Raw genomic sequence first — 72089 nt, 5'->3', positions numbered from 1 at the left:
CTTTCTCTGTGCACAAGGTAGACCGTCAGTTTGAGGTCATACTTTTGTCATAGTTCTGTAAACATACAGAGATCCAAACTTCAAGTATTGGTGTTTATTTACGTACACACATCAAAACAATCACAAGTGTGTTTTCCCAAGTCAAAACACAAAATAGCAATTTCACTGAGACAAAAAAATCAGTCTACATCGTGTCGTCTCTCTCAAAATTTCGTCTACATCACATGCAATGTCCTAGTCCAAGGCACCAGGGAAAATATATTCTGGAATGCTGTATCCAGGCCTGACATGACAATATTGACTGATTTTTTTTGCCTGTAAAAGGGTTATTTCTTTCTCTTCTTACCCTTCCTCTTCCCCCTCCTCGTCCTCCTCTTGCTCCTCCTTGTCCCCTTCCTCTAACTTCACCTCCTTGTCATCCTCTCCCCTTCACTTCTTCACCTCTGTGTCCTCTTCCTCCTCTTCTTCCTCCTACTTATTCACCTCCACGTCCATTCTTTGGCCTCCTCTAATTCTTACTCTTCTCACTTTTCCTGCTCCCTCCATTGTACCCATTGTACATTACTTGTGGCTTATTTATAGTGCTTAGGCTGATTGCAAAGTGAACCAATTAAAACAGATTTCACATGAGAAAGTGTGCCAGAGAGTTGGCAAAATAGTATAAATAATAGCCATATATGTGTATAGATTTGCTAGGAGTGTGTTGATCATTTGGAAATTGAGTGTAAAGCAGTGAGTTATGTTTACAGTTCCGCAAAAAGAGTGCTGTGCAGTGGATTATGCCTACAGTTGTGCAAAGTATGTGTTACAAAATTGCAAACTGAGTGCAAAGCAGTGTTTGTGCTTTTAGTTTTGCGAACTCAGTGAGTGGTTTTGCTATAAGTATTAATAGTTTTAGAAATTGTGCAGAATCACGGCTGTGTTTAAGCATTCAGAAAAAACTGTAATGCTAGACAGTGTTTTATATAGTGCTCTCTTTTTTTGGAAGTTGTAGCTTAGCTTTGCTACCAACGTTATCGAGCTGCTTCTCGCACAGACGTGCACACGCATGCATTGAATAAACGCTCATACCACGACTTAATTCTATGCCTCTATGTTTGGTGACACCAAATTAACAAGTATTTCCTACTAATTGCAGAAACATTTGTTTTCTTTTTCTGTCTGCGGTTCCTTGATCAATAGCGCAGCAAATTATCAGACGATTCCCTGGGAATAATTTCACTCTGCAGACCAGCATTGTCCACGTTGCGGGCCGTGGCCCATAGTTTGAGAAATGGTGGCCTGCATGCTGCCATATTAAGGCCTTTTTACGGTGTGTTTTAGCCGGGTTTTCGCGTGGAAGGCTCTGTAGAAATCTGGCACCCTATTGAACGAAGTTAAACTGAAAGAGCGTGTTGTTCACAGACACCAGAATGAACAAGTTCAAAGTAACGTTCATCAGGTAGTAATACAGTACGTTCAGTTCTCGTTCACTTAAAATATTGTAGTGAACTGAGCCTAGCTGTTATGCCTGTGCTCCCATGATGCTGTGCAGTGTGTGTGTGTGTGTAATGTTGATGTTCAAAACCATGCGGGTTGACAATATTGTGTGTCGTGTCTGTCGTGTCTGTGTTCTACAGCCGGTTGGAGTGTTCGGAGCCAGATTTGGCTGGTGTGTGTTGCGATACAACCTGGGGCAGATGTTTAGTGCTGGGACATAAAGGCCAGGTCTGGCCCAGTATTAGGTGTTAAAGTATTAGTGTGTTAAAGGTGTTAAACCAATAAAAACCATTCAAAGATAACATTGCAGTTTGTTACAATATGAACTTTCGTTCAATGAACACGTTTAGGCACAACACTGTTTACAGGTTTGTTATCAACAAATAAAAGTAGGCTAACATTAAGTTGATCTGATTTTCAAGCCTGCATTACTAACCTACCAAGTCTTGTGGTGTTGGGTTGACATTTGATGCAACCTATTGGCAAACATTTACATCTAGAAAACACTCCTTCTAGCTAATTATCCAGTTAGCTTATGTTGTCTGCCATCTCTTACAATGTTCATTTCTGCATTTTTGGTCTGATTTGCAAACCTGGCCTGCTGTACATGACTGTGTTAAAGATTATTCCAGAAAGTCTAGCCGGTTGACCTTGCCAGCTCAGAATGAAAAAAAGGATGGGCTATCCATTAATGGCCAAGGATGCCTTATGTCCACACACCAGATATTTCCCCCAGAAAAACATTTAATGTGTTACTAGCACTTTTAAATGTTTTACTACCTTTCAACTCTTATTATATTCTTACTGAACGATGAATGGTACCATGTTAGTAAAAAGCTAACCTCCGTAGTTGTACGGGAAATGCACCCCAGGCTACTACATTACATCATCATCCTGCCTGTCTACTTTGAAGCTCATCCCGGTGCCTATGCGTGAAAGCACACAATAGTATTTATTTCACACATTTAAAGGCAGTTTGTCAGCAAGGCTGTATACAGACTCTTTTTATAACTAGATGTATAATAGGACTGCCGCTCAGTCCTGTACATCCTCTCCACGAAAACAAATCACGCTTTTCAATTTTCAACAAAACTCCATCGCCTACTCTTGCTACTTTTGTGTATGCTTGTATCAATTTGGTGCAGTTCAGAACATCTCAACTGAAGATAGGGCTGATTTAAACAGTATAATATTGCATTTATTTATTTTATTTTATTTATTTTTTTTGGGGGGTGGGGGGGGGGTGTCACAAATGAGTGGTTATGGGCTAGGTTGATGCGGGTCCTTGAGACCAACAAATTTCATCATCCTCAGTGCCACGGTTCAGGTAGTTATTTAGGAAAAACTGCATTTTCTGGGTTTCGGGGGGCCTAGCTATGCTGGCGGTGGTCATAATCAGTGTTGGGAGTAAGGAGTTACAAAAGTAATGTAATTACTGTAATATAGGCTATTGTTTTTTGCTGTAACGCGGTAATGTAAGGCATTACAAAAAAAGGGTAATATTTTACTTGGTACAAACTTCAGTAAAGCGCATTACAATGCATTTTAACCTGAAATTAAGTGGTGTTATGTTTTGATACATATTCGCAAACAACACTGTGAGAACAACAGAGGAGAAAAAATCTGGGCAAATAGCAGAACGATATCTCCTGTTAGCTACTGGTTGAAGATAACTGTGGCTGGCTGCAGCTGATTTGATGGACATACATACTACTTTCAGTTACAATAACTTTGAGCACAGAGGAAATAAGCGAACAGCTACATGCAAAGTGTGTGGCACCAGGATAAATTATGCCTATTCAACAACGTCTGATTTCATCAGGCATCTCCAAACGCACCCAGATAGGTCAGTCACTTAGGCCTAGCATATATCGTCACAGAGGACAAGCTAACCATCGCAAAGTGTGTTTTTAGTTCAAAATAAAATACCTAATACCCTCATTTTTAATGTATCAAAATAAACTACAAAATACAGTAACCATATTATGTATCAAAATAAAATACTGTATTTTTGAAAATACTCAAAATACTTTTTTCAAGGAAGTATGGAATCACTGCAAAAAAAGCTTTTTTTATCCCAAACATTTAGCCTATTAAAACTATATAGTAAAAAACAATGTATACAATTTGGCCCGTCATACCAAATACTATACTGTATGCAAGTTCATGTAGTGTGATCAGAATTAAGAATAATTCAAGAATTTTTTACATTTAGTCATCTAGCTGATGCTTATCCAAAACGACTGACAGAGCTTTCAATTAAACCACATTATAATCAATAGGCCAAAATCATAATTGTGTATCTGTGCCGAATTTAGTAATTCAAGTCCAGTGCAGAACTGGATAAGAAAATCAGGTTACACTTTACTTGACAGTACCGACATAAGAGTGACATGACACTGTCATAACTTTTATGACATAACGCTTCCATCATTAAGTGTCATTCGGTTTTTGTCATAACAAGTTAGGGTTAGGTTTAGAGATAAGGATAAGGATAGAGATGTACTGGCAGCATGTGCTTGGTGGGAATTGAACCCTGGTCTCCTGTGTGAGTGTCTGCAGTCCTACCACTAGGCTACTGATGGGACTATGGGCTAACTAAGGAAAACATGTGGTGGAGTGTCAAATGATCCAAAGAAGAGGGAATTAAAGTGAGAAAAAATTAAGAGGAAAAGAAGGGAGGAAGTTAAATGAATTGAAAACTATAGGGGATGAAGGGCTGCAAAAAAACCCAAAAAAAAATCAGGAAAGGTTTTGATGGTTGAACCCTGGTCATCAGATCTGTAGACTCATGTCAATCCACTGTATTGTGGGTCACCTTACTCTGAAGGGGAATGAAGGCAGAAACATATGGAAACAAAAATGAAAGAAAAAAAAGAGGCGGGGGGGGGGGGTGGGTGAGGAAAGAACCTAGAACGAGTTGGGATAAACCAAGAAGGGTGTAACTATAAATAATGAAAAATTTCCAGTGGGGGAGGTGGGGATTGAACCCTGGTCTCCCAGATGAGAATCCACAGCCCTACCACTAGGCTACTGTAGCTACAAGATTATGGTTAGAAAAGAAGGATTAGAACAAGGTTATGGTTAGGAATGAGTTATGGTAAGGGTTATGGTTAGAATGAGGGTCTGGTAAGGGATTAAAGTGCAAGAGAAATAGAGAAAGAAGCCCAAGTGAAACTAAAATAAAAGATAATATGATAATACATAATCTTACGTCAATAAAATTTAATATGATTATAAATAATCTTACGTCAATATATTAATTTGCATACTTTTGTACATGTAAAAATAGTAGAATAATACTGTCATATCATGACAATTAAGCAAATTAGATTTGAACACCATTACAGTGAACTGTAGAGTGTTGCTGGTATAAATATCACATGGTTCCTAGCCATATGTATCTGTAAGTCCATACTATCCCATGGCATGATACTGAATTGAGGAGCGTGACAAGACTGAGAGGATACTGTGTATATTAGACAGACAGGGGCGTAGATTTGCGTGGGGACCGAAGGACGTGTCCACACCAATGTCAAAATACGACTGAAATGTCCCCACCAATATTCAGGTTGAAATGGGGGAAAAAGCCAACCTGGCCCTAGCCAGATGAATGTCGTTCCGCTAGCTCCACTCATCCATCTGGAACCGATCCATTGAAATGTCGTTTCAGAAGGCTGGACCTAATCAAAAAATGCTTGCATATGATTGAATAAGCCACTTGTCCGTCATCTATTGACGTGCTACTTCAACCACTCTCATCGAAGCCAACCCGTGACGCTGATAACAGTCTCACAGTCGCTTCTACGCTATGTCACATCTATGAAACTCCCGCCCTGCGTCCTGATTGGCTAAACCATAAAGTTGGTTGGAGAAATCACTCTCAATGCAAGAGGTTCCAGATGGATGTGAGTGAAGCTAGGCGGAGCTAGCGGAACGACATTCATCTGGCTAGGGCCAGGTTAGGAAAAAGCACTCACATGCGCTACACAAAGAGTTAAATCATGTCTCACTTCAGTGCTGCGGATCATCTCGTACAGATCTTGTAATGTGCAGTAGCCTATAAGGGTAAATCGCGCTGATTTTAAGTTACCTATAATAACCACCAGTGAGCCGCAGTCTCCTGCGCAGCATGCAGCACTTAAGCTTTACTTCACTACAAGCATGAAGTGCGTCCAAATTCACCTATTCTTCTCTGTTGAACTCCTCGAGAAGTAGGCTACTCATCACACATGTGTCACATGAAAGCCTTTTCTCAGCTTTTAAACGGTGCTAGCTAGCCACTGTTTGCTGTGATAAACAGTTCGCGAGAAAAATAACTTCAAGAGATTTAATAATTATTCTCTGCGCCCATCTCCACATCCATTCGTCTCTATGGAATATCGTAGTCCTACACACTCTTCACGCAACACATGACAAACCATATATCAGAATAAACAGCAGACCTTACCGAACACAAAGGTGTAATGCATTCCCGTGTATAGTTAGCTGTTCCAGAGTAATCCGGTTTTGAAATAAATTATAGCAAAATTCAACATGGTCTTTCGGCTGCATTTCTTACATCGCCTAGATATCTGTAAATATTAGAATCAGAGAATATACAGGCAGCTCACAGTTAAGAGTTTGTCAATGTAGCCTTAATGATTTATTTTCACAAAATGCTAAGCATGCATGTATTTAAAGGAACCGTATGTAAGAAAAATATTTCAATTAATCATAAAATGGCCCTGATATGTCACTAGACATTAAGAAATTATGTTCATTTCAAATACTTATATCACTGACAACAGTAGTCCAGCCAGGATATTGTCATTTAAAAAGTGAAGTTGCAGCCCTCAACTGTTGTTGATGTTGTGTTTTGTCATGTCATGTTGTGTTTTGGCCTGATGCGCCACCCTCCAGCTATCTACTAATCACGAAGTCAGTAGTGTTTCGCCATCTGCGTGTGCAACCTCGAGTCAGGGGGGAGGGGGAGGGGATACACCGATCTTCAGTATTTTGAAAGTGATTGCAGTACCAGTTTTGGCCACAATCTTACATATGGTTCCTTTAAGTTAGTTTCTTAAAACTGAGCTGTGCTTAAATGGGCATGATTTCATAACAGACCAAATAGAAAATAAATGTTAAATATAGCCTACATATCTGTAGCCTACATATTAAAATCATATTATGTAGGCTACACAGTGTAGTTAGATCAAGTTGGACATTAGCACATTTTAATCATGGATAGTAGTTGGACAGTAGCACATTTAAATCATTTTATATATCTTTGGCTGGTGAAAGAGTTGAGTGTTTTTTTGTTGTTTTTTTCGTGTGTGTGTGGGGGGGGGGTGGTTAGTGGGTAGTGTCCCCACCAAAGCTCAGACCAAACCTACGCCCTTGATATTAGACCTGCATGGGATTGATGGTGACATAGTTCAACTTGCAAGTGTAAAATCATAGGGAAATGTGTTGGTCAATTGGCTTAATATTTTATGTAATATATTTTTTTCAGATCTTGTGCATCCTCACATTGGAGTCCCGAGTTCATGTACAAAGTTTGGTTTCAATACGTGACAGTGTTCCTGCGATAATACCTAACTTCCTGTTTTGTGGCTACGCCGCCGATTTCGTTTGGCTGTGACGGGCAAAGGCTTCCGAAAATCAAAAATCCTTTCTGTAACTTTTGTGAGGCTTGGTCCAAGGATCATGTACGTCAAGTTTCGTGAAGTTCGGACCAAATTTGTGACCTGTGAAACTTTAGTTTCGCTTTCTATTCAATCCAATATGGTGGAAGAATGACATGGGTCAGTGACGTCATTTTCAATTTCCACACTACACCGGTTTACACCAACGTTTCAGAGTTGGATCAGTGGCAATATCTCAAAAGGTCTAGGAGCAGGAGCTGGCCAAAAATCGGGCTTACAGGAATAAGAAAACTTAAGAAGAACAACTAGACTGCATTTCCGAGGAACTGCGAAAGTGTGCTTGCTCTGGTGCAGTCACTAACGTGAGCAGCAGTGTTGCCACAGTTACCTTGAAAAAGTAATCTGATTACTGATTACTGATTACTCCTTTAAAAAGTAACTTAGTTACTTTACTGATTACTTGATTTTAAAAGTAACTATGTTAGATTACAAGTTACCTTATTAGTTACTTTCAGCAGCTGCCGACAACACCCCCAACGCCTCAACATAAAAATGATAACCGGTTTTGCCAATACTCACTATACTGGAAGTGCATTTTAACAGCAATGTATAGCAGACATCCCAACCTAACCTACTTAGATACTGAAATTCAGATGTTTGTTCAATAATGTCTAAGTACACCAAATAAGGAAGGCCTATTGATAGAAATTGTTATAGTAAAATATGTAGATTTTTTTTCATGTAGCCTTGGCAACTAGCCATCTTGTAGCCTATAGGCCTGAGTAATATGCAAATGAAATTACACTTGTTAAACTCACCTTAACAAGTCTTTTGCAATCATTTAACCCGCCGTGAGCAATGCTAAAGTTGCTGTTACAAACAGTGCAGTGTGCAAGATTATCATTATGTTTTAATCTTTTAAGACAATTGGGTGCACTTTTGTGTAGTCTGATGTGAAATGGGTCTTAAATCTTCCTTTTTGAGGGGCACTGACGCTGCCATGACGCTTCTGTTCCTAGATACACTGACTGAACTGATTAATTATGTTTGGGAGAAAAGAGATATAAGCACTTACACTGAAAACGGATTGGTTGATTTAGCAAAACAGACCAGGATGCTCTCTGTCTTGGATGCGCTTCAGTCAGAAACGCACCACTCCTCTCTCTCCCCCTCTCCTTTGTGTGCGCATTAAGCTATGCACACGCGATTTGAAGCAAAGATTCTATCTTTGATTTGAAGTCCGGTCTGGCTTGCGTGCTCTTGTTCGCTCTAGGTTCCGGGAGATTTTATGTAATTTGCGGGCGTCAGGAAGCCGCTATCAATATGTGGGAGACTCCCAAAAGTTTGGGAGACTTGGGATGTCTAGCTAGACAGCACTTTGTCGCCAGCACAGAATGTACAATGTACCTTAATGTTGTCATGTTTAGCTGACACAAACTCAAAGTAATGACTGATGAAATGTGCATCTCTCTCTCTCTCCCTCTATTGTTGTTTTCGTTTGTGTCGCTGCACGTGAATTGTCCTCATGCTGAAAACGTGAGCATAGCCTACATGACATTAATCCCCAAGACAAGAAGAAAGCAAAGAATATATCTTTTTATTAAGGAAAATGACAAAAATAGTAACGCACAGTAACTTAGATAAGTAACTTTAATCTGATTACTGGTTTGTAAATAGTAGCGCGTTAGATTACTCGTTACTGAAAAAAGTGGTAAAAATAGACTAACGCGTTACTAAGTAACGCGTTACTGGCATCACTGGTGAGCAGACAGTGGAATATGCTGGCGTTGAACCTGCCATAATCAAAGAATTCAGAAACAGTGGCTAATTTTTCAAAATCGGGCGTACAGGTCAAAGGTTACGTGCATTAAAATACATCCGAAATGCCAAAACACATTTTTGCTAGTTGCAGCGACCCCTCGGTCAAAGGGCACCAAATTATATGTGTCCTCACAATGGAGTCCCGAGACCCTGTACCAAGTTTTGTTTTGAGAAATGAAAGTGTCGCTTAGATATGAGCTAAGTTGAGATGAGATAAGTTCCTGTAATGAATGTCACCAAATTCACTGTGTGTCCTCAGGATGGGGCCCCGAGTCTATGCACCAAGTTTGGTATCGATACGTGAAAGCGCTCCTGAGATATGACCTAGTTCCTGTTTTGCGGCTTCAGATTTTGTTTGGCTGTAACGGCTGTGACGGGTGAACGCTTTTGAAAATCAAAAATCCTTCTGATAAGATTTGTCAGGCTACAGAGGAATTGACCAATGGCAGCAGTTAACGTTTCCCTGTGGTTTATTTACCAAATATGAAACATGACGGAGGCATTAAAATGCTACTTGTTTATCAGGATACTGTTTCACTGATTTATTTAAAAAATATGAGCTATGACAGAAGTTGGGTGTGAATGTTCAGTGTTTCCCACAGAATTGGATTCAATTTGTGGCAGTGGCTGACTTGGACAACGGGGTTGGGGGGGGGGGTGGTGGTCTAATTGAGTGCCTGACACTTTAAGGCGTTTGTTAGGGAACCCTTGCAATTTTAACACAGTTAAAGGTTCATACTTCTCCTTGAGACAAACAGTTCCGAATCTTGGAAAAATGTTCCATTTACATCGGAATTTTGCAAACATTTAGTGTCAGAGTCAATAAAATTAATAGAGCATGCATGAGTAACCTAGTTGAATGAAAGTGTAGAATTCTGGGGTATTCTCACTGTATTCTGATGTGTACATCTGTGTGTAGTATACAACGGGGAGAGGTCCATATTATTGTACATAACTGTGCCTTAGGCCTGTGTACCAGCAGGAAGGTCATACAGGCCGATGTTTAGGAACATTCGAGGAACATCAGTGATAACATGGGCCGAGGAAGACAGCATGTCTGCCTATTCAGGCTAGTACTGTATCTCCATCTGGCCAGGGCCGGGTTTTTACACTGGTTGGCACCTGCCACGTTGGCATGATTGACGTTTGTATGTTTTAGTATAACAGGCTTTGTCTTAGGTTTTGACTCGGAGACGGATCGAGGAAGCGACCCGAGGAGCATCTTCTGTCGGAAGGCTCAGCAGCCGCTTTTAATAACAACCACAACAGTTAGACTCTGCACAGTTTTACTGTTTGAGACTTAGCCTGTGTTCTGTTATTCATTATTGTACCATCTACAATAAATCATCATCTAATCGCCGATCCTGATCCCGCCGTCAAGCTTTATTGACCATCTTCAATACAGACATTAGAACTAAAACACAACGCAACAACCAGAGAATCCAACATTTGGTGCCGTGACCCTTCTCGCAAAAGGAGAAGAAAGACGACAACATTTGGTTATCGTGACCCGACCGCAAGAGAGGAGGAAAGACGAGAACATCCAACGGGTTCAAAGATACTTCCCAGCTGGAAGCCTGCCAAGAGGGGAAACACTGCTGCACTGCGCACCCTGCATGTAGTGAAGACATTCTGACCAGGTGAAAGCAAAAAGTCTTTACTCCTTTATGCGGGAAAAAGAACCAAAGTAAAGCTAATTTATTAGATAAATTAGAAATTAAAAGCTGCACATTAATGAGAGTATTTAAGTTTGTGTCATTAAGTGTTTTGACAAGTAACATACCTATATCAATGATTGATGAGCTCTAGATGTCATTTGATATAAGAAGTTTTCTGGAAAAAAGTAAAAGGTGAAAGTGTACACATTATTTTGGGTAATTGGATAGATTCGTGAAAGAATTAAAATTGAGAGGCACTGACAAATTACTAACCAAATTGCAACTTTGTCACTATATCACTACCACATCACGGAAAAATATAAAATATATATTTAAAAGGATCACGTTACTGCACGAAACACATAGTACAATTTAATAGTTAATGATTTGATATTAGCACAATCCAGATATGGTTCTTGGTAGGAAAACTAAGTTGCAGGCCTTAGCTGAGATACAAGACTATGTGTCCGATTGGATGGCAGTGAAATTACAATTGGGCAAATTTGAGGAAAAATTACAAAGAAAAATAGAGAAGTTGGAATTAGAGATCCGAGACAGGATTTGGAGAACAGAGATGGACAGACGTGATTTGGAGTAACAACTCATGGAAGCGGATGTGTTGCCAGAACAGAATGGAATGAGGCGAAGAGGAGTAGTCTCAGAGGCCCACTCAATGGGGAGGAGCCAACTCCTCCCATACACACCGGCACCTAGTGTGGGCGGGGGGCTCAACAGGCAACCAAGCACCCGCCTCAATCCGACTCTGCCTGACTTGGACTCAACAGCGCCATATGCCATGGTGGAGACATCTAGAAGTGCAGTGGACATTGATAAAGACAGCTTCATTGGACAGAATGCTGCTGTTATGGGGACCCCACATGGGCCAAGAAACAGCACCCCACCTGACCAACAGCCAGCAGGTGACACAAAACAAATCATTCTGGCCCCATCAACAGCCACTGCTTTCAGCCTGTGTTCTGTTATTCATTATTGTACCATCTACAATAAATCATCATCTAATCGCCGATCCTGATCCCGCCGTCAAGCTTTATTGACCATCTTCAATACAGACATTAGAACTAAAACACAACGCAACAACCAGAGAATCCAACAAAAGTGATTGAATTATTTTTAAATTATTTAAATAGTACAACATAGAACATTATTGTGTGGCGGCTGGTTTTGCTTTACTATAAAGTACAGAGGCCTTCAACCTTTTTCAGCTCAAGGGACCCTTGGCTGAAGCCATAAGGCCAAGGCCAAAATGTTACCAGCTTTCGTGAACATGAAACGGAATTCACAAATCCATTCAATGCTTTGGATTAACTTCAAAATGTAATGTCTTCACCCAAACTACATTTTACAACCAAAGTTCATGAATATCGGTCCTGTAGCTTTTCATGTTGCTGTCTGCAAAACACAATTGAAGGAATTGCAACAGTAGGCCATGAAGATGCTTGCTAGCTTCGGATACAATCTTTTCTAGCCACGAGTAACGTGAAATGATGAGCTGCATAGTTTTCTAATGCATGGTGGAGTGCTACAGCATGATGGTCAATCTTGTAACGAATTTTAAGACAAAGAGGCCTAATTGGAGACATTTGCGTGATGCATGCACTTGTTATCACTGGTAACAACGCTTATTACAGCCTATTAATAAATGCCTATTCAAATGGTCAAAACAATGCTCCAAGTGGGGGGACATCCTTCTCCCAAGTCCAATGCCCACTAACACAGAGCTGCCAACTCTCACGCATTGGATTAGTTTCACACGCTCACACGCCACACCCCCGATTTCTCACGCTGAAGTGTCAACCTGGTCGGTCAGATGCCTGATTCACAATAACGTTACATTTAATTTACATGTTGACAATGAGTAGCCTAGTTTTGGTTGTTGTTGGTGGCGTTATTGCATGTTAGTTACACTGTAAAACCCAATGATCCATCTCAACAAAAGATTTAAGTTAACATCACTTAAAAACAGCAGAAAGTTTACATGACTTAAGTATTAAAAGTGTAGTGAACTCAATTTTGGTTTGAAGTTATAATAACTTAAAAAAAATAAGTTGGCATGATAATTAATCATTTTTCGAGTTGGAGTAAATGAATAGCATTGAGTCGATTCCATGGTGAAAAAAAGAGTTTAAGATGAAAAGTTAGCAGCATAAGTCAACAGCCAATGGGATCGCAGATCTCGACGAGGACAGAGCGCGGTGACTGACTAGTGAGGCAGATCATTAGTTAGGCGTTTAGAACTAACCCTTTGCAGAAAATCTTAAGAGAGAATCAGACTTAGTCTTAAAATTTCATTGTCATAAGAAAGAGTGTAAATCGGAAGTGGGTCTTGTGTGTTGTAAGACTTTGCTACGGGTGTCTGCTACCATCTTCTCGACTATCCGGCATCGACGGCCAAGCAGCATCCACTTTAAACATCAACGGCTCTCCTCATAGCGGGACGAACCCGAAGAAAGATCATCCCACGACCACGTAACATCCACAGATGCTTCCATTTCAAAGGTTTGTGTGTCTCCGTCTCGTTTTCACTACTCCCCGTGTCCATTACCCTCTCAAGTTCACGTTAATTTCCCTACAGATCGTGAGAAACTATTATCTTGTTTTTGTTGCTGTAGTTTTTTATTTGTTTGGTAGTGTGGCTAGCTAGCTAGTTGGGCTGAATGAATAGTCTCTACTAGCGACACGTGTTGAGCCTAAAAGTTACCTAGCTAGCGATTTTTTTAATAATTCAAAAGCCTTTTGTTGTGGGTGGTTTTAGTAGGGATGTCATGCTTGATACCATTATCAATAGCCCAGTGGCACCATGTCCTTGTTGAGCATGGTTGTTAGCTAGAATTCTACATAATTATCGATAGCAAAAACATGATGGACTCTTATTAAGTTAGCTTATAGCATTATCTCAGGAGCAGGTGCTCACAAAATGTGGAAATGTAAGCTATGTGAGTTTTCAACTGCTGGCAAAGTGCGGTTAACGAGCCATTACAGACTATTGCATGGCCAGCAATCCACAATATGTCCATTGCCATGCCCTTATCACAATTGCATTTGTTCATTCAAAAGATACAATTAATTAAAAGTGCACATGTCTCGTGTGCACGATGCGGCGCCTAGGTCAGACCGTTAAGAACTTGTCAATAGAAGGGCTTTCAAATGCCCACTTCGTGCATTTAGGCAGCCATTTGTTGAAAGGGACATGTTTCTTCATCTTGGTAGACATTTAAAACAAAAGCAAATTGTCCCCTGCCCATTCAAAGACTGCTCATTTACATCAAATGTGTACTCTACTTTTATATATTGATACAAAAAGCTGATGGATAGTTATAGGGTAGAATATGTTCAAACACTTTTACACAGACATTCTCAAAATTAATGTTTTATTTGTTTGATGTTCTTTTCACAGCTTTACAAGGAGTTCCACCGTATTACCAATCAGAACCTCCCATTCAGTTTTTTTGCATCGCTGGATAGATACACGCCACACCTCCTGACGCTGTACAAGCAGAAACAATCTGGAACCTTTGGGCAGAAAATGGTTGCTCTTCTGTTAGACTACAGTAGACAGGTAAGCAACATGAATGTGTTGTTACACAATACTGTGTTGTATATAGTCGCAGACCTCACAAACTTTGTCCATGTCCCAAAACTCAACAGGATAAGAACGACGTCCAGGCAACAAGGAGGGCGGTCCTTTTTGGTTTGGCACTGTATCTGAAAGAGGATGCATCTGATATCTTCAGGAGCTGTATGTACCATATTCATTCATTCATTCATTCATTCATTTACTCACAACAGTTTCAGAACTCTCGCTTTAATGTCATCGTCGTAACTTGTCCTTCTAGGCCGCGAGCTAGGGGGCCTTACCGTGCACCCCCCGCATAATCCAACGTAACTATCTTTTTTTGAAAAGTCGACCATGCTGAACATGAATTAGAATGTTCATATTGAAAATTTTTTGGTTGCACTACCTGTTTTAGGTGGTCAATGTGTTGCAATACATTGGAATATATTGGAAATGCATTACAGGAACATGACTCTCCATGAAGATGTGACATCTGTCTTTTCATATTTAATCTATCTACAGGACACGTGCTTTTAGTAATTCTATGGTTTGAGTTGTTACTTGGCTTTCCCTAAATATAAAGACCAAAATGTAAAGTCTTTCTACTTGATTTGCCTTGTGAAAACCATACATTTTCTGAAAGCTTGGGTCCTCTAGATGTGATTAAACATGCAAAGACAGATGTCACACCTTTCCCTAGGTCATGGGAGAGTCATGCATTGATTTTCAATGTAAATCTATTCATGGGCCTGAAACAGGTAGTGCAACCCAACATTTTCAATGTAAACATTCTAATTCATGTTCAGCATGTCGGGCCTTTAAAAAAAAATGGTTTCGTTGGATTATGCGGGGGTGCACGGTAAGGCCCTCTAGCTTGCGGCCTATTTCCTTCTCGAACAATCATGCTGCAACCCCCCACCCCACCCCCTTTTTGACTCCTTGAAACAGCATACACACAATCTTACACACACACAAACACACACCTCCCTACACTCTCATGATGTCTCTTTTTTGTATACACTCACATGGCAATAATTCTTTGCATTGTCTTGCATTTCTCTCATGTATTTTTAGTAAGCAGACTTTGACGAAGACCAAAGAGGAGCAGTCGCACTTCTGGCCGTTACAGATGAGAATGCCTCAGCAGTTCCCTTTAGCCCGCAACATGTGGCTGTCATTCTGGAGGATCAGGTTGTTCTATTTCACCAATATTGGGCAGATGCACTTGTTATTTTATTTGGCCTGATTTATGCTCTTCACCTGGAATGCCCAGAAAATTTGAAAGGATTCTTTGAATTCATTCAGATCGTTCTGATGAATTTAGATGATGGAAGGAGACAGATTAAGCCCAAATTGTAAGAATGAGAATGAGTTAGAACTCAATGTTTAGACAGGGCATCAGAAGACTTAAAATCTTGTGAAGTTGCTATGGTGTATACACTGTTGTGCACACACTCGTCTGTCTTTCACACACTTTTCTGTAGCACACACACTGACAAGCGTACACACACACACACACTCTTTCACTCAGTCTTGCACACACACTGACAAGCACACTCAAATCTCATGCACAATCAAACATACTCTCTCACTCACACGTGTGCATGCACATGCACATGCACACACACATGCACACACGCATACTCACGCACGCGCACACACACACACTCACTTTGTCTATCAAACACACAGCTATACACTCAGCAGTCTCTCTGCGTCTGTCACACACCCCCTTTTAAATATTTCTTTCTTTTTTCTCAGGCTTTTTGTGTAGGTTATACACTCTTCCTCTTTCTTCCTCTCCATCTCTGTCCCTTTTTCACACGCACACATAAACAAACCCTCTTTCACACATGCAATTTCACACACACACTTTTGAGGTATATGGAATAAATGTTGAAATAATTTTAAAATGTTTATAGAGGAAAAAACTGATGGTTAGTAACCTATGTTTTTGTGAATCTGTTTTATTTTATTTTTATTTTATTTTATTTTTTTCAGCTAGTGAAGCTTTTGGAAGTGTATGGCACAAATGTTAAAATAATTTCAATAAAACAATGTCATTGATCAGTGTCTCCTGTCAAATAACTTTCATAAGTTGGAATACCTCAAATAGTTTAAGGCAATCTGTTTCCTCAAATAGATTGAGTAGTAAAGTGGAAGTTCTGAGTAGTAATCACTTAAATGGTAGAAGTGAACATAAATCAACATAGAAGTTAACATAAAGCAAAATACACAAGTAGTGATAACTCTGCTATTCAACTTAAATGGTTTAAGGCAACTGGTTTTCTCAAATTATTTGAGTTTAACTTAACTTGACCTACTTAAGTTACCAAACTCAAATGATTCAAGGCAATCTGTTTCCTTAAATTATTTGAGTTTAATCAACTTCTCAGGTTTTACAGTGTATGCCTACAATGCAAAATTGCTTCCTAACGATTGGAAGCTCCTGTAGCCGCATAGGATTTCAAAACATGGCGAAATGCCACAAAAACCGGTTTGTGAATAGGTCTGTGAGTTAGGAGTCCTCTCGACTTCTTTTAAGCAGAGCCTCACAGAGGTGAAAAGGTGTGATTTGTTGGGGGCAGGGCCGGATTAACAATTCATAGACCCCTGGGCACAAATGTCTGATGGCCCCCCCTGCCCCCCAGCCAACGTGAATCCGGCGGTTCATCAGTTAATAGGCCTATATTGTGAAGATTTTTCTTGCCATCTAAGGCACGAGCGCATCTGTGAGGCCAAGCCTCACCAAGTAGCCCGTTTGTTTACAACTAACATTACATTTAATTAAACTGCTTATAGGCTATGCCGAAATAGTTTTCAACATTTTGAATATTAGTGTCATGTGAATTAGGAAATGTTCTCAAAGTAGACTTATGGCTGAGTAATTTCGGCTTTGTCGGAACTGGCCATTGTACGTAAAAATAAACTTCCAAAACTAACGAAAAATATTTATCTTCTTTCAGTTAATTCAAAAGTTTCCAAAAAGTTAAAAACAGATGATGTGATGCGCGTCATTGACATAATGCGCAAATAATATAGCCTAGATATTCGAATACATTTTATACGAATTATTTAAGAGGGAAAATTCGAACGTCATTTTTGAGCAATTTTGACAGCCCTAGTCCACTGTAGGCTACGCCAATCGACTATTACTGTAACACCTTCCACCTAGCCCCGGTGAGTGGGGGTCGTTATTAGGTTGGATTTTGTAGTTAGGCTACTGCAAATGTAACACCCTCGTTTCTATGAAACTGGAAACAACTGAACCAGGAGACTTTGTCACAAGACAAAACAGATGTCTCAAAGCCCAATAGATTAATGTGAGCCTGTGGTTTAGATTTGTAAGACAAATATTTGGTTAGACTAGGCTAGCTAACTTTACACTGACACAACGTAACAACGCTCTGAAGTCGCGGTTAACATGAAATCCAAAACTTTTTGATCACCAAGTTGAAATTTGCAGCTCAACCACAAATAATTCAGATTCTTTTTAATATCATCCAATAACTAATTCAATGTTGATTTAGGCCTATAGGCCTAACTCGGCCTACTTAGCAACACCATTGAACACCACTTAAAAGTTCAACGAAGAGTTGCCATTGCTGCTGCTGTGCTGAAGAAATGTGGACGGCACGGCAGGGCATGCCCAATGAAAATAAATGAACGCAACACAACACACAACAAGCAACACAAAGTGAAAAGTTACATGCATTGCTGACCGAAGCATGTCCGGTTGTGAGTGAACGCTGGCGCGTCTGGCTGCCGCTGCTCCCCGGTGTCGTTTGTGTTTGTTTTACGTGTTTGCCTAATTAAGTGATTTTATGCACTGTCAGTGCCATCGCTTGATGCCATGTGCACCGTGTAGTTTCATGACTCTTATTTTTGTCCATTCTTGGGTATTTCTTGGTTCGAGATCTGAACAAACTTGGACTATCAACAGTTGCCTACCGTAACAAACTAACTGCCTGGCCTATGTGCACCTTACTGGCGTGGAGCTAACCTGGACTACACACACTGTGGATCTATTAACTCTGATGCTACATACTGTGGATCCTCTGCGTCTCTGCTACTTTCGAGCGGATTTAAAGGAACACGCCACCCAAAATCAGTAGTAATATATGTTCTTACCTTAACTTTCACGAGTTGAGTCATACCTCTCCCGCGCCGGTAGGTGCACTCAAACGCTCTGTCGCGCGGCTCGAATGTGTTAGCATGTTGCTATGCTAGCGGGCTCTGCCGTGGCCGTAGAGAGAGGAACATAGCAGTATTCAAACACCTCCTCGTTTTCCCTACTTAAATACATTTGCACGAGTAGTTGATAAAAATGTGTACGTCACACAACATGAAACGTGGCGATTTTCCAAGCGAATAAACAGGAGAACTACAATGTGTGGCGCAATAGCACTTGGGAGTACTTCGACCGCGTGGTAATATTATTAACACCTAATTGTAGATCCTATCCACCACAGAGTTTAGAATCCATGCTGGATCAACCCTCAGCCTCTCCCTCCCCTCTGAGCGAGAGAGGCACACACACTAGAGATGCGCTGATGGGCTATTATTTCAACCATAACTGCATAGCAAAACTTATCATCCATCAGCCATCCATCAGCACCAAAGTTTGTTGACCAATTTTCAAAACTGCACCCGCCCACCATCCGCTGGTTGTTTTAATGTAGGCTTTATGGGTGATGCAGCGCTGCTGACGTGAGGCTAGAAAGCCCTTGCCTGTTCTAGAAAGACTGATCTAATGCAGCAAATATATTAAAAGGCAAAAGTCGTACATTGGCTAGGCCTATCCCCAGAATATCAGCAGCAAACTCAGTCTCTGTCGTGCAAAACAGTCTCCAAATAAAACGCACATCGGCCTGTTGCCTATTCTGCCAGCTTGTGACAATATATCGTCCAAAATGCTTGATTGCATTGCATTCTCCACATTTTTAGCTAAATTTTCATGTACCACATCAGCATTTTTGTTCAGTGAATCTTTTGTAAATTGCTTTACAATTACCGTCGGGCCTATAGGCCTATTGCCTGGCTTGCCTCAGCTTCGGTCACGTCCTTTTACAATTTTATCATTGTAATAAAAAACGCAATTTGCCACATAATTTCAGCATGCTCCTGGCCTACTAATTAATGCCTATTGTCAGGCGCGTAGCAAGCGTGGGGGATGTGGGTGTTATAACGTACACACTTTTGCTGGAACACGATTCTATCCCCCACACTTTTTGTCAGATTAAAATGAAAGAACATGGAAATAGACGCTCCCATACAGAGTTGGAACCGTATCTACCATAACGCACACACAGAGAGACACAAATAGGTCTGTTGATTTGATTGAACGGTCATCCAGCCAATCACATCAAGTTAGCCAGTGAGGAATCAGAGCCGCTCTGATCAAATTCAAAGTGTGCGTCTTACAAGGGTGCGGCTGCTTGGGTCTGCATTATAACGCCTGCAGTGAGCAGATTTCAGATAGAATTTAAATGATAATTGTTACCGCATTATGCTTATTTAGTAAACCAAAATTCACTGTCTGACTGACAGTTTTTGTTACAATGTAGAAATGCAGGGAGTCAAAGTGAAAACGGGGGTGGGGTGCGCGCACCGAGGCACTTGTTTCTGCAGAAAGGCTACTGTTCTCGGAGCATTATGCTTTCTCTGTCTATGATCTGCAGCTTTTCTTAAACTATGGGCCTCCTCAACAATTAACCTAATGGTACACGTAGCCGCGAAATTAAGTTATGCCCGGTGCTTCACACGTCTTTGCAGCAAGATTGAATTGGAACCGCGGACTGAAAACAAAAATAAACTAGGCTAAAAGTTTCCCCAATCAAAAGTTATAAATTTGGTGTCATTAACTATATAGACATATCCCAGTCAGCACACATGTCTCCAAAACGCTTGGAAAAGATCAGCTTAATTACATCGCGTTCCATTTAACGTCTTATTTGGCCTGATCTTACACGTCGGCGGCATTTCACTGTCATATGTGTCGTAGTGCTACATCTACTGGAGATCTTATTATCTTAAATACGATCGCGTTCCATGTATACATCTTATTTTGATCTTACAAACGGTGGCGTCAAGACAAATTTCTACATCTGAGAACTAAGATTTCCAGCATGTAGAACTCAAATAGAACGCTTATGAGCGCTCATGCAATGTGTGCGTCCCTGCAGCAAGTGAAACTGGAGGTAACGTGGGCTAGAAGCAACAATAGTTTAAACAACGTGGCTTCCTGTCTATCAATGGAAAACCAAAGAAACGGCTAATCATAATCTTTAAATTGACATTAATTCAACTGGCTATATGCAACACAATGTATTTATATTCCCTTTGCATAATGGGTGGACTTCAAACGTTTTTGAATTTGAGCTTACAATTCTGTCACTATTCTGTGTCCTTTACATTTATTTAATAGGTATTAGTGATACCTCGAAATTAGGCTGTTATCTGTGAGGCAATTTATTGTAGCCTGCTAACCCACATGCACAAAACATAATTTCTGAAATGATTTCTTGATTTATAACATGAGATATGTTTCCATGTAGGGTAGTGTCAAATAGTGAAGTGATAGCAGGTAGATCATGTAGGCCTACATGTCACATGAGCCACACATAGGCACTGCTTCTTCTGTCCCTCCCAAACTGCATTAAAGGAGAATTCCGGTGTGATATTGACCTAAAGTGTATTGAAACATGATACCGAGTGTGAACGTATGAGACATCCGGCCCATCTCGGCTTGTCCCCTGCACTCCAAAATCTGGCGCTAGTTAGCCGATGCTACCAACAGCTTTTTCAATTGTGGTGCTTCGGCATCGGGCTAGCCATGCAAATAAATCACTGTTTTACACCATTTACGAGGCTCAATGTATCTCCACACTTCATTGGTAGACTTCCGAGGGCCCTGACATTTAAAACGAGACATTGAGAACTTTGAAAAAGCACTGGTAGTTTACTTACAAGACGATTTATACAGACAGTATCTTCACGAAGTTTAGCGTTTGCAGCCATCTTGAATTTAGTCACGATAAGTCGAGCGATGAGTAAGAATGAACAGGTATGATAAGGGATCAGATTCCAAAAATAATTCAGTGGAAATGCATGGATTCCAGTTTCTTCCAGTAGCAGCAATGTCAGGGCCCTCGGAAGTCTACCAATGAAGTGTGGAGATACATTGAGCCTCGTAAATGGTGTAAAACAGTGATTTATTTGCATGGCTAGCCCGATGCCGAAGCACCACAATTGAAAAAGCTGTTGGTAGCATCGGCTAACTAGCGCCAGATTTTGGAGTGCAGGGGACAAGCCGAGATGGGCTATGAGACATTCACACTCGGTATCATGTTTCAATACACTTTAGGTCAATATCACACCGGAATTCTCCTTTAAAATGGTGTGTTTAGCAATCAGAATCTCACATTTTTTTCGAGGGAGATACTCCCGGACATGCCCGGATACCCGGATACTCTCCGGTATGTTAAGATGGCAAACTTAGATTTTTAGACTTTAGACTTTTAAATTCTATTGGATTCTTACTTACGGAATCGGCTGTGGGCGGGACATTATTGTTTCAATAGGCTACCAATAGTAAGTGAAGAATCTCAATTTCGATACTTTTGGGATTTTTTTAACATTTGATTTGGTTTGTGTGATTTGTGAGATCATTCACATCAGTGGCAATCATAGAATTTGATTGACCCTCCACACACACACACACACACATAGAAAGTGATGGTTGTCATAGGTTTCTATTTCTAATTCATACAAACGTTATATTGTTAATTATTTATAGTATTTTATGATTTGCATAATTATTAACCTGTTGAGGAGTGAATTCTTTAAGACAATGACGTTCCCCAGAGAGTGAATTATTTTCCTGGCTCCTTCTAGAATTCTACGTGAACGTTCTATAGTTTCAGTGTTCTTAAAATTGTTTCATGGCAGAAAATTCCCTAAGGGTAATTGTTGCGTCATGTTATAGAACCTTTTTTGAAAACGTTCTAATCACATATTTGTGATCGTACTCCCAGGGGCCCAGCTGCATCTGATCACATATTTGTGACCGTACTCCTCAAAAGGTTAATAGCTAAACATATTTAGTAATTTGAATACATCACATTGATATTTAAATTATTAGGCTACCCTTGTCTTTAATATCATCATGCTAAATCGAATTGAGTGCCTGTCACTTTAAGTAGAACGTAAAATAAATAAATAAATAAAATACATGTTCAAAAAACTAACAAGTCAAAGAAAATGTTTCTGGGATGAGATCATAGAAGAGATATCTGGTGTCTCGCAATGTTCACTTCTATGAGTATGGAAATGCACCATAGTTTATCTTTTATTTCTTTGCATTGTGCAGGCACCTTCACAAATACAGTAGCCTACATAAACAGAATATAGGAACAGGAAAATGTCTTGGATCCATTGTTTATTGCGACTGCCAGATTGGTAGCCCCATAAACAGTCAGTGATGGTGAGTTATATTCTGTGATATGCGACTATCCGTGCGGCACACCCTTATTCAACATGACTCCTAACTTTGGTTGAAAGATTACAGAAGCTAGGTTTAGCTGTGACAATATCCTGAGTAATATCCTAACAGTAAAATGAAAGCCTGGTCACCAGTTTGTATGGCTAGTTATTTTGCCTACTTCGACTGCATAATGAAAAAGCGTATTATGTCCCCTTTCTTCTTTTTGGGTGGCATAGCTGATCTAGATAGATAGATACTTTATTGATCCCCAAGGGGAAATTCAAGCTACAAATCTACAAACCACAAAAAGGGGCAAACATGTACATTATGAAAGGCAAAGGGAATATCAAAATGTTTTACTCTGGCCTTTTATGGGGTATGTGTTGGCAGTAGGCCTAACTTACCGTTGTCGTTGACACAGCCGCTCGCTTGGCTGCCAGTGCAAAGTAGCCTGTGCCTTGACACTCTCCGTGCGTGTAGCGTGCGTGTCAGATAACCTTTCCCCCTCCCCCTCGGTTTTTTTATTCAATCAAATGATGTTTCTTGTACTGTCGTGCTGGCTATCGGAATGATCAGCAGCAATGAGTTCGCTAAAATATTGGTGGGGACAATTTTGTCATCTTAAAATGTTGATTAGGACTAGTCCTTAGCGTCCCACCCTAAATCTACGCCCATGGTCTATTCATTAACTCTGTCCAGAAAAGGATTATTTTAGAATAGCAGAAGTCACAATACCCAAACTGAGAATAACAGGGCTGGGCTCTCCTGAATGTACTGCATGCATAAGCACCACTTCCCTTTTTGAACAGTGCGTTGACATTTACAGTGGTGTGACCGCTAGGGGGCGCTGTTTGCCCCTGTTATAATCTACCCCAAGGAGCAACCACACCCACCAATAAAACCCGAGCAGAGGCCAGCGTTTAGTAGGAAAGTATACAATTTTATTTTTAAAAGCAAACTCGCTGGTGCGGAACCCTTGTGAGGGCCAAAGCACTGTCTCGGTCCTGGGAGTCTCTGGCCACACTCTCCAACTCGGCGACCACACCGCCCCGGACTAGAAGGGAAGGCAAAGGGACAATCAGGCAGGGTCAACCACTTGGAAGCCGGTCTTTCAATATTCCAGGCCAGCTCACCTCTAGTTGCAGCGGGGGTTGTCGTCTTGCTGCCACTTCACCAAAGGGGCCTTGATCACAGCCTGCGGGTTAGAGGTCACTCACTGCAACCGTAGGATTCACCCTGTTGTGGAACGTCACTGCACACACACACACTGGTCACACTCGGCAAATGTGAAGGGGGGGGGTCACTCTGTGTTTGTCACAGCACACTGTGGTTCTCAATCGTGTCTTGGTTTACGGCAGGCTGTGGACTTCGGTCTCCCAGGTGGCGGCCCTGGGACTAACATCACCATGGGGTTCGGTGGTGATGAGGGAGGACAGGCCAGCACTCCAAGGGGACAGCGTTGGCTTAAATCCTGGTAGAGACAGTTCAATACAGCAAGCAGATACTCTTCACAAGTTGGTTAGCAGGTTAGGGCAAACCCCAATAGGGATGGACAGGCCAGCACTGCCAAGGGGACAGCGTTAGCTTAAATCCGGTAGGGCGATTCAATGGGGTAGGCAGATATTAGCTATACAAGCTAGCTGGCTAGAGCACGCACCAATGGGAAATGACAGGCCAGCGCTTCCAGGGGGACAGCGATAGCTTAAATCCAGGTAGGGGCAATTCAATGGGGTAGGCAGATATTAGCTATACAAGCTAGCTGGCTAGAGCACGCACCAATAGGGAGGGACAGGCCGGCGCTTTCAGGGAGATAGCGTTAGCTTAAATCCAGGTAAGGCAATTCAATGGAGTAAGCAGGTATTTGCTATACAAGCTAGCTGGCTAGAGCACACACCAATGAGAATGGACAGGCCGGCGCTTCCAGGGAGATAGCGTTAGCTTAAATCCAGGTATGGGGAAACTTAGTGAGGTAAACAAACAGTAGCCATACGTCAGCTAGTTAGCTAGAACACACATCAGTGCAGATGGACAGGCCAGCGCCTCCGAGGGGACTGCGTTGGCTTAAATCCAGAGGGATAGTTCAACGAAGCAGGCGGGTGCCACACGTACAATTCACTCAATCAGCACAGCAATGGCTAGCTTCTCGTTTCCAATTAAGACAGCTAGTTCATCCAGTTAAAACAATCGATCATGCAAGGAAAGAATGGCTACTTAGCTTCCCAGCCGGGAGAGTCCGTGGCGTCTTCAGTCCCTCGTCTGTTTCACGTAACACGCTAGACCCCGTGTATGGTTTCTTTTCTTGCTTCGTTACAGTCCGGCGGCCAGTGTAAATGCCTTCGGTGCGGCTCAGTGAATATCCTCGGCGTGGCTCTGCCTTTGTTTCTCCCCGTGCTTGCCAGTGACTCGTCCTCCTGCTTTCTCTGCTGAGACTCAAAGTTAACATCATTAAAAGCGTGCACTCCCGCCCCATTCTCCAATCCACGGCTATCCTTTACTTGCCAACACCTGTACGCCATTGTTGCTTAATTACTTCAGGCTTTACTGCAAACTATGACAGACCGCCCTTTAACTCGTCCGGGTGGGAGGCAGTGGCTTAATTATTAGTTCCACTTACTGTCCGTCACTCTGTGACATCCTCCCCCACTTGTATGTACTCGTCCCGAGGACATAGTCAAGAGGCCCAGGTGCCATACCTCTCCGGGGGCTTCCCTTGGTTGGCTCTCTGTGGCCGGCTAGGTCCTGGCTCAGCGTCTTGTTCCACCTCTGTCTGCTCCACTCGTCCAGGGGCCCAGGCCCATGCCATCAGTGGCCTCGGTGGAAGGGGCTCCTGCTGCTGCGCCTCTTGGGATGGTCTTGGGTAGTCTGGGCAGGGGTGTAGCTGGTTGCGGTGCAATGTGCGGTCCGGCCCTGATCTTCCCTCGGGTCGTACTCGGTAAACTGGCATGTCTGGCCCAGAGCGTTGCACCACCACGTATGGTGTGGTTTCCCAGCGGCTGCTGAGCTTGCTTTTCCGACGGTTGTCCAGGACCATGTATTGGCAACTATGACAGACCGCCCCTTAACTCGTCCGTGTGGGAGGCAGTGGCTTAATTATTAGTTCCACTTACTGTCCGTCACTCTGTGACAGTGGCCCTCCCGTGAGAGTGAAGGTGACCTTCACAGTCTCCTCTCAGTCCGGTATTGCACCCTTGGGGTGTGATTAAATAGGAGAAAATGCTTTTATCGGACGTAGTAATGCGGTGCCAGTGTAAACTGATACAGTGGTTTTAATAGAGACTTCGGATCATTTTCTTTTTTCTTGCAGCCTAGGGAGTAAAATAAAGGCCTCGCGCTGTGGCTCTCGTAGAGACTCAGTGGAGACTGAGGGTCATCTAGGCACTAAGATTCTAGAGCGATTGTGATTTCTGGCGCCATACTACGCTCTCTTTTGTTCCAAAGCTGTCAACATTGAACATTGAAAATAAGGGAGATTTCCCGGGTTTCTCACCCAAAATACGGGAAAATGGCAACATTCGTCCCCATTAACGTTGGGTTGCAGACAGTAGTATAGCAACAGAGTACCGGTATATTCATTTGGTCAACTTTATACAGCCCTAAAAAGGCTAAATTTACCTTTGGTTTACTTGTAGTTTACCGTGTAACTTTAAACAGTGTGCATGCTTAACATTAGTAAAGCATACTTGTGCTTCATTCATCCACACATCCAGCTCCTAACGTTTTGACAAGCATGTCCACCAATTGACCTTGTTCCTGCCCATCCTTTCTGTTTTTGTTATTTGCAAAAATATGTAGTATTTATTGGTAACCAGCAACAATTGCAATTTGTTAATCGCCGTCATTCTCTCTTCTGCGCAAACAAAAATGTGTTACGTTCGAAGTAGCCTATAGTGTGTAATTCTGCTTCATAAAGTTGAACAAATACATTTGGTTATTTCACAGAAAAGTATAAATAGCCAGTACATGATCTACAGTGCAGAGTTGGTAAGTTATGGTAGGCCAACTTTGAGTGAATATACAAACGGGAAATTCTCTCTACTCGTAGCTGAGTAGCCTGATGGTAGGCAGGTGCGCATGTACACATACGGCCGAACACTATGCAAGCGCCTATGAATCATGCACGACAACCACGCCGTTAACTTAAAGGAACCATATGTAAGATTGTGGCCAAAACTGGTACTGCAATCACTATCAAAATACTGAAGAGCGGTGTATCCCCTCCCCCTCGATTCCAGGTTGCCAACGCGGATGGCGAAACACTACTGACTTCGTGATTAGTAGATAGGTGGAGGGTGGCGCATCAGGCCAAAACACAACACAACATGACATGACAAAACACAACATCAACAACAGTTGAGGGCTGCAACTTCACTTTTTAAATGACAATATCCTGGCAGTGATATAAGTATTTGAAATGAACATGATTTCTTAATGTCTAGTGACATATCAGGGCCATTTTATGATTAATTGAAATATTTTTCTTACATACGGTTCCTTTAAATAGTTTAACATCACTCTAAGTTCGCCTTCAAGCAAGCAAAACGATGATTTGAAGACATCTGTTTCGCTGGAAGTGCAAGGGGGTAGCAACAGGGCAACACAGAGACAGACCCGAGGGCAGGGTTAATGTTATGAGAGTATTAAAATATAGGATATTCTACGGAAAAAAATTAAAACGGCAAGACAGCGGGGGGAAAGTAAAATACGTGATGAACCCGGAACAAGTTGGCATGTTAGGTATGTTTCGGTCCCTGTGATTATTTGTGAAATTGTGCAAACAGCCTTTTCAAGGCATTTGAGAAGGAAGCAGTGGTAGCAATCAAGCTCCCAAATTGACACTCGTCTGAGAAATGGAGTTTTGGATAATTTTCAGCTTCGGCAGCTTTACCTATATGCTAAAATATACAATGACTGAGGAAGCCTAGAGACGACTCCATAGCAATCAGTTCATGTGTTGAATTTGTTATTACCCAGTGTGCTTTGTTGAATGGTCTCAATGTTTTATTTTTTTATTTCATGTGAATACTAGCTGATAACTTAGTGTCTAAAGTAATGTTATGCAGGAAGTGTGCATTTAGTTTCCATGGTTATTGTGTTTCCACAACAATGTTAGTGAGTAAATCTACTGAAATGGCCACCATGTTGGTGGAGTGTGATGTGTAAGATCAGAAAGCAGAGGTTGGTTAAGAGGGTCATTGAAAAAAAATTGCAGGCAAGGGAGGGTCATGTAACTTTTGACTGAAGCACTCAAAATCCTTCCAGTGGCCCCTTAAATATATAATGAACAGTCCCTAATTTCCCAAAGTGTTGGGGGGGATTTTTAGAGGTTTATTCACCACAATGGGATGTACATAAGGTCACATTGACCTTGACCTTTGGCTACCAAAATCTTACAAGTTATTATTTACGTCCAAGTGACTGTTTCTAGCCTTGAGATATGTTGGAGATATCACATTTGCAAAAATTAGACCTACAGGTGTACTGGTGTATGTCACCCAGTGATGTCATTTTGAGCTACCTTAAGGAATATATTGCACTCAGGACATTAAATCTAGCTTGGATTTGATCAGTAGACATGATTGATGATACTATATCTCCATTTGAAGAGTTCAGATGCAAAACCCTCTAAATCCGTCTGACCACATTTCTTTTAAATGAGCATTTAAAATCCGGTTCCTATAGGTTTTTGCATAGAAATGATATTTCAGACCAGGAAGAGAGTGTTATTTAGTGGGTTTTGAAGTTAAATTATTTGATTAACGTATACTATGTGAGGAGAGCATTCACTCACCATCTTTATCCCATTTTTGACGTCGGTGGCATTTAGAGGCTTTTGCATCTGAACCCTTCATTTGTCCACCATAAATGACCTATTTGACCCACACTATTTAGGCGCTTACAGTGACAAAAATAATAAAAAGGCCGAGCATTTTTCTTTTGATTTATAAAGTCCACAGATGGCCCTTTCATGTGCAGAAAGAATTTTGAAAAAAGGAGGTTGCTCATCGGAGATATTCAGGTCTGAATATTGCTATTTTTTGGGTATTCGCCAAAAGGCATGTGACATAGTGGACACATGCAGCCCTGGACTGACACCCGTCACACCTTACGGCTTGTAACTCCAGTTTTAAACTAACCTTGGATGGACCTTTGATGGCATGGATTGCTACTTTGCTGTGTTTAAATCTGACAGCAGGAGGGATGTCAACATTTTATGCAATTTTGGGCCGTTTTTTGAGGTTTTTTTGGCCTAAAACAAGGAGGGGGCCCTAACTCCCCCTGGGGTTTTTCAAATTTTGTACTATTTTGGCTTTTTGAGTTTTTAGGTGGACCCTTCAAACTGGCTGAGTTTCATCAAAATTGGTGACGTAGCATGTATCACCCCCGCCTGGTCCTCTCATGGACACACTCTTAACTCATTGAGTGCCAAAAACGTAATATTAAGTTTTTCCTTCCCATGCCTTGAGTGCCAAAAACGTGATATTACGTTTTTAGCTTTTTTTTAAATTACGAAACTAGACACTCTAACACACCTTATATGTGATTTTGGGAACTCTGTGATGAATGGAAATGAAATATATGACGATCGAAAACTCATGAAAACGCACAATCTGGACATTTTATCTGGACATTTTATCATAACTCGGTTGCCGCTTTGGGTCGAATCAGTGACGCATGCACGTCAGCTCAAAACCAGGCCATTTTCGTGGGTCTATCACTACGTGGCAGTCTCGCCAGGTCTCGCTAGGTCACTTCCCGGAACCTTTACAGGCAACACTTCATATTTCATATAATTTCATATCTCCATTTCTAGAAAAAAAAAACAGCGATTTTGATGAAAACTACAGTAGCCACTGTTTAGCTTGCGATTTCTCAGGAACAGAAGCGTGTAGAAATAGACGGTTTGCACCCTCTGAGAGCTTAAAGTCTCACCTTTCAAACGAGCCATTGTATGTGTTCATAGCTATAACACAGAATATGCTGTGGCTGTACAAAAATCATCAACAATGGTCTAGATTGCTGGCACTCTAGGACAAAGCTTCTGAAAACAGCTTGACATTCAATGAGTTAAGCACACTATGTGGATATTTGATTTTATTTAGTTTATTTAGTATATTATTTAGTATTTAGTATTTTTTTATCTTCTTCTGTCTCTATTGTGCAGTGGAGTTTTTTTATATTTATATACTTATATTACTTTTTCTGCTGCAAGTGCATGTTGTGTGTAGGGATGTAACGATTACCGGTATAATGGTAAACCGTGATAAAAATGTTGACGATAACAATTACCGTTTTCATTTCAAATATCATAATTATCGTGGTTGATTACCACGGTGTGGATACCATGTGTTTAATCCCTCCCAGCTTCATCCGAGTCTGCTTTTGACATACAGTAGGCCTGGTACAATGAAACAAAACTGGCACCCTACTGATTCTGTTAGTCTAATTGATGGTTTTAACTGGGATTCGGATTAGGCTACACCTGATTTTAAAAGGTGGAACATTTTCACCGCAAAACGTGCACTGTATCATGTAGCCACTCTGAGTCTTTCTATGTTCGCGTCCACATTAAACCCATTCCTCTCATGTCATCAGGAGAATACAGTAGCCTAAAGTTTTATTTTGAACATTTACTTTGGTCTCACTCATTGGATCCAAATAACAGAAATAGCAAACTCCAAGTCATGGTAGGGTAAGTTAAGCTATAAGCATATAGCACATGACCAAGGAAAAAATGAACGGGACACTTTTTGAAACTATTTCAGCTTGTGTAGGCCCATCAGTGCTTTCTGAACATATTTTAAAAAATACCGCGATAATACTGAAAACCGTGATAATTTTGGTCACTATAACCGTGAGGTTCAATTTTCATACCGTTACATCCCTAGTTGTGTGTGATGTCTGTATGCTACTGAGACCTTGAATTTCCCCTTGGGGATCAATGAAGTATCTATCTTTCTATCTATCTAGTAACAATAGTGATTCTTTTTTAAATGCTTTTTGAGCTTCTAGTTTGTCAATAAACTTCAGTAGCTAGTGACTAAATAGCAATGCTGTTTGTTTCATTACCTCATGGACATGTAATAATTTGGCTACTAATGTGTGTTAAGTCATCTCAGAGTTCCTACTGTGTGGACGCAAACAGGAAAAGAAGCCCCAGGAACTATGTAGTTCTAGGGTAGCCTGTAGTTAGTAGATATGTGTAGTTCTAGGGTAGCCTGTAGTTAGTAGAACTGTGTAGTTCTAGGGTAGCCTGTAGTTAGTAGAACTGTGTAGTTCTAGAGTAGCCTGTAGTTAGTAGAACTGTAGTTCTAGGGTAGCCTGTAGTTAGTAGAACTATGTAGTTCTAGGGTAGCCTGTAGTTAGAACTGTGTTCCTAGAACCGTTGTGTCCGAATGCAGCTATGCCATTCAAGCCTAATAGTTCCTGGGACAAAAATCTGTTTTACCTCAATTTTTACAACCTTGCATGGGCCTTTACAAAAAGCATTTTTTTTATGTTAGCAAGTACTCCTAGTCACACTTATCTCTTAAAAGGTATTCAAAATCAAAAGACTAAATTTGATTAAGGACAAAGGACAGCTCATAAGATAAGAAAAAGGCTCTGTTGCTATGGTGGACATCAATTCTTATGCAAAAGCCTACTAGCAGTGACTGATTAGCGACAAGCCTGTGCTGATGACAAATGATAATCACATGATGAGATAGATACATAAATAAATAAGACAAACAGGCACACCATTGTCAGAGTAGGCCAGTGATCCCCAAACTACGGCCCACCACCTCATTTTGGTTGGCCCCTCAAAACATGTCCGTGGTATATACTGTAGCATCCGGCCCGCACAGGAGTAGCCTACGACACCGTCAAACTATGATGTCCTTAATTTCCCCTATTCATCCTCTATGGCGAGACTTACAGTAAAGGTACTCTAAGCGATGCTGGGTAACGTTAACTATGATGTTCAAACAAAACAGAGAGCTAGCTCGCAATTTCCTCCCCCTCCCTCCTGTGCTGCTCCCGTGCAATTGAAACTCTCCTGTGATTTGCTGGAACAGTTTGTTATGTCTTTATGGGCTAGATTTGCCCAGGTTGTTTTCGTTGCCGTTTTTGGAGCCTTAGCTGTGCACAGAGATCATGTTTTTTTACAGTGTATTCAGGACACAGGCAGCTAGTGGATGGTGAGGTGATGTTTGCTGTAAGTGACATAAAATGTTTTAGCCTAAAAACACGTGGCATCGCTTAGAGCAGGGGTTCCCAAAGTGGGGGACGGCGAGGGGTGGGTCGCGAAATGATTTCCATAAATCAAATAAATTTGGAAAAAATAAAATTCAGAAAAATTATGACTGGATAAGATCACCATTCACTGTAACCACCGCAAGTCATCTGTCAGCCGGCATGGAGGACGCACTGGTTGAGCTGTCATGTGACCGCACTTTAAAGACAGATTGTAGACGCTTGCTGAGTTCAGTCGAGAGGGAATATCCACAGCTATCGATGGATGTACTGACGCTGTTTGGCTCCACATGCCTGTGCGAAAAGACTTTCTCTGCACTGACATATATTAAAAACAAATACAGATCGCGTCTAAATGTGGAGGATGGTCTCCGGGTGGCCGTCTCCACAATTAAACCAAGAATGGACTTGCTGTGTTCCATCCATCTAGATGAGATTAACGCTGAAACATAGTTGCCAAAATGTAAATTTGCGCAGCAACAATATATGTTTACAACAGTTTGTGGATATTACCCTGACTGAGATATTCTTCTGTTAAAGCAACACCAAAGAGTTTTTTGTACATTAAAATATTGTTTCCAAAATCATCAACTTGTAACAGGGTGAACGGCACTGCATTCTCTTCGCGACCATCTATCGGCTATAACCGCACTATGCAAGTTTGCCAGATCGGGTAGCGGATCTGTAGTTCGATGGAATGAGACATAAGAAACTACAAATTTGACTTGCTTCTGATGTCGCAATACATCATACTTTCATAAAATAATGCAACGTACTCTACCTTGTCTGTAGAAATTATTTCCAAAACCAGTGCTGGATAAACAAATAGCGTGCGTGCGACAGGAAAAGTGCTTTGGTGTTGCTTTAAAATGGAAATTAAAGTAATGTTTCAAAGTTGCACTCATGTTACATGGATATTATTTTTTGACTAAGGTATTCTGCTTTTATCATATAGTAAAGTTCTATATGTAAAATCATAACAGGCTGCTCTGTTCTTTTGTGTTGTCGTTAAGCCCGTGGTTGGATAAGCCTAGTCCATATGGCCGGTGCGCACATTTTATTTTATTTTTTGAGTCACATCCAGGGATAGTGGGTGTCGCCAGTCTCTGGCACGGTTATTTTGGGGGTCGCGGGTTGAAAAGTTTGGGAACCCCTGGCTTAGAGCAGTGGTTCTCAACCCTTTTTCAGTGATGTACCCCCTGTGAAATATTTTTTCAGCCAATTACCCCCTAACCAGCGCACAAGAATTACCGCTACGCTTCAACCACGACTCCATCATTTGAGTTTTGACAGTGATTGACAGGTGATGGCGGGTGGCATGTGACAGGTTGGGTCGAACCATCCTGGTATGGGGGTGACTGGGTTTTTAGGATAATGAAATTGAATAGCCTACTGAAATATAAAATTCATTTTATGAACTTATATTTTCCTGAAATATGTATTAAATAATTGTTTTTAAAGTATTTTTGCATGGATTCTACTTTTTAAATATATGTATATATATTTATGTATTAATACTAGCATTGATTTTATTTAGATTTTTAAAGAATTAAAATATAAAAAGTGTATTATAAAAATTCTTATATTTTGACATGTATCTCACCACAGCAAGCTCATAGCTCTACATGCATTTCATGTGTGTGTAGGGCAGACTGTCCTGAATCTGGCAATATCATTGCCATGGTGGAGGAATTCTCTGGAGCTGAGCAATTTACAGACATATGTGGTGTGCGCCTTACAGAAATAAATGGCATTTTTTATTTAGTGATTAGACAGAACTGTGACAGAACTGATCTGACCTGACTTGACCCGAGTTTGCGTGTTAGCCAGTGTGTGCCTATGGTGTCTGCACCTATGATTCTCTACAACTTTTTACTGTATTGCCATGAACAAAATAAAGGCAAAAAAGGTGTTTCTTTGTCGAACAAATTGGGATGCAATGTGAGCCTTAAATTGGATTCCATGCAGGAATTTGCTAGGATCTCAAAACCGGATTATGAACATTATTTGCCATTGAGAAACACACAACAGCGTTGGATTATAAACATGCTTTGCCACAAAAACAGACAAAAACATGAGGTAAGTCGAGCTATATGAAGTTATTATTTTGCTGTCACTTCGTCTGTTTGCATGGCATATCTATGCGATCACTGGTCCTCGAGTAATTCAAACGAGAGTAATGGGTGTGCAGCGTTGGTTTTTGTACATGACGTTATTATTTTGCAGTTACTTCGTCTGTTTTCATAAGCCAGAAAGATCGACATACTTGGTACCAATGGATAGCCCCGTGTCTCCTCTTTCATCTGATATGCTTGCCATATCTATGCGTTCACGGGTTCGCCAGTAATTCAAACGAGAGTAATGGGTGCACAGGTGAACGCAGAGAAGTATAGACTGTAAATATGATGCAATTTGATTTAATTTCATGATTTTTTTTCTTCATACTTTAACGTACAGACAAGTGCGTGGTCTCGTTGGAAAGCCCCACTTCTGCTCTGTCCCGCAATAATGGTTTCATCTTCGCTGCGATGAACAGTTGCGGACCAATGTAACAGTGAAGAAAGGGTATTTTTTTTGATGGACTTTGCGTCAATCGGGTTCTAATCGTTAAAATCTCACGTACCCCATGGAGTGCCTTCACGTACTCCCATTTGAGAACTACTGGCTTAGAGCACCTTTAACAGGAGACATGTAATGCTTTTTTTGTCCACTGGTGGTTATTTTGGCGCTATTTCAGGTTTGCCATTGAAAACGGAATGAAATGTAGGCCTACCTGCAAACAATGTAGCAGCCTATGTAACAGAGTTGAAAATAACCTCACTTACATAAAGTGAATTCTTTCAAAATTATGATATTACATTGTTATTGTAATCTCTATTTTTATATACACTGGTTCAAATATGTATATACATAAGTTGTATTAATAGATAATTTCTGCAAGTAATGCTAGAGTGTTGTCTAAGATGGTATCTAATCAAGCTATTGTGGGCTACGTCTTTTTGGCGGCAGCCACGTTATGTTAGCTAGCTTTATGAAGAAAACACTTGCAATTTCTTGATTTCCTTTTACGTTTATACTTTAGATTTGGGTATGCAGTCGTCAATCGTCTAATCTCAGTGGATTCTTTGTTTTATTTGTGCATGCAGGTATGTTGTTTATACTGTTAATGAATCAATACTTGTTGTGAATTCAATGGAAAAAAAACTATACGATCACAACGTTTGAAACGTGTGCCAACTCTGTATGTTGTTTCTTCTGCATGATTTTATGCAGGGTTGGGTAGTAACGGATTACATGTAATCTGGATTACGTAATCTGATTACAAAAATCAAGTAACTATAATCAGCCCAGATTACAATAAAAAAATTGTGTAATCAGATTACAGTTACATTGTTGGGGATTACCTGATTACATTTTATCATGCAAACAATGCAACTTTTTTATGATAGCCTGGCTATCTTTTAACTTACTAACTTATTTACTAACTTATTTACTATTGGGGCAGGTCTCTCGGCACACTGCCTGATCTTTTCCTCCTAATCTTAAAGGTAAACTATGTTTGGCAATGGCAATTTCCTTACTGTTTTCTCGGTTTTTGCTTCTTTTTCGCTGGCTCTGTCATGACGAATGTCTGAGAAACTCCATCGCTACAGGAATGCTTTACTCGGAGCAAAGACATTTCTTAGATGTAATGAAATAATAAAGAGAAAAATAGAATGAGAATTCTTTCATCAATTCAGTGGTGGTGTCTTTTACTTAAAGCGATGGTTCGGAGTAATTTTACCCTAGGGTTCTTTGCACCATGACCCCGAGCCAAACACCCTCCCAGAACCTTTTTTCCCTTGGTCGAGCCCTGGTCGAGTAGCGCCGTCAGAAACGAATGACGTTCTGCAGTCATGATGGAACCAACTTTTATCTCGTAAATTACCCCACTAATAATGCCCTGAATGGTACGAAACTTCTGCAGTAGTACAACTACGACATTTAGTCCAATAACGAGGAATTAGAAAGTTTGTAAGTGCACCAGGAGTTTATGAGCGCTACTCGACCAGGGTTCGACCAAGGGAAAAAAGGTTCTGGGAGGGTGTTTGGCTCGGGGTCATGGTGCAAAGGACCCTAGGGTGAAATTACTCCGAACCATCGCTTTAAGGGACATATTTATTGAAGTAATCTAAAAGTAATCCTAAAGTAATCAGATTACGTTACATGTTTTTGTTAATCCAACTGATTACGTTACTGATTACAAAAATTGCCATGTAATTGCCATGTAATTTGTAGTCAGTAATGGATTACATTTCAAAGTAATCTGACCCAACCCTGATTTTATGTTTGTTTAAACTGAATTGAACAAGCTATGCATTATTTTATCTATGTTCAGGAATAGCATAGACAATGCTATCCAGTCGAAACTGGTCTGCTGGAGATTTGGGTATGCAGTCGTCAATCGTCTAATCTCAGTGGATTCTTTGTTTTATTTGTGAATGCAGAGAAATAAAAACAGTGAGAAGAGTTTGTGTGTTGAGCCATACTTTATCATCACAACTGACACCTGCAATAGAGAGGGTCGTCACACCTACCTGATGTGATAGATTGTATCGCTACAAATGACACATTTTTGTCCTCTGATGGCTACTGTATTTAGAGGGGTATTTAGTGACCATAGAACCATAAAACTGTCATAGTTTTGAGAACTTTAAATTAATTGCAGGATATTGCTTGTTCACAACTTGAGCTGTGTATGCAAAGACACAGAGTTCAGAGTTCACACATTTTGAATAAAATATACTTTTGGGAATGCTTTAAAGTATTTTTATTAGTATTATTTCATTTGAGCTATTTTCATGTTGAACTACATTTTATATTGATATGGCATGATGGCAATGTAAAATAAACACAGCTAACAATGGTATTAGATTGCAATAGCCTATGATTAATGCAATGGATTAATATTCGACTAAGGTAGACTGCTGTTGTTCACACAGCACTAAACTATTTACAGTACGGTTACTGACATACTCCGAGTCTCTGGCCCTCTCTTAGAGCCAGGCATAGTGAGCTGGCCCTCTGAAGAAAAAAGTTTGTGGACCACTGGAGTAGGCTATGTTCGCACAGTTTTTCAATTGCATCTGTATGATTGTTAGCATTGACAGGAAGGAAGTTAATTTACAATAAATTGTTGCATTAACATTTCAACATTGATTGGATTTTGGTAGTTATTGGTGTAATTGCATCCCTTTCAAACTCCACAATTATTGACTTGCAATTGTGTGTGTGTGTGCGTGTGTGTGTGTATCTCCCGTGCATATTTAAAATGGTAAAAGGTAAAAGAAGTACATATTTGTTTTAAATGACGAGAAGATGGTTGCCCTTTTTTTGCGACAGACTCGATGGAGGCTTCGGCTGTTGCCATGGCATCTCAGGTTGCGCAGAGCGTGCTGACCCTGGACTCTGAAGCCGTCGGGTCACTGAAGGACGGGATCAACTTCAGGAGGAGCCCTGCGGACGGGAAGTGCTACATCATCTTCAAGAGCAGCGAGGGGCAGCTGCGCGCGTGCAGGAACCAGTGCAAGCACCAAGGAGGCGTCTTCATCAAGGACATCGAGGACATGGACGGCAGGTCGGTCGGTGGTCAGCAGTAAATAAACAATAAATAACAAACAGAGAAAATAAACAATAAACACTTGGTGGAAGGGGGCGGGGGGCAACACCTTTTTTCACAGACAAATATCAAAACCTTTCCATGACAAAATATCAAAACCAGATGACACTGAAACCTGAATTAAATGTTAGCAGGAGCCATGACATCATGGCATGTAAAACTTCTAAACCAATTCAAAGGCTTTCTTGGGGGTATTCCAAGTAGAGTAACGTGCGCTTTCAGAGTAAGTGCACCTCCCGCAACAAGAGCCCCGTGGCATTGTTTAATTAGGAGAATGAAGCCATACAGCTCTTCTATTAGGAGGTTTAGCACTTACTCTGAGTTAACTTACCCAGGTCTGTCACTAAACCACGTACTTGGAATACCCCCCTGAGCATTTGGCCTGAGCTTCTAAAATGAATCACCGCTGAGAGGGATGTGCTTTGTGTCTTGCCTTGCCTCGCCCTACTCTTAAGGTGAGGATACTTGGGCCACCTTTTTCAGCAATGTTGCTGGGCAACCACAAAACCTGTTCCATGTGTTCTGATCTGACAATGATTAAAATTTGGCTAATGATGATTAAAGTTCTCCAGAAAAAAAAACTTCCAATATTAAAGGGAAGTGTTCCAGAACTACAATACACAGTAACATTCCCCAGCAAAACTGCTCGAAGAGGTGCTCAGAAAGTTGCCTTGTGTGATCAGCTTACATCTCTACTTCCTGCGACAGGACGGTCCGCTGTACAAAGCACTACTGGAAGCTCAACGTGGCGACCATGCAGTACGTCAACCCCCCCGACAGCTTCATGCAGGATGAACTCGGTAAGCCAGAGCACCCTGAGGTGTTGAAATTTGCCACAAACAATGGCCAACGTTCGTGGCCAGAGCTCCCTGAGGTGTTCAAATTCGGAACAAACAATGGTCAACGTTCGTGGCGAGCATAAACAGTTCTCATGAATGTCTGAACAGTAACATTTTAAACAATTTGGTATTAGCATTTCAACGATAATCCTTCATCCAGTTCCAATGTATATTTGCGGAGAACTACCTCCTCAAAGTGTTTGTAAGTGTTCGAAAATGTTTGCAGAGAAATTTAAGCAAATAGAGAAAACTGTTTGTAAACATTTGGCTATGTATGAGAATTTGAATGTTTGTAAACATTTGGTTATGTATGAGAATTTGAATGTTTGTAAACATTTGGCTATGTATGAGAATTTGAATGTTTGTAAACATTTGGTTATGTATGAGAATTTGAATGTTTGTAAACATTTGGTTATGTATGTAAGGGATAATGTATTGTCCGCCGGTAATTATCATAAAATAAGTCCCGACAGGGACAACAGAACCACTACGCGCAGCGTTCGCTTATTCCATTGCAATAAGCGAACGGAATTCTTGCGGAGGGATATGAAAGACGTTAATCAACCCGTTGCCATTGACAGCGGTGATTATATACTTTGCCGGTGATTTATATAGATTTAACATAGGCCCGAACGTTGGGAAGGCCCATTCATGTGAATGGAACTTTCTGCAGCACTCTGAAGAGCCGTGTAATAAGTAAGGGATAATGTATAGAACGCCGGGGAATTTGGGGAAAATAAGTCCCAACAGGGCGAACCGGACCCTGACGCACCAGCGGAGGGGTCTTGTTTCGCCCTGAAGGGACTTATTTTCCCATAATGACCGGCGTTCTATACATTATCCCGCTTATTATACGGCTACCTGCCAAAACGAAAAAATAAACTCCACGATAGGTCTCTTTACACTTATTTGTTACCGTTTCGTCGTGGCTTTTGCTGAGAAACAAATAGTTCGCAACACACGTTCTTTAGAACACAGCTGATCAACCGTCTGCTTTCACTTTTGAATGAAGTTCCAATGCAAGAAGTGACCGGAATACTTGCGGAGTGATATGATCAGCAGCACAAAACCCGTTGCCATTGACAGCGGTAATTATATGTTTGCAGCGATAATTACATGAATTTATTTTACCGTAGAACGTTGGGAAATCCCATTCAAGTCAATGGAGCGTTCTACTAGCATTGTGAAGAGCCGTATAATAAGAGAATTTGAATGTACCTCAGTTGTAGTGATCTTATCAGCATCCTGTACAGTCTGGAAATCCAGTTATAATAAGATGAGAATCTGAATCTGGTCTGAATCCTGTTTACATCTGGATTTCCTCCTCCTGCATCTAGTTTGTAGTCTAACTGGTCTCTGTGTGTGTGTGTGCTGTATTGTGTGTATGGTGTGTGTGTTTTTGTTGTATTGTGTGTGTGTGTGTGTGTGTGCTGTATTGTGTGTATGTGGTGTGCGTGTGTGGTTGATGTTTCATGCACAGAGGTCGTGTGGGCAGATGGCCCTGATGGTGGTCTGGACCTTGTGGAGCTGAATCCTCCTGACCCCTGGCTCACCGACCCAATGGAGACCCAGGAGCTGCAGCCCGGTGAAGTGACCGTGAGTGTGTGTGTGTGTGTAGCACCCACCAATGTAAAAACTTCCCACCAACTAGGGGTGGGCGATATGGACAAAAAATAATATCTCGATTTTTTTTGTGATTTTGACGATAACGATAATTAGTCGATATCCTTTAAAAAAATGTTTTGTTAAAGTCTGAGTTACTTTACCGCTAATTATTTATGAATAGCATCATTACAATAATAACCAATAACCTAACCTGTGACATTTTAACCAAATCAACCAATGCATTGTCACTCTATGACATTTCCAATTCTGCCCCCACTTGGGTGTGTGGCAATGACATGGTCTAGCCAGCTACATTAGAGAAGATGAATAGGCCTAACAGTTTCCCAAGAGAAAGTCTGAGGCTGAAGTTCCTTTCAAACCTTTACATAGGATTCACTGTAAAACTAAGCAGACCAACAGAGTACATATCAGTTATTTCCTTCTATGTTTTGTTTATGAGCACTAGCCTTCCAAGAGGCTACCATTCCAAGTTACAGAATAGAAACTAATGCGTTAGCTTATGGCTAATGTATATGAGAAATCCCATACAGATGCTAACGTTAGCATAATCGGTAAACGTAGATATTTACAGCGAACTTCAGTCCATTTACAAAAGAGTTAGGCCTACTTGAGAATAGTTCTTTGTGTACAACTGACTATTAAAATACTCAAAGGCTAATGTTTTCTCTCCATATAATACCGTTTAGGAAAAAACGTGACTGTCTCATCAATGCTACTTGAACAGATACTTGACAAAAGTATCCGCATAAAATCCCAAGTAGGCTACTCTCGCTGCACAAAATAAACATTAGGCGTGCGTGGGACAATGTTGTAACCCACTAGTGATCACGTGACACTTGCTCTGCAGCAGGCTTCTCCCGCATACACCTCCTGAGAATGTATGAGTCTTCAATGCGTGATTTCGAGTGTTTTTTCCCCATAAGTAATTTAAATACTTGATAATGTCAAATTGCACATCGTTAAAACAACAATCACGATATTATCGCAGACGATATATATCGCCCACCCCTACCACCAACGTAATAAACCACCAATGTAATAAAAACCTGGATGTTTTAAAAAATAATAATCCTGCCAATGTAATCATTTCCCACCAACGTAATAAACCAATACGCTTGCAGGAAGTTTTTATGTTGGTGGGAAGGTTAAAAAATGTATTACATTAACTTCTCACCTATGTATTAAATCACTGATTTAGTGAAATGATATCTGTTTTATTAGTTGTAAGGGCATAGTTGTCTTTATCTAAGACAATCAAGGGAGAAGTCCAGAGAGAGTTCATGAAAGCATTGGAACACAATATTTCAGCAAGTTTTTGATGGATTGGCAGTAGGCTACCTCGGAATGTAGCAACTGAATTCATATGAAGTAACATTTATCCACGAACAACCAGGATATTTTAAGAAAAGTATATGTAGTTAAATAATGAAGTTGGGGTAATGAAGTATAACTATATTCACAGAAAAAAACGAATTACACAGGCAATGAAAAAATGAAAAAAAAAAAAAAACCCATCTCAATTTCAATCGATCTCTGCCCCCCCTCCCCCCCTTCTTCTCTCTCTCCCTTTTTTGTCTCTCTCTAGTTGACGTATCTCACTCATGCATGTATGGAGCTGAAGTTGGGTGAGCGGAGGATGATGTTTGACCCCTGGCTGACGGGCCCTGCGTTCGCTCGTGGCTGGTGGCTGCTGCACGAGCCTCCGCCCGACTCCCTGGACAGGCTGTGCAACGCTGACCTCATCTACATCAGCCACATGCACTCAGACCACCTCAGGTAGGCCGGGCTGGGCTGGGTTGGACCGGGCTAGTATGGCTCGGCTGTGGTGGGCTGGGGTGTACTGAGCTGGGCTGTGGTGTCCAGGGTTGTACTGAGCCAGGGTTGGAGTGTACTGAGCTGGGCTTTGGGGTACTGTGGTGGGGTGGGATGGCTGTACTTGGGTGGGGTGGGTGTACTGGGGTGGGATGTACTGGGCTGTATTGGGGTGGGTTGGGGTGGGATGTACTGGGGTGGGATGGGGTGTACTTAGTCTGTCAAGAGCAAATAAGCAAGGATCTTTGAAAGAAAAGATCTTTGAAAGGAAGGATCTTTGAAAGGAAGGATCATTGAAAGCGCTGTTGTTTTTTTAGAATAGCCGTTTAATCCAAAAATTCCATAGCAGAGCTAGTAGTGATTCTACTTTTGCTTAAATATGTGGTCTACCTGTCTAGTGCTTTACTGTGTATCAAAGATCTGCTTCAATCCTCTCTAGTAGTCTAGTGCTTGAGGCAGTAAATGAGAAGGAAGTGTCAGTCAGTCAGGGAAGTAATTTGTTTTACATTTGGTTGTAAATGGAGCATCAGAAAAGGTTTGGCTGTAAGACACGTGTACCTTTGCCTATCAAACAGAAATCAACCCATAGCAACCCATAGCTTTAGTCTAGGAAAAAAAAACATTGGCCCTAAACTATTTCACACACACACACACACACACACACACACACACACACACGTACACACATATAACTCACTGTGCAGAACAGCAAACTTTGCAATGCGAAATCATGATATTCTCCTTCATCTCAAACACATAGTCAAACGCAGAAATACCCAGGGACAGTACAAGCACAGAATGAAATAAAAAAAAGTGCTCTTATATGTGCAGAACACATGATAAAAATATCAGGATATTACTAATGAATATATTACTATAATGAATATAATTCCAATACTTTCATTCTAAAACACTATTTAATCTGGGGCGTTGTGAGTGCAGTGGCTAAGGAGCTGGGTTACTATAGGTTACTTTCACTTTCTAGAGTGCACATTCAATCATTACGTGAAAGATGCTTCATACCAAAACAGCGATCAAACATTATCAAATGTATCATGATGTGTTGTCACAAACACTTACTCCAATTAGAAAATCAAAATCATGTAAGTAAAGACTAGTTAACTGTTATCTCATTGACACCTGTATAAGGGGGTGGAGGATGTGATATTTTTGACCTTATACATTTGCCTAAAAGGCCTTAAATTGGAAGTATTTTGGCATTGATTCTCTTTTCACGCTTCAAGGTACTGTAGATCTTTTTTTTGTTCAGGGCCGAGGTCAGGGATCTTGGGCTCAAAAAGGTTGGTGACCACTGGTGTAGTGGCTAAAGAGCTGGGCTAGCATGCAGTAGTAGCATAGTGGTTAAGGAGCTGGGCTAGCATGCAGTAGTAGTGTAGGGGCTAAGGAGCTGGGCTACCATGCAGTAGTAGCATAGTGGTTAAGGAGCTGGGCTAGCATGCAGTAGTAGAGTAGTGGTTAAGGAGCTGGGCTAGCATGCAGTAGTAGAGTGGTTAAGGAGCTGGGCTAGCATGCAGTAGTAGCATAGTGGTTAAGGAGCTGGCTAGCATGCAGTAGTAGTGTAGTGGCTAAGGAGCTGGGCTAGCATGCAGTAGTAGCGTAGTGGCTAAGGAGCTGGGCTAGCATGCAGTAGCCTGCAAAGTTGTTGGTTCAAATCCTGGCTTCAACCATTGTGCACTTGAGCAATGTAATATAATTGACATAATTGGATAAAAAAGCATCTGCTAAATAAATGTAAATGTAAAAGCACTTGACAAACTATCTACTTTTTAGTTACCCGACACTAAAGACCCTATCTGAAAAGCGACCTGACCTGCCCATATATGTGGGAGACACTTCTCGACCGGTGTTCTGGTAAGGGACATGAATATCTCAGCCACATATTCAAATATTAATACAGTATAATCTTATATTAATGTATTAGAATAGATTAGAATATAAATATTTTTCGGTACTGATATATATATTGACACTAATCCAGCTTATAAGATCCATATAAGCAATATATGAAATATCAAATATATTAAAAACATTGTTGATATTTTCAACTTTATTTGAAACTATTAGTTTTAATTAATGTAGTGTTCTTATAATGTAAGTTGTGTAAGGCTAAAAGCATCTGCCAACACCATAAATATAAAGGGAACAACGCATTAACAGTAACCTGACCACGTTGCAGGTATCTGAAGAACAGCGGGTTGAGCCTTACCAACATCAATGTGGTTCCTTTTGGTGTCTGGCAAAAGGCAAGTATTTAATGAATAGCTGTGTGTGTGTTTAGCCTATGTGTGTGTGTGTGTGTGTGTGTGTGTAAAATATACTAAATGCAAGTGTTTAATAATGAATAGTTTTGTGTGTGTTTATGTAGCCTTTATGTGTGTGTGTGTGTGCCTATTACATAACAGCTTTGCTTTTTCTAAACTGTCTTTTATTTTTAACTTCATATTAACAAATATACTCTCAGACACTAAAACAATGTGTGGGTTTTGTTTGTGTTTTTCTCAGGTAGACAAACACCTCAGATTCATGATTCTAATGGATGGTGTTCATCCTGAAATGGACACTTGTATAATTGTTGAATATAAAGGTATTTGTATAATAGTTGAATATGAAAGTATTTATACAATAGTTGAATATAAAGGTAATTGTGTAATAAATATAAATATTGTGTAAGGTATTTTCTGTTCTTATTAACTTCACATTTACTCTATCTTCACGTGACCTTCAAGGTCACATGAACTTGACTGCTTTGGCTCCACCCCTACAGGTCACATGACCTTGAGCTCTGTGGCACCATCCCCAAATATCACATGAACTTGACTTCTTTGGCTCCACAGGTCACATGATCTTGAACACGGTGGACTGCACACGGCCCAATGGGGGTCGCCTGCCGCATGGGGTGGACCTGATGATGAGTGACTTTGCTGGAGGAGCCTCTGGTTTTCCCATGACCTTCCATGGAGGGAAGTACACTGGTAAGGCCACACATACATATCAGTTACAACACCATAATAACAACAAACTGTTACAGTGGACAACACACCAAAAGCCTGTAGGGTCTTATAGCTTTGTATCATTGCTTATAGCTTTGTAAAAATAATAATAATAAGAAGAAATAATAATAATAATAATAATTAGGGCTGTCAATCGATTAAAAAAATGTATCTAATTAATTAAATACTCTGTGATTAATTAATCTAAATTAATTGCATATATAATTTTTGCTGTGAAAGTATTTTAAATATTTAAATTCAAATGAATCATTGAATAATCAGCATTAGTGACATTAAAGTTCAAAAACTCTTTTATTATTATTTTCACTGTTCAAATAATTGCCATAATAATCTATGATATGACCTAATATGCTGAGGAAATGAATTCAAAGTGCTTCAAATTCAAATAAATTCAAAATAAAGTGCTTCGGGAAGATTTTTTTTTTTTTCACATACAAGGCATTTCAGGCCAAAGATATAACCTAGGGGACACAATGAAAATAAATTAACACTCCCCTCAATGTCAACACTTATTTCTTTGCATTGATGTGCGACTATAGAGTTGATGTACTCCGGTGATATGCAAATTCCTTGCTGCAGACATTGCAGAGGACTTTATTTTCAACACTTTATTTTTTATCAACACCATCAGGCTGTTTTTTAAAAGAAAATGTTCCAATCAATGATCCAGGCAGCACGTTTTCTTCTCTCTCCTTCATTTTACAGTCTAATTTTTACTGACTAGAACGGCTCGGGGGCAAAGGTCATACGAAATCGATTAATCTGCACTAATTTTTTTAATCAGTTATTTTTTCTCAAATTAATTAATCATAATTAATCAGTTATTTTGACAGCCCTAATAATAATAATAATAATTCTTGTGTAAACCCTGTAACTGTATGTCCATAGAGAGCTGGAAGGCAAACTTCATCCGGACGGAGAGGAGGAAGCTGCTCCAATATAAGGCCCAGCTGGTGAAGTCCCTGCAGCCCAAGATCTACTGCCCATTTGCTGGCTACTTCATAGAGGTGCATCCCTCTGACAAGTAGGTTAGCTACACACACACACACACACACACACACACACACAGAGAAGCACACATATACACAAAAAACAAACACACACTATGCACACACTCATTATGACCGCAGCGGTCATATAGGGATTGTCAAAGTTTTTTTTTTTTTTCCCGTCATCTACTTCCTGAATTTTTGGTCAACGATACCCGGGACACCGAACCACCGGGGCACATGAAATTTGGTGGGTATGTAGCCCCACTAGACTTTTACGGCCACTCCCCCCCCGTGCTGGGCCCCCCGAACCGCAAAAAAAGCAGTTTTTCCTAAATAACTACCTGAACCGTGCCACCGAGGATGAAGAATCTTTTATGGTATGTTGGTCTCAAGGGCCCACATCAACCTGGCCCATAATCACTCATTTGTGATTTGCACCCCCCTGGTAAAAAATGAAAATGTAATATTATTCTGCTTTAATCGCCCCTATCTTCAGTTAAGATGTTCAGAACTGCACCAAATTTTATGTGTATGATTGACCTGGCATTCTCTGGGGGTATGCCAAGTTTCGTAGAATTTCATCCATGGGGGGGTCCAAAAAAAATTAGGTTATGTGTACATTTAGTGACTGTACACTCATTGGCCTGTAGATGGCGGTACACACATATACACATGCACACACACACAGGCACCCACATACTATTGGTATTAGAACGGCCGATACATAATTACAAATTCAGTAGGATTAAAAGAAAGCCAAAAAAATAAATATTCATCATCATCATCATGGCTGCATTTCCAGTATTGGCGATAAGTAGTCGTTTGTCCACTAGATGGCGCATCGTTGCAGTGAGACGTAATTTTGTTGGAAGTTAAAAGTGGGTTGGAAAAACAATGGACGCTTCCTATAAGGACTAGTTTACCACAGAGAACGTCTAAAAAGGATAGGATGATGTTCACATGAAATGTAATTCCCATTTCTTCTTGAAGCTGAAATAGGATGTTTATCGGACAAGGTTGGTTTTTACTGCAGGTACCTTAATCTTATAATATCAATAAGGACATAGGTAATGTTACCGTTAGCATTGGTTGAGTGATGGAGGCCAATTTGATTGATTGCATTTGTAGAAAACTATAAATGCGGTTATACCAAGCAAATTGATAGCAGCACTGTAATTGTATCTTTCGACTGTCATTTGTTGCACGTGCTACAAAAATCATTCTGTGCAATGGAAGATTTACCAACGTTACACCGGTCTGATACAGTTTTGCCTATACATGCGTGAGACTGAGACGCCTGTTTATTTTGTTTTAAGTGCGTGCAGGGTGTGAGAGGGGAATCGATGTGCTTTGATTCCAGCTTGGTAGTTGTAGTCTGTGAAATTAAAAAGCACGTGTGTGTGAAGTATCCAAACAATGACACCTTCATTTCATTATGGCTGCCTTATCAACACACAATTAAGCTACTGTGTAGTGGGTCCCATTTAGAAGTGGCTACTTCATTCGCGCTTTCCCCTGACTCATGGAGCTGCGTGAATTTTATTACAACTTTTCGCCACGATATGGCAGTTTAAGTCCGCTTGATACTGTAAGGCGTAAGCCATTGGTTTCCAAAGGAGATTTTATTTGTGTCGCCAGCATAGCCTATTGACAATTTATGTTGTAAATAGGCCTACCTTATAAGCCTACCTGTAGCTTAGGGAAGCTAACAGCTTTCTATTAGGATCTAGTTTGTTAGTTACAGTTTTGTCATAACTCCCTGATGCATTTTTGCATTTAGAATAGCCAGAGCGTGGATATCTCAATCGGAAAATTAAACAATATCGGGTGCCTATGGACTAGGGTGAACCCAGCCTGATCTGCCCGCTATTTATTTTTTGATTTCTTAAAAGATTGAGCTTGGTCTGGTGAAAGCCAGACTAGCCATGGACCTCAGTTACACAATGCAAGGGAACATAAATCAGCCTATATTTGCACGAACAATAATGGACAACAGCTCTTCAACTTTGGCCTGTTAAAATGTGTATCAACAGTCTAGCGACGCATTTCATCAAGGCCCATTTGGACATGTCAGTTATTTGCACCACTGGTTAGATGTAAAACAGCATTTCGTTTCAGACTACTGTTACTTAATTTGTGCATTAACAATAACGTTTCAGACTACTGTTACTTAATTTGTGCATTGACAATAAAGTATTACATGAACTAAAGATGACTAAAATCTTATGTAGAAGAAGAAACATTCCCAAAAAATCCATCCATCCAAAAATGACCTTTGTTTTTGATAGCTGTTGAAAACGGCATGGAACTGACAGAGATGTTTTTGTTTATAAATAAATAAATAAATAAATAAATAAATAACATTATGCTGATACCTTTTGCTTTTCCCAAATACAATGTAGCCTACAGGTGTAAGTGACCTTTCATCAATCCAGTTGCAATGGATGAACTGTGATGAACTGCCCTACTTGTGATTGTTTAGAGATTTTAAAGGTTTTATAACAATGCTGCATCTTCTTTGGCTATTCTACAATCTATTTACCTTTCTGTGCAGCCGCACACACACACTCAGGCATGCCAAACAAGCATACACAAAAGTTTCAAGAGTGGGGGATGGAGTAAAATATGGAGACAAATTGAAGTGTGCTTTATTTTCGTGGAACGGATGTACAGGACTGAGCGGCGGTCATATTTTGTACCGCTATGCGGTACATCTAGTTTACACAAGAGTAGGGGATGGAGTGGGAGATGGAGACCAATTGACAAGCGTGATTTATTTTTGCAGAAAATGTGTGTGTGTGGGGGGGGGGCATATTTTGTACCGTTCTGCGGTACATCTAGTTATGATATTGAAATTGTATGTGTAAATTGTGTTGGTAGGCTGTTGGTAGGTTGTGTTGGTTTATGAACCCAGGCTAAAGTTGACTAAAAAGAGGAATAAAAATAAAAATAGCCCCACATCATCACATACCCTTCACCATACCTACTGATTGGCATGGTACTTTCCATAAAACCATGGCAATCTCTAGGTATAGTGAAGGGTATGTGATGATGTGGGGCTATTTTAATTCCAAAGGCCAAGGGAACTTTAACAGGATGCATAGTATCCTGGATCCATGAAATAACTGGCCTTTAAAAATAAAAATCTGCCTGCCTATATGGGAATTTAACAAAGGGGTGTGTATTTTAAGGAAGAAAATTTGAAAAAATTGGTGTCCTTAAAGGTTGGATTTTTCGTCATGTTTTTAAGGCATTAAGATGAATTTTCAAAAGATGATTTTTATTCCTCTTTTTAGTCAACTTTAGCGTACAAAAAATATATACTGTAGCCTATATCATTTTCAGAGATTAAAGTTATCAGTCGCTACGACAGATATCCATCAATTTATTTCCGAATAGGCCCTAAAATCATTGTAGATCCCTAAGGGGAAATGTGTCTCCTAAGGCGCATGTTGTAGAAAAATGACTTAATTTTAGGCTACGTTATTATGACATTCACATCATTCTCTGAGCACAGATGTGTGCGTCCAAAATGTCAGCTGGAATAGTGATGTGTGTCGGTGAGCAGAAATGGTGGGCTACGTGAAACTTTGAACATTCAAATTCTGTTAGAAAAAAACGTTGATATCAAAAGGAGCACATCCAGAATCACACTTCCGATATGTCGTCTATGACGCAATTTCTGCTGAAAAATCTAACCCCTACTGTGTCTCTGACCACTTCCTGTTCCCTGTCTCTGACCACTTCCTGTCCCCGTCTCTGACCACTTCCTGTTCCCCGTGTCTGCTGCAGATATATTAAGGAGACCAACATCAAAAACAGCCCAGAGGATCTCAACGCTCAGGTCAGGAAGAACAGTCCTGACATCCTCACCTGGACTCCCACACCTGGGGCTATGCTGGATCTGGGTATAGCACTGAAGCATCCCTCCACTGGGTATGTGTGTGTGTGTGTAGGGGTGTGCCGTTATGAAAAAAGGGGAAGAATCACACCCGTCATGTACAGTCCTTCCGTGGAATCTAACAGACATGATGCATATCTTCTGCATTCCATTGAAGCTTATGTTCTCTGTCTTGCTCTGTCACACGCAAGCATGCATGCATGCATACAGACACACCCATAATGGCTTAATGCCCTTCTACATGAATGGAAGGTCATACTGTATAGTATATAAAACATACATACATACACACTTTTCTCTGTTACTGTATGCCGTGTGTGTTAACACAGTGTGTGGAAGCGTATTTAACAGACATGATGCAAATCATCTGCATTCCTTTAAAGCTCTCTCTCTCTGCTCAGTCACACGCATGCATACACCACACACACACACACATGCACCACAAACACACCTACACACATGCACCACAAACACACCTACACACATGCACCACACACACACACACGCACCACACACACACCTACACACATGCACCACACACACACACACATGCACCACACACACACACACACACACACCTACACACATGAACCACACACACACACATGCACCACACACACACCTACACACATGCACCACACACACACACCTAAACACATGCACCACACACACACCTACACCACACACACACCTACACACACACATGCACCACAAACACACCTACACACATGCACCACACACACACCTACACCACACACACACACACACATGCACCACAAACACACCTACACACATGCACCACACACACACCTACACACACTCACATGCATGCATACAGACACCTACACACATGCACCACACACACACACACATGCACCACACACACACCTACACACATGCACCACACACACCTACGCACCACACACACACATGCACCACACACACACCTACACCACACACACACCTACACACATGCACCACACACACACCTACACACATGCACCACACACACACCTACACACACTCACATGCATGCATAAAGACACCTACACACATGCACCACACACACACACACATGCACCACACACACACCTACACACACTCACATACAGACACCTACACACATGCACCACACACACACACACCTACACACACTCACATACAGACACCTACACACATGCACCACACACACACTTACACACATGCACCACACACACACATGTACCACACACACCTACACACATGCACCACACACACCTACACCACACACACACCTACACACATGCACCACACACACACCTACACACATGCACCACACACACACACACCTACACACATGCACCACACACATGCACACACACACACACCTACACACATGCACCACACACACGCACCACACACACACCTACACACATGCACCACACACACACCTACACACATGCACCACACACACACACATGCACCACACACACACACACACATGCACCACACACACACCTACATCACACACACACCTACATCACACACACACCTACACACATACACCACACACACACCTACACACACTCACATGCATGCATACAGACACCTACACACATGCACCACACACACACACACACATGCACCACACACACACCTACACACACTCACAGACACCTACACACATGCACCACACACACACACCTACACACACTCACATACAGACACCTACACACATGCACCACACACACACATGCACCACACACACACTTACACACATGCACCACACACACACATGTACCACACACACCTACACACATGCACCACACACACCTACACCACACACACACATACACACATGCACCACACACACACCTACACACATGCACCACACACACACCTACTCACATGCACCACACACACACCTACACACATGCACCACACACACACCTACACACATGCACCACACACACACATGCACCACACACACACCTACACACACTCACATACAGACACCTACACACATGCACCACACACACACCTACACACACCAGACATCCCAAGTCTCCCGGAAGTTCCGGGAGTCTCCCGCATATTGATAGCGTCTCCCTGACGCCCGCAAATTAGATGAAATCTCCCGGAATCTAGAGCGAGCGAAGAGCGCGCATGCGAGAGGGAGACCTAAAATCGCGTGTGCATCTGAGTGTAGCGCGCTCACGACAGGGGAGAGAGAGAGGGGTGGCGCGTGTGTGTCTGAGCGCATCCAAGACATAGAGCATCCTGATTGGCCTGTTTCGCCAAATCAACCAATCAGTTTTCAGTGTAGGCGGGCTTTTAATCTCTTTTCTCCCGAACTAAACCAGTTCAGTGTATCTAGGAACAGGAGAGTCACGGCAGAGTCAGTGCAGAGTCACCCCCAAAAAAGGAAAATGTAAGACCCATTTCAAAGTGTACCCTTGTTTATAAAAGTAAAAAATAATGATAGGCCTAGTCTTGCATGATGCACTGTTTGTAACAGTGTTAGCATTGCCCATGGTGGGTTAAATTATTGCAAAAAACATGTTGAGGTGAGTTTAACTAGTGTCAATTCATGTGCATATTATTCAGGCCTATACTAGATGGCTAGTTACCAAGGCTACATGAAAAGACCAAACTGTAAGATCTACATATTTTATTTTTAAAGTTTAAAGTTTAGTATTGTTATTTATTTATTATTATTTATTTTTTTTGGGGGGGGGGGGGCTTCGTGATACCTCCCTGAAATGGCTTTTTGCAGGTTGGGATGTCTGACACACTCACATACAGACACCTACACACATGCACCACACACACACACACACATGCACCACACACACACTTACACACATGCACCACACACACACATGCACCACACACACACCTACACCACACACACCTACACCACACACACACCTACACACATGCACCACACACACATGCACCACACACACACACACCTACACACATGCACCACACACACGCACCACACACACACACAAACCTACACACATGCACCACACACACACCTACACACATGCACCACACACACACACACCTACACACATGCACCACACACACACCTACACACACACACATGCACCACACACACACCTACACACATGCACCACACACACACATGCACAAACTCACATTTATAGATCAATACAGAAGCTTAAAAATATTTATATCAGTGTAGTAACATATACTTGTGAATGTTTTATAATGTGGTTATACATATAGGAGTGCCATAACAGACCCGCCAGCTGGAACAAAGGTGTTTAAAGACAGCTGGGACCTTGACTTGTATGTGGGAGAGCTCAACTCTGCCATTGGTGATGACATTTTTAAGCGCAGAAGCTGGATCCCATTTTATTACAACTGGGCAGGCTTTAAAGACTACAACCTTGTCATTCGGGTAAGATCGTTTTACAAAGTTCACAGCTATCCTAAATACAGAGCCCCTTGTAACAGTCATTGTAGACACAGTACTCCTCCCAACACAATACTGTAACAGGGCTTAAAGTTCTCAGGCACTGTGTCTGATTTCAGGCATGTGCCAGGCTGTTTAAGACTTGAAAATGAATAATGCACATACCAGATTCAAAAATGTTTGGTAGCTTCAGGCATGGAAATTGTCCTTATTTTAAGCTCTATTTAATTATCCCTCTGAACACAATCACCCTAAACACAGAACCCCACTCCCGAGTGTTAGCGTCTGTCGCTAGAACATCTCTTAGGGTGTCGGGAGGAAGACTTACTAAACGTACATACTGCACAGGTACTATACCTGTTGGCAATGGCTATCATTTGCAGTAGCGTGTAATCTGTTTGTATCTGGAATGGCAGGTGATTGAAACGGATGATGATTTTAATCCTGCTCCTGGGGGCTATGACTACTTGGTGGACTTTCTGGATTTGTCCTTCCCCTCCAAGCGCCCAAACAGGGAGCACTCTTACCTGGAGGTAAGTGGGACGATACCGAAACCACACATACCTGTCCAATCTGCAGTTCACAAGTTCATCTGGGCCCAGTTCCCCGAAAGCATCTTAAGCCTAAGTCGTAAACTCCCTCTTACGAACGTCTTAAGATTTGCCGACTGTTTCCCGAAACCATCGTAGCTTAAGAGCATCGTGAAAACACTCGTAGATCTACGAGTGCTCCAGAGTTCTCGTTACCGGCTAAGAGCGTCTTAACAGTACTTCTCACTGAGGTCACCAACAGGACATACAGAGGAATTACAACTCAGAATACATAATCCAACTTACGTTCCCATTCTTTATTGTGTTTACCTGTGATGAATCAGATTTTAGCGTGCAAAATAGCATAGCCTACATTTAATGGTCATAATAATGTGATGAAAAGCGGACAAAAATGCAATTCAGTTATGAAACGAGACGTTGCAAGAGTAGTTTGCCAGAAAGTGAAGGCTATATTTTATTAGGCCTATGAGGTAAAAGCAGAGAAAGGAACATGTGGTTTAGTCTGTACTGCATCAAAATCTAAGCCTACACATTTCCTCACTTTCTTACTCGACTTCTTTCTTATCTTCAAACGTGTTCTTGTGACACCGCAAAAAAGTATTGCATGGTGCAACAATCTAATCTTAAATAATTACAATTATTTATGTCTGTGTGTGGTATATAACCTAGCCTACTTGAGATGCTTACATGCAGATGTCAAAGTATTTCTAATTTCGTATTGATGTGAATTAATGTGTAGATCCGGAGTTTAAATGGTAGGCCTATAGCTGTGACGTGCAGTCACCTGACATCACCATCAAATTATAGGATATTTCAGAACTATTAACGTGGACAGCTCCTCTTAAGAGCATCTTAAGAGCAGTGCACGCGTGTTCACGATACACATTTTCGGGAAACAGTCGGAAAAACCAAACGAATGCTCGTAAGATGAATCGTAGAAAACCCTCTTAAGAGCGTGTCTCTGTCGTTATCGGGAAACTGGGCCCTGGTTCATCTGAAACCGACGCACATGACAACAATTCCAACCAAAACAGTGTCTTGTCCAACTTTGGTTGCGGTATTGTGGAAAACTTCAGTCTGTGGGTAACAAGTTGGACTTTTCCATAACTTGAACTTGACTTGAACTTTGAATGCGGGCACACACACACACACACACACACTCTTCACTCACTCTTGTCATTCCCTCTGGGCTCTGACAAGGTTTTGGGCATTTGTTTATACGTTTAATATTCACAATGGCAGCTATGTACACACCATTGTGGTTTTGTATTGTCTGATGACATAAGAGAGACAAAAATGCATTGATTGGGCCCAGGGGCGTAGCCAGGATTATTTTATAGGGGGGGCCAGCTGGGTCCAGACTTTTTATTGGGGTGGCACTTGGGAATCAAAACTACTATTTGAAAACTACTCAAAAAGTTTTGAAGATTAGGATAGCCTATTTTAATAATGGCAATAAATTGTGTAAAGCCAACACTGATACACAGGTCAGTTTGTTGTCCACTCCAAATCGTTTTCCATAAATAGGCCAATGCTATAAAAAAGTACATTATGATAATGCACCTTACTTAATCAGTCTTATTATGTGTGTACACTCATGATGATTCTAAAACAACTTTACTGTCATGAACAAAGTGAAGGCAAAAAGGTGTTTCTTTGTCGAATAAATTGAGATGCAATGTGTGTCTCGAATTGGATGCCATGCAGGAATTTGCTGGGATCTCAAAACCGTATGAACTTTGCCATAGAGAAACACATGATAGCGTTGGATTATGTACATGCCTTGCCACCACAACACACAAAAACGTGGGGTAAGTCGAGCTATATGAAGTTATTATTTTGATGTCATTTCGTCTGTTTTATAACCCAGAAGGATGTACAGTACTTGGTATCAAATGGTAGCTCTCTATCTCCTCTTTCATCTGACATGCGTGGCATATCCGATCACGGGTTTGTGAGTAGCCTAATTCAAACGAGAGTTGGTTTTTGTACATGATGTTATTTTGCAGTCACGTTGTCTGTTTTTATAGCCCAGAAGCATCGATATACTTGCTACCAATAGATAGCCCTGTGTCTCCTCTTTCTTCTGATATGCTTGCCATATCTATGCGATCACGGGTTCGCGAGTAATTCAAACGAGAGTATTGGGTGCGCAGGTAAACTATAAATGTATTTATTTATTTTCATAGCCTACTTGATCGCACAGGCAAGAGTTTAGTCTCGTTGGAAAGCTCCACTTCTGCCCTGTCACGCAATTAAGGTTTCATCTCGCTGCGATGAACAGTTCTGGAGTAATGTAACAAAGAACTCAGGCAAAGCAGCCTGCCTCTGCCTGACCAGCTGCTATGGCAACTGCTACCACACGCAGTCAGCAAATTATGTTTTTTATAAAGTAGACTAGACTAGGCCCTATTAGCCTACTTTTATTGGAGCCATCCGGAGATATGTGCCTAATATGCTTGCATTTCACCCGAATTTTATCGAAATATTTTTGTAAAGCGTTACCGCGGGCATCCGATTATTTCTGATCAGCCCCACACGTCAATGTCAGAGCCTACCTAAGGACAGCCCAACGCAGCTCACTTGGCTATCGTGACCATAGACTGTATATATAGAACTGGACAGTGTGCCGTCTGTTAAGAGTGATGCGAGCGCTAGTCCAGAGCCCCCTGGTGGCTGGTTGCAGTACAATGTGTAACTCCGCCCATCCCCATGTATTTCAATGGCCAAGTAGCCAACTTTCCGTGTCACTTTTCTCACCTAAAACTATTTTTGTATCTACAACTTTTTATTCGAAAAAAATAGTTTTCAAGATGCTTCAATACACACATTTTTTCTTTTCTCGCTGAAATTATTTTTTTTAATGTTATATTAACAAATCTAAAAAGGGCGTGTTTACACCTATGATTGACAGCTGGCTGGCTGCAGACACGACGCTTTGTCCATTATGTTTTAACGTCTAGGCTGCAGACACTACCACGTCATCGCTCACTTATTTTAACGACACCTGATTTCGACACATAATCTAACCTAAATAAGTGTTGCTGTTAATATCATTAGGCTATATCTTATCACAGTCTGACTAAATACAAAATTGATAGTCATACATTGTGTAGTTGTTTGTAAGAGACATCGTTGTTAGTTGTGACAGATTCTTTGTGAAAAAAGATATGTGCTGTTCTTTCGTAGATGCTAAGTATATTAGCTCATAGCATGCTACATCATGCTAGCATTAGCCAGTTGATAGGTAAAGTAAAAGGGCTGACGTTAGCCATAGTCACCATCATTTACAGTCCTACTTGTTTCAAATGGTTTAACGTAACCAGTGATTGCCGCCATCATCGTTGCAACTTCATTTGAATACACTTAAGTCACTGGAGAAGGCGATGTTAAGTTTCATTAACGTTAACTCTTGCTTAGTTTTGCGAATGGCAATAAACGCCACCTAGCCTGCTAGGTCGACAACCTCGGTATGCCCATTTATGAATCAGCCCGACAAATAACGTTACTTGTGTTTTAGTGAAGACATTATTGGACCATAGCTTAACGTGAGGAGGGATTCAAAGTTACAAATGGTTAGTATGCTCAGAACAGCGGTATCTGAAAATGCGTTAAGGTATCGTTGTTACCTGCGATTGCACTGCTGGAGAAGCATTTTGCATTGGTATGATTTGATCAGGCCTTGCCAGTGATGTGTAATCCTCCCGTAGACGTACATCATTTCAAAATAATACGTCTAAATTGAAAACTGTGACAACTCATTGATAGGCTCTCTCAATATGTCTGTAATCGTATGCCTCTACCACAGGCTTGCTAGTCAGAGAGGGTGCTTCATTATAAATCAAAAATGTAATATTGCAGCCTTCATGTCAGCTGTAAAAATATGAGAACATGGACCTACTACATCAGGATACTCTGTAAACATTTTACACATAATCAGGAAGCTACTTTGCTGTTCAGTGTGTGATGTGTTTAAAGTGGTACTACGTTTAAAGAAACATTTTTATTCTTTGTTTCAAGTGCATAAGAAAATACCACATTATGATGATGGTTATGGTTACCCTTAACAAATACAAAACAATATAATACTTAAAACAGGGATCAATCAATAGCCTAATGAAATAAACAATGAAAATGAGGGGGGAAAGCAATAATAAATAATAATGCCCATTCAATCAATAATATAATAACAATAACATGGTAAGACTACATTAAGGAGAATATCAATAATAAACAATGTCAAATTAATCAACAGCCTATAATAAAATAAAACAGTACTACTGCATACAAACCATAATGTATAAGAAGTGCTTAAAAGACCAAAAACTATCACAAGAACGAAGAGCACTGGGCAACTCATTCCACCAACATGGAACCACTGAGGAAAAGAGTCTTGAATTTGACCTAGCGTTTAAGACTGGTCGACACAACAGACGCTCATCAGAAGACCGCAGTGGGCGGTTGGGGATGTATATCTTGATCATTGAATTAAAATAACAAGGAGCAGATCCAGTCAGTGTCCTATAGGCCAAAGTGAGAGATTTAAATTTAATTCTGGCTACTGTAGGGAGCCAATGGAGAGTAACTAGGAGAGGAGTTACGATGTGTTCTCTTTGGCTGATTGAAGACCAGTCATGTTGCAACATTCTGAATGATATATCACACAAAAGAAATTAAAAAAAAATCAATATTGATTTAGTATCAACCAATAATTATTTTGATATTAATATTCTTGTAACGTCTACATCTTTGTGTAGGCTACAGTTAAATACTAAGCAATGGCCTCTGACTTAAATACCAAGGCAGTTAAATGACCGTGGTATGGTATAGTCTACGTGATACACAGGACTACACAGTAAACCCATTTAAAAAGCATCATCATCTCAGTATACCCATTTAAAATAGGCAAGGATACGTATTCAATAACATTTGGGGTTGCTCACAGTATACCCACCACTGCAACTAACTAACTAGACTACACCACTGGTTAAATGGCGCATTGCAATTTACAATTTGTGTGAGTTCAGGGGCATACAGAAAGTTGAAGTTTGGGTGACATCAATAAAGAAAATAGAAACAAAGGGATGTGTACAGCCTCAAGAATGAATGATGTCACATTAACAGAAGGTTCAGAGCAGCGGCAGACCTTTCTTGGTGCCACGCAAGTTATTGAAAGTCATGTGTTTTCAGAACGTAGTGGTGCTGTGCCATGTCCCATGTATAAGGGGCTTCAGGTTGATCCAGTGACGGTGGGTGATGTCAGGGAGATGGATGTCAGGGGACTTGGAGAAAGGAGGAGGACATGCCACCTCAGACCACCCCAGCCAAACCACTTCACGTAGGCATTCCCTTGCTTGCAGACTAATGTAGACCATGGAGACCACCTTGCCGCCACCTCCAGTACATTCAGCCATCTTACCTGCAAAAAGGAAAGTTACAATAAAGTTAGTCAGACAATTTTACAACATTACAAAGCATCTAATCAGGCACTCAACACCACTAGTAATACCAATTAATTAAATATATGTGTGCAATAAACTTCACAGCCTATCTAATGTTAACTACACATTTAAATATGCGGTGGGAATGTTATTAACTTGCGTCAGCTTGAAAAATAACGTTATCAGTATGACTGATCATGGACGTTAGATGACAAACTAAGGTCTTTCTCAAATGTTCACCGATATCCCTGGGAAGTGACTGGTTCTTGGCGTAGTGTTTAATGCAGGCGTTTCATTTATCAATCATTCACTTATGCGGTCTACAACTACCGACCTACCGATCTATTTTTTATAGTCTATGCTACCGACCTACCATCACAGAAGTAGCTCTAACAGAGGTGTCTGTCGTTAACGTTAGAAAAAATGCAACGCTGGCAAATTGGCTAGTAGTTACATTAACATGACGGGTTGATGAGGTCCATGCTTCACATTACGTTAACGTTAACTTGCGTTGCTTTATCACATCATACCGTTGCTTTATCACATCATATACTGTACTGACTGTCTAGTGTTATTAATCCCCATGTACAGGCAATGGTTACTCCATGTTGAGATGGCATACATTAAGATTGAGATATTTGAAAACAGCAACAACTAATAAAACCAAGTATATCATGCATCGACTGTTACGGGAGCTGTGTGCTAATCTTCACTTCAACGACTAACTTAGCCTTGTAGCTGCTAACGTTAGCATGTAATTCGCTGTCCGTATTTCTGTTGTTAGCTCATTAGTATTCACCATACTAAATTGTCACAGTCTATAATCAACATAATAAGCTCTCTTAGACGTAATTTAAGAACAACAATAGACAAAAAAACTTTTCAGTTGATACGCAACACTTACCAGACAAGAACAAACCGATTGTTGTTTGTACTGTTTAGCTAACTCACAGCCGCAAAATTCATCCAGCCAGCTAGCCTTCGGCGCCGAGTCGACCTGCGTTGTGGAAAGGAGAAGGGGGCGGGTTTCACTTGACAAGGGGCGGGTTTAACTCGCTGAGTGGCAACTGAGTGGGCGTGCCTGACCGCGACTCCTCTTCACTGCGCATGCTTCAACTTCTGCTGCGCAGCCGCACTTCAAATTGGTTGCAAATTTTCCAAGATGGCGTCGCCTCGGCGGCTTCAATTCCATAGAACACTGCTGAATGCAACCACACTGTCCAGTTCTATATATACAGTCTATGATCGTGACACATTCTAACATCTATTAGCATTAATGTTCCAACTCATCATCAACTCACCTGTTGTTACTGAGGTTAAGTAATAGGCTAGTCTACTAAGTGTTTTTAACAGATGACTTGAATTGTCCTACTGCTGCACTAGCCTACTTACGATTTGATCACAACCGTGGGCTAGATAGAGTGCAGTAATTGGTTGTCCCTGCTTTGCAAAGTGTTGGCAAAGTGCCGTCGAAAACGGCAGCAATTTTTTTTTTACTTTTCACTGAACGGAGCTGGGGGGGCCAGCAGGGTGGCCAAGCTTTGACCAGTGGTGGCCGTGGCCCCCCCTGGCCACCACGTAGCTCCGCCCCTGATTGGGCCCTGACCAGGTTTGGCCAATTGATGTTCACAATGGCAGCTATGTAGCCTACCATATTTCAGTTATTTGCACAGATTTAGCTAAGTGAGTTGCATAGGCTTTTGGATGGATGCTTCTGTAATGCTTTTTGGTTTTGTATTGTTTGATGACATAAGAGAAACAAATGCACTGATTGAGCCCTGACCAGGTTTGGTCAATTGAAGCAAAGTCCTTTTAGGCAAGTCCCTCCACTCGGCGGCCATATTACAACGCTTTTTGGGCACTCATCGGGCATCCATTTCAGCAGAAATGCGCAAGGCTTCACGACACCAATCTTGCTCCAGCGGCGAGATCACAACACGATCACAACATGATTGGCACGATGTCTTCACAACACACCACATTATTGGCTCAATGTATTCACAACACAGCACATGATTGGCTCAATGTATTCACATGGCGACGTTTTGCTGTGGAAAAAAGAAAAAGTTAAAATACTGTTTCTATTCGGAACGAACCAATTGGGAAAAAATTCTGGTTCAAAGCCCTGGTCCTTACACACACACTCCTAACCCTATGCTCCTCTTTAGCAGGAGCCCAACCCCATGCTCCTCTATTGCAGTAAGAGGGCTGAGGGTATTGATGCTCATTGGTTGTGGTGGCACCAGGGTTGGGTCAGATTACTTTGAAATGTAATCCATTACTGACTACAAATTACATGGCAATTTTTGTAATCAGTAACATAATCAGGATTACCAAAAACATGTAACGTAATCTGATTACTTTAGGATTACTTTTAGATTACTTCAATAAATATGTCCCTTAAGTAAAAGACACCACCACTGAATTGATGAAAGAATTCTCATTCTATGTTTCTGTTTATTATTTCATTACATCTAAGAAATCTCTTTGCTCTGAGTAAAGCATTCCTGTGTGAATTAACTGATCTTTTCCTCCAAAAATCTTAATGTAGCCACTTGTTTTAGTGTTACCATTTACTTTGAGGTCACCAGGTCCCATTGTCTGAAAAACACCCAAAACTAATACATTTCTATAGCTATTCTCCACTTTGGGGGTGGTATTTTGGTGGTTGAAATTTTCCCCATCCCAAAATTGATCACTTAGTCATGGATGTGATCATGGATCACTATTCTCCAAACATGAACAACTCAGCTTAACCTTTATAAGGGCACACCTGGACAATGAATTTAGCTTTCTCTGGATTTTTTTGACCCAGGAACATGGCCTGAGATTGAATGACACCATGTCCATTTCAATTGTGGGGGTGAGAAAATTATTCCTTTGGGATGTTTTTCAACCAGGGGGACCTGGTGACTTTCTCAAAGTAAACGGTAACACTAAAACAAGAGGCTACATTAGGATTAGGAGGAAAAGATCAGGCAGTGTGCCGAGAGACCTGCCCCAATAGTAAATAAGTTAGTGAGTAAGTATAGATACTCTTTTGATCCCGTGAGGGAAATTTGGTCTCCCAATCCGCAAATTAGTGAAGCACAGTGAACACACAGTGAGGTGAAGCACACAATGAGCACACAGTGAGGTGAAGCACACACCAACCCAGAGCAGTGAGCTGTCTGCTACAACGGCGCTCGGGGATCAATGAGGGGTTAGGTGCCTTACTCAAGGGCACTTCAGCCGTGGATGTGGGCATGGGAGAGCAGTGCTCAACCACTTTCCCCGCCCACATTTTTTCTACTGGTCGGGGATCGAACTGGCAAGTCCGAAGCTTGTCGAATTAAAAGATAACTAGGCTATCATTAATAAGTTGCATTGCTTGCATGATAAAATGTAATCAGGTAATCCCCAACAATGTAACTGTAATCTGATTACACAATTTTTTTTATTGTAATCTGGGCTGATTATAGTTACTTGATTTTTGTAATCTGATTACGTAATCCAGATTACATGTAATCCGTTACTACCCAACCCTGAGTGGCACCGACATGGTTTCAGGTTTCATGGTCAGGCAGCTGTGGTCAGACCATCCCATAACCCTCTACTGTCATTTGGCTCAAGTTTGCTTTCCAGATTGTGCGTCTAGTCAGCTTTGGCCTTAATGCAGCTCTCAAAGTCATATTTAGCCACCTTGTATAGAACTATGTCCCCACTTTTATAGACGTTATGTTTGTTTTTCCATATATGTTTTACCTCTCTGTTAAACCATGGCTTATTATTACTGTACAGTGCACAGTCACAGACTTAGTAGGCAAAGTTTATATTTAACCACCTCAGCAAATTCTTTAAAAACAAACTAGTCTGTATTATCAAAACAGTCCTTGAGTGCACAAATTGCTTGAGAAGACCATTGTTTTACTACCCTAGTCGTTGTTTTAACAGTTTTTAGTTTCTGAAGACAGACAGGGATTAGAAAGACAGTGTTATGGTCTGATTGCCCTAGGAGAGCCCAGGCTACTGCATGAAAGGCATCAGCAATGGTACAATAACATTGATCCAATACTTTATCATACCTGGTGGGCACCTGAGTCTGCTGTGTAAACCTGGTCAGAGACCGCTTCAAGTAGATGTGGTTAAAGTCCCCTAGAACCAACACCGTAGCCGTTAGATGAGAGTTTTCAATGTTTGTGATGTGAGCAGAAAGTTGCTGAGCTGCTTCAGACTCGGTAGCTTGAGGAGGTATATAAAATGACCAGAGATGAGACCATAGACCAGAGATGAGAGATATATGAGAGAACTCACCCGATAAGCTTTCAATATCCTTCTGAGATGTTTTCATACATCCTGAATAAAGAAAGACCCCCATCCCCAAGGATCTCCAAACATTTCCTCCATTTTCCTCCAAAATGTTTTTGATTATGGCTGATTCAAAATAGTTTGCCTAGATTTTTAGAAGAGCAGATCTTCAAGTGGACATCTGTATTCTTAATATGGGCTTCGGTCAGTCAAGGCATTTGAGCTTTTTCTGGTTTGGTTGAAAGTTGTGAAAAACAGGAATATGATTGGCATGAATGCTCTGTATATTCTTATAAAACAGCATTTTCTGAACAATACAACCACATTTCTTAACAGATTTAGCTATTATTTACTTATGTTTGATACTCAGGCGGAGCTTTACACAGAAGGCTTTCATGTGCGCATACAGGTGTGGCACCAGCTGTTCTTTGCCTTGTAAGTTCTTGTTCAGTGTTTTCAGATGGTGAGTAAAAATGCCAGGTCTGCCAGCCAGCGAATAAAACTGCTTCAGTACATAGCCTGGCTGAGAGTGGTAGAGTACATCCCCGTATTCAGCATCCACATCAGAAAGGAAAGCTTGAAATGTTCTGTTGTACAGTCCTCTAGCTCGAATTATGTTGACAGTTTTACAACAGTGTTCATCACATCGGCCAGCTGGACAGTCTTGGCACACAGTGCTTCTTGGTGGATTATATAGTGCACCCTAACAGCCTCACCTCCGCTCTCTTTTACCTTGGCGCACACCATCGATGCCATTCCTTTGCAATCGCCCGTCATGGCTGGAGCTCCATCCGTTGTTACTCCACAGAGCTTGTCCCATTTAAGCCCCATCTTTTCAACTGCCTCTGACACAGCTTCAAAAATATCTTGTTGTGCCTTTTAGGCTCATCATATCAAGCAGCTCCTCCATACAGCAAAAATGATCATCTACTCCCCGCAAAAAAATTAACAGTTGCGCGGTGTCTATAGCATCTGTGCTCTCATCGCATGCTATCGACTAAAAATCAAAAGCACAAGCTTTGTCTCTCAACTGAAGTTTCAAGTTAGCTGACACGTCCTCGATTCTCCGCACCACTGTATTTCTGGATAAGCTCACATTGTTGAAATCCTGCACTTTCTCCGGGAACATTATTTCTGTGACTTTGATGAGGCACTGCTTTTATGAAATCACCGTCTGCTGTTGTGGCGTTTTCCTGTATTTTGCACGAAAAAAAAAAACAGTTGTTGAGCTTGCAGGTTAGCTACCATTTGCTTGACTTTCTGTGTTCGTTCGGTGTATGATGCGTAGCTCTGATGTTTGGTCTCATAGTGCATTATACATTATAGTCTTTCATCACAGCAACATCTTCATTGCAAATCAGACAGACACACTTTCTGATTTCTGATTTCTTTGAAAAAATATTCATTTTCCCACCGTGTTTGAAATCTTCTACACTCACTTGCTATTTTTCGTTTCTTGGGTGCTGCCATTTCTGGTGATGTTTACATGGATGGCTCCATCTAGTGTTGAAACTGAGAAGTGCAACAGAGTTGAGCTCAAGCTTCTTGTGTGGGCCATATTCAATTATATTTTCAGAATTTGCTGCGGGCCAATACAAACTGGACCGTGGACGCAGTTGGCCCGTGGGCCGTAGTTTGGACACCCCTGGTCTAGATGAAAAGGCATTAAATGACTACTGCAAAAGATTAGAGACAAACAACAAAGTCTTGTTTTAGGCTAGGCTACTGTATGTCCTCAAGAATGGGACCAGAGATAAACTCAATACGTCTTGTATTTGGAAGTGACCGTTGGGGTATACTACAAATCTCGATTAGTAGGTTAGTGAGGTATGTTGCGCTCAAAGCCAGGGTATGCTGTGACACAAAAGTGGATCTGTTTTAACGTCGCTATTACCCTGGAAATCCAGAGTTCTCGCAAAAGCATAATGGAATTGTCTCTGCGAGACACTCTGGCAAAGAGCAATGATGTACGTTACTTTTACCCCAACATTCCGGGAAACCAGCTAAACTGATGAAGACAGCGCTGCAAGCGCTGCTTGGAGGACAGCGCTGCTTGGAGGACAGTTCACATCGGTCGTAAGTTCACATTGGTCATAATGTTATCCGATTGCGTCGAAGTCCGAAATAATTCAGAGTAAACATGGTCTAGTGTTATCCAATTGCGTGCAGTGAGATTTTTAAATGCATGCTTGTTGCCGCCCCTCAAGTTGGGCCATTACATTGTTCTTTGCCAGACCCTTAATCTTTCTAGATTATCAGGGTCTGTATTTTCCAGGCTACGTCGCTATATCACCATGGTATCTTATGCTCGCAACTAAACCTGGTCGGGAGGAGGTTATGTGCTAACCTAGCGTTCATGGGCTTCGTAAAAACCTTTCTCCGAGTGAAAACATCATCATTCCGCGTCATTCACGTCACTTAATGTGTGAGTCAGAGGTCGGAAACTGGGGCTAGATTTTGCTAACATAGTTGCCCAGTTAGGGGCTCGTCATCACTTTTGTCGCCACGTTGTAGTTCGTTTGTAGTCCATGTGGCCTTTCATGTCCAACAGTTTTAATGTGAACTTGGGAATTTGCCCTTTTTATCACTTGAAAAGCTGCATATCTTTCTTTCACGAGCATCTTACACTATATTTTAAGCAAATAAAGTTGTTTGTTTAGGATTAGTGAGTGTATGTTTTACCCTTTGTTGTGGCATCCGTGTTTGTCACACATTCGATGGCAAAGCACTTGAACACTTGCTGTCGGAAAAACAAAGTAGCCATGGGGGCGGTCCTTGTCATTCCGAGGTGCTCTGAATGCACCCTAAGTTATAGCTCAAATCGTGTAATCTACCGCCCACTGACCAATCAATTGTCTTGAAAAACAAAGTTATCTCACATGTAGGATTCTGTCATATATCTTACAGGTGGAGCTCCGCCTCTACAAACATTTTGGATTTCAAATGCGCTTTAATAGTGTTGTGCATGCAAATATGCCACTATGGACGTGCATACCATACAACATCTGATGACAATCGATTTATTTGATGTTATAGGTTAGACACTAAAAATGACCGCAGTGTAGATTACTCTATCGCTCATAAATGTGGAAGTAATTGTTTTTTTAATATAGGCGGTCTTGTGCGTCTCCACGTTTCACGATTGGCCAATGTCATCCCAACACTGAGAACACACACAAATCTGAGCTGAAAGCCTAGTGACAAATATATCACATAACTGCTATCGTAGTATCACTTAGCACATACCCCTGAGTCAAGGCTTTGTGAAGCCTCGATATGTCTAACGTGCTTCGTGCTGCAAAGTCTTGAGATGTTTTGTTTATTGTTTTTTTGTTTTGTGTCCACTGCAAAGTCTTGAGATGTTTTGTTTATTGTTTTTTTGTTTTGTGACCAGAGGGGTATTTCACAGATAGATAAGGGATTAAGCTGGTATTTTTGGTTATCCTGGATGAATTTAGCCTTCACTTGGTTTCACAAAAGAGATGAGTTACCATGGGGATTTATTCTCTGCACCTAGCCTGGTCCCGACCAGGCTAACAGCCAAGCTAAGTTAATTCTAATGGTAATTATGTTGTCTTATTGGCTCAGCTAGCTGTCATTCAAATCAGACCTCCGTGCTAATTTTTAAGGAGCTTTATTCCATTTATATACTATTTGCTAAATGTATTTGCTCGCAAAACAAAACAGATTGTCTGCCTACTACCATATGGTTATTATTTTATTGATATAGCCTTATAATTATTAACATAGGTACTCTTTGTTTGCTTCTTTTGTTGATAGACGTTTGATGAATAGCCTACTGTAGTTGATTGGAAGTGGAGGGGCAAGTTTTCGAAGGTGTTTTTAACAATAATATAAAGGTATATCATACTATGTGCATCTTTGCAGTGGCAAGCGATTTCTTAATGGCGTTGCGTGCCAAGACAAGGAAGCACTCACACGTGGGTGCATACGTAAATTTGCATTCAGTTGGTCTACCACGTCTACTCCTGCTGTTTTACAGAAATAGCCATGATTCCCCATTCCGAAAAGGACAACTTCACTTCATTGTTAGTCTATATCAAAAGAGGTTGTTCACTTTGCGTGAATGACGCTATTTTCCGCGTCTTTTTTATTCCAACCGTGAGTTCTTTGGGGCAGAAACGAGAACGCACACACATCCTGAATTACTTACACCTGGCTTGGCATAGTTGCTCCTACTCATCTTGGATTGGCGTTAGTGAAACGAGTTTAGCTAGGATGACCAGACAACGCTATGTCAAACCTCGCTTTATCACTTATCTTGGATTTCTTAATTCTGCCTTTGTGAAATACCCCTCTGCAAAGTCTTGAAATGTTTTGTTTTTTTGTTTTGTGACCTGCAAAGTCTTGAGATGTTTTGTTTATTGTTGTTTTTGTTTTTTGACCTGCAAAGTCTTGAGATGTTTTGTTTATTGTTTTTGTTTTGTGACCTGTAAAAGTATGCGAGCCATGTACAAGGCTTAAAGTTCTCCGTCGTAGGACGGATTTCCGTCAATTTGATTTTAGAAATGTTATTTTTGAGATCGATGCAGATCCGATGAGAAAAAAAATAGGAGGGGGGGGGGACTATCACCTTTGCTTTTCCTTTTTAAGGCAACTACAAATATTAGGTCCGATGAATTAATGTGTGTGATGGTAAATGTTTAAAGACCTAATAGTGTTCTTGAGAACTTTCTGTGTCTCAATCAGTGACCGCTCAAGAAGATAGCCTACGTCAGCCATGAGTTTCGCTTTGTTTATGTTGTAGCTACACACTTGTCTCGGGCGTTTCCTTAAAAAAAAAGAAAACGTATGGAGGACTATAACGGTTGGCCAATCCGTTTAACTTTTTTGGATATGATATTGTGAGCTCTATGTGCGAATTCGGAGAAGAAGCGTAGGCTGTGTTCTTTCCGTGCATCAATGTAGACAATTTCTTACTATCGCGAACTCTTGTCAGGGGAGGTCATTCATTTTGGGTGTCACCTATGACTTGAACAGATAGCCTGCTATGCCACCCGATGTAGGCTACTATTATTGTTACAGTTTTTAATCAATGCAAGTAACATTATGTGTAAAGCGATGCAATATAAACCGTAGCCTATGCAATTTATTATCCAGTCTGTTATGACATGTACAACAATGTTTTTCACAATATGCGACGGAAGGTTTTGACTGGACTCACTTTTAACGAAAGTAGGTTGTGAGTGTATGTTGACAAAAAATAACCATACAATTAAAATAGTTAACTTAAAACTTTGCTATAAAATATTATTAATTTATAGCACAAAACCATAACCAGTAGGCCTACCAGAACCTCGCATATTAGAGTCATGATTTGTGTGCGTCTATTTGGCAAGGCCACTAGCTTTCATGGATGCGTTGTTGCTAAAGGAAGGCAAGGCAGGTGTCAAAAGTTAAAAAATTAATGGAGATGGGCAGCTGTTGGAAACGGGGGAGAACTAACAAGTTATGGTGTAAAGAAATTAAAGTGCCACGGGTTTACTTTTGCGCGGTTCGCTGCAAGAAAACTGTTTATGGATGCAATAGGAAAACGTTTTAGCACGCCACCAATCAGAAGACCGCCATAAGGTTAACGTTTGTGCACTTCAGGATATCTTCCCTACCTGGTGCAACTAGCCACCACAACAGAGGTAGGCTACGTTTATCTATGGCTGACCGTTTTTACGTTTAGAAAGTAGGCTACGCATGTTCTTTCATAGCGCAACACGACCTGTCCCTCACCATATCGCAACCAATTGTCAACCTTATACAATCTGTTGCTGAAGACAAGCGCCCTCTCCAGATTGTCGTTATCAAATGCGCAGACCTCCTGCATGAGCACACACAGTATTGGTGCTCATTGGAAAACTGAGTTGTCTGTAAAACTCAAAATTACCATGTTTTCATTAAATGCGGATGAGGCAACAAATGTTGTAGAACAAATGTTGTAGAACAATATCTAGAATGTTCTGATTCGTTACTTTGATGAGGAAATGGGAAGTCTTGCAAACTTCATTTTATAGATTTTACTTGGTGTTGAATTGCATATTAACAAGAAAAAAAATCTCCCCTTTAAACACTTTTGGCCTGAATTAATTAAATAAGAGTGTAAGTTAAAGCCTTTCTATAATATTGCTGCACTAGAAAAGAACAGCAATGGCTAATCAGCAATGGTCAGGGATGGTACTGAAATATTATTTTGTTCATCAGGAAAACTCAATCTCAATCAAGAACACTCTCAATTCGCCTTATTCACATGGCGGCCATTGGCGACTAGAACGAGGCTACAGGGTACACAAACCATAGGATTGTTATGTTCTATGCATTCACCTGTAGGTGGCATTAATTATATAGTAAGTGTAGCCTCGTTTTGGTTTAAACAATGGCCGCCGTGTGAATAAGGCGAATACTCCCTTTACTTTGCTGTTTGCATCTTTTTGTACATTATAAACCAATAGGTCGCGACTGCAAAAGGGGTGCTATCTCTATAGGTAGATATAAACAACGTATGAGTTATGGCCTAAAAAAAGTTCAGTCAAACGATTTCTTTTCACTTTAATCCCTGCATGTAGACCTGTCACCTTATAGTATTTGGATCTTGTTTTCCTTGCTTGCCTGTCGGATCAAAAAAAAAAGCATTTCAATGTGTCTGTGTGTGTGTGTGTGTGTGTGTGTGTTGTGTTGGGTGTGTAAGATGAAGAACAGGGTGGGAGTGATGAGGCACGTGGTGAAAAATGGTCTGTTGTGGGATGATCTGTACATCGGCTTCCAGAACCGACTCAGCAGAGATCCCGATGTTTATCACCACAGGTGAGACATGGGAATACACACACACACACACACATAAATACACACACACACACTTAAGCCCCCTACATAGTCGCCATTCCCAACCTGTAGCGCAACAATGTGATGTCACAGGAGTGCACGGGAGCATTTATACTTGTGCGTGGTGGTCGCGACACTAGTTGCAATATTCTCCTGAACAGAGGTGTCACTGTTGTGAAAAGGCTATCGCTACCTACTTTACACAGTAGAAGAAGCAGTCAGTAGCATTGGCAGTAAAAGCTAGTCTCAATGATAGGCTACTTCAAACTTTGGTTGCTGCTCACGTATGTGTTCACGTATCCAGCAAACTATTAAAAATTCACGACTGTAACAAAACAGACCTCCGAACTGCAACTCTCGCTTGCCCTCGAACTAGTCCATTTTCCGGTTTCCACTTTGTCATGCTCAGCTGAAAAAATAGAGTGGTGCGCGAACGTGCGCGACCTGGCCAAAATCCTGGTGCGCCAGTGAGATCTACGTAATTTTGACGTCACATTGTCACGCTACCGGTCGGGAACGTCGAGTATGTAATACACTTTAGGCAGACATACACACACACACACACATACACTCAGGCAGACATACAGTACACACACTATCACACACACACACACAAAACAAGGTATTGGCACTTACACACACACAACAATCACAAACATACTCTACATAAATCACTTACACACACATAAGCACACAGACACACTGTGAAATTCTATTCTTATGAAATTATGTTATATTTTGTGTGTTGGGTGCCATTCCATCTTCTGTAGATTTTGGAACCACTTCCAGGCATGCCTGCCTACCTCCAGTCCTGATTGGGCCTCCTTCCTTCAGCAGCCACTGGATGCAAACGATCCTGAGGGTTCCATGTGTGTGATGCCATGACAACCTTGGGGATTGCTTCCTGACAACCCCCAACAGAGTTCAAGCAGAGTAGACACATAAGTTCAAATCACAAAGGAAGAAACATCAGCCGCCTCAAAGGCTCAGAGCCTCATCATTCTATTCGGTTGTTAAGGCGAGACACTACAGGTGAATAGGGTAAAACATTTAACTAGCAGATATCACTATGAAACTTCCCCAGTTGATTACTGACATTAATATAAGAAAGAAATGTATTACAAGTTTTCTGTAATTGAATGTTTAAATGTGCAAATTAGGCATTATCTAATTAAATATGCACTAATTTGCATACATTTTAAAACACAAAATCTGAGCTTTAGATAGAAAATGATTATTTCATTGTGTTCACATATTTAATTTTGGGTAATACTAAAGTGCATGTGCACGCAGTCACTGTATTGTATAATTGTATTCCATTCTAATCATCTATCCTCTTATCATCATCATCTATCCTTGTCATCACCTATGTTACAGTACCTCTACAGACCGTAGTCTAATTCTTAATCTTCTAATGTATCTCATTTATATGATGACGGGCAATGCACATATGTCCGTCTATCATTCGTTCATTTCATATTGAATTGAGAATCCAAAATGAAAAAACGAAAAAAATAATAATTTCATTATTTGTTTATGAATGTCATACAAACCAACAAATACCACGTCGTTTTTCAGACTTGATTTTAATGTCAGATCAAAAGTAGAACATTTAAAAAACGGCCTCAGTGCCAAAATTGATTTTGATATTTATTTTTTCCGATTGCTGTGACCTAGAAATTATTTATTGACTTCCATTGCCAGCTGCTGCTTCTGTTTTGCGGTGTTAAATCAGACTAGGCCTACCAGTCCGATTATAACTTTACCACACACAATTTAACCTAAAGACCTATATTTAAATGACCACTCGGACAGA

General features: G+C 41.0%; 1 protein-coding gene and 2 long non-coding RNA genes across 3 annotated transcripts; 2 read left to right on the top strand and 1 right to left on the bottom strand.

Annotated features, from left to right (window-relative positions):
• Positions 1 to 13073: 13073 nt before the first annotated feature.
• Positions 13074 to 15599, top strand: LOC143136755 (uncharacterized). The gene is made up of 4 exons (XR_012989434.1): positions 13074 to 13102; positions 14001 to 14162; positions 14252 to 14342; positions 15234 to 15599. It is a non-coding gene; the product is annotated as an uncharacterized LOC143136755 (long non-coding RNA).
• A 7964-nt stretch (positions 15600 to 23563) lies between these two features.
• LOC143136754 (uncharacterized) lies at positions 23564 to 23828 on the bottom strand. Its single transcript, XR_012989433.1, has 2 exons — positions 23778 to 23828; positions 23564 to 23698 (listed from the first exon to the last, which is right to left on the bottom strand). It is a non-coding gene; the product is annotated as an uncharacterized LOC143136754 (long non-coding RNA).
• Positions 23829 to 37283: 13455 nt separating this feature from the next.
• Positions 37284 to 71158, top strand: LOC143136507 (cytidine monophosphate-N-acetylneuraminic acid hydroxylase-like). The gene is made up of 14 exons (XM_076297228.1): positions 37284 to 37492; positions 38243 to 38334; positions 39854 to 39969; positions 41585 to 41775; positions 43603 to 43683; positions 44009 to 44075; positions 44335 to 44416; positions 44667 to 44804; positions 45732 to 45867; positions 49628 to 49771; positions 52974 to 53148; positions 53580 to 53696; positions 70140 to 70255; positions 71044 to 71158. The coding sequence occupies exons 1-14, from the start codon at positions 37284 to 37286 to the stop codon at positions 71156 to 71158; spliced, it is 1779 nt and encodes a 592-aa protein (XP_076153343.1).
• Positions 71159 to 72089: the final 931 nt, after the last annotated feature.

This window comes from Alosa pseudoharengus, unplaced genomic scaffold, assembly GCF_046254945.1.
Source record: "Alosa pseudoharengus isolate Yale_2024_CS ecotype anadromous, Long Island Sound unplaced genomic scaffold, YU_APseudo_1.1 YU_APseudo_1.1_scf_20, whole genome shotgun sequence".
In the NCBI taxonomy this organism is placed as follows: domain Eukaryota; kingdom Metazoa; phylum Chordata; class Actinopteri; order Clupeiformes; family Clupeidae; genus Alosa; species Alosa pseudoharengus.
Note: the sequence above shows the minus strand (reverse complement) of the source record. Positions and strands in the feature narration are given on the sequence as shown.

Bases quoted from the DNA above. Each gene is read 5' to 3' on its own strand.
- LOC143136507 (XM_076297228.1), top strand. From the start codon at position 37,284: ATGGCATCTCAGGTTGCGCAGAGCGTGCTGACCCTGGACTCTGAAGCC. The intron at 44,076-44,334 runs GCAAGTATTTAA...TGTTTTTCTCAG, and splicing joins CTTTTGGTGTCTGGCAAAAG to GTAGACAAACACCTCAGATT. The intron at 70,256-71,043 runs GTGAGACATGGG...CATCTTCTGTAG, and splicing joins CCCGATGTTTATCACCACAG to ATTTTGGAACCACTTCCAGG.